The sequence below is a fragment of the Myotis myotis genome, unplaced genomic scaffold, assembly GCF_014108235.1.
Source record: "Myotis myotis isolate mMyoMyo1 unplaced genomic scaffold, mMyoMyo1.p scaffold_m19_p_48, whole genome shotgun sequence".
NCBI classification, from domain to species: domain Eukaryota; kingdom Metazoa; phylum Chordata; class Mammalia; order Chiroptera; family Vespertilionidae; genus Myotis; species Myotis myotis.
The window spans coordinates 822,253-883,200 of NW_023416355.1; the positions used below are offsets into that span (position 1 = coordinate 822,253).

Genomic DNA, 60,948 nt, shown 5'->3' on the forward strand with positions numbered 1-60,948 from the left:
AGCTGTCCCCCTTCTAGGGGGTGTCGCGCACAGGTCTCCAGGCTGGGGGCCCAGCCTGTGGCCGAGGCTGTGGCAGGCCGGGAAACACCCCCATTTAGGACCCCGGGAAGAGGGCTGGGAGCCTGTGGCTGCAGGATGGGGAGGCGAGGGCCCGTCCAGGTTGGGAGGGAGCCTCCTGACTCGCCGTATTGAAACAACAAGCAGCCGGTAATTAGCCGCAGCACAGAACAGTCCCCCGGCGGCCACTTTCCGTAACGAACCCCCTCCCCCGGCCTGTCCCCCGCCTGCTGCTCTCTGGTGTGTTCACTCCGATCAGGGCTTCGTGGGGCCTTGTCTCTCTGTCCAGGGACAGACCTGACCAGAGTGGGGAGTCACCGGCACACAGGCTCCTGAGGGCCACACAGCTCGGGGGGCTGCCCCCCAATTGTACCTACTCCAGGGGATCCAGAGGAAGGCACAGCCCCTCCACAGCGCCCACGGGCCTGGATCGCGGGGCCCCGGGGGACACGAAACCTCCCTCTACCCCCTCAGAGCAGGGCCCCGAGTCCACTGCCCCCCAGACGTCCACAGGCTGGTCCACTCCCGCTGAGCTCAGCCTGGCCTCAGGCCCCAGGGCTGTGCTGGGGTGGGAGTGCCACAGCCCGGCAGCTCCTCCCAGCCAGAGAGGGCGGTGCCCCTGGCCCCAGGGAAGAGCTTCTGGAGGCATCCGTGACCTCTGACCCTCCAGCCCTCTGACCTCCAGACCCTAGCACTTTGTCAAGACACCCACCCACCAGATACCCTCTCTGGGTGTCTATGTTTGCGTGGGGGTGAGGCTGGGACACCCCTGGCTGATGGGCACCGTGCTTTGGGGAAACCGAGGCATTGCTCACTAACCCCAACCTGGAGGCATTTGCAGTTGGGTGGGAGCGGGAGGAGGGCTCCTGGGCACTGACCTCTACCCCCATCCTGTTCACTCGGTCACCAAGCACTGGGTGCGGCTGGTCAGGACTTCCTGGCTCAGACACGTGGGTGGGGTCAGGGCTGATGGGCATGGCCTTGCCAGTTCAGAAGCTCCCAGGGGTGGCCAGAGGGAGCCACATCCAGTGTCCACAGAGCCCCTGAGTGCTGGGACGTGGGGGGGGCTGACGGGGGGACGGTCATGTGGAAAGCGGTGGCCCTTCACCCTGACCCACAAGGAGGAAGAGCCGCAGTCTGTCCCCCAGCGTGTGGGGACCAGGCGGGGGTTCCTGCGACTCTCTCGTTACCACGGCAGCACCTGGCTGGGTCTGACTACTCTGGTCCTCTTGCCAGCCTGGTCAGGACACCCCGCCAGTTCTAGGCTCCACCGCAGACTCAGAGCGCTGGTCCCAGTCCGTCTGTCTGACTCAGAGATGAAGGCCAGGCCATGCTCTGCCGGTTTAATAAACTGGCCGCACTGGGAGCTGCCAGGAGGCAGGATGGGGCTCTGATGGGCCCTGGGGCGCAGAGACCCACCACATGCTCCTCGCCCACTCTGGGCCTTTCTCTCAAACTCGCTGTCCCATACGAGGCGACCACGCTGGCCAAGCTGGGTCTTGGAGGCATGTTCTTAGCCCAGGCACGAGAAGGCCAGGAAGCACCTGAGTTTCGGCTGAGTGGAGGCCAGCCCCTCAACCTGAGCTGCAGGTGGAGGTCGAGGTACTGCAGGTGGAGGTCGAAGTCCTGCAGGTGGAGGTGCTGCAGGTGGAGGTCGAGATGCTGCAGGTGGAGGTCGAGGTGCTGCAGGTGGAGGATGAGGTGCTGCAGGTGGAGGATGAGGTGCTGCAGGTGGAGGTGCTGCAGGTGGAGGTGCTGCAGGTGGAGGTGGAGGTGCTGCAGGTGGAGGTGGAGGTGCTGCAGGTGGGTGGAGGTGCTGCAGGTGGAGGTTGAGGTGCTGCAGGTGGAGGTGGAGGTGCTGCAGGTGGAGGTGGAGGTGGAGGTGCTGCAGGTGGAGGTGGAGGTGCTGCAGGTGGAGGTCAAGGTGCTGCAGGTGGAGGTGGAGGTGGAGGTGCTGCAGGTGGAGGTGGAGGTGCTGCAGGTGGAGGTGGAGGTGCTGCAGGTGGAGGTCAAGGTGCTGCAGGTGGAGGTTGAGGTGCTGCAGGTGGAGGTGAGGTGCTGCAGGTGGAGGTGGAGGTGCTGCAGGTGGAGGTGGAGGTGCTGCAGGTGGAGGTGGAGGTGCTGCAGGTGGAGGTGGAGGGTGGCTGCAGGAGGAGGATGAGGTGCTGCAGGTGGGTGGAGGTGCTGCAGGTGGAGGTGGAGGTGCTGCAGGTGGAGGTGGAGGTGCTGCAGGTGGAGGTGAGGTGCTGCAGGTGAGTCGAGTGCTGCAGGTGGAGGTGAGGTGCTGCAGGTGGAGGTGGAGGTGCATGCAGGAGGAGGATGAGGTGCTGCAGGTGGGTGGAGGTGCTGCAGGTGGAGGTCGAGGTGCTGCAGGTGGAGGTGGAGGTGCTGCAGGTGGAGGTGGAGGTGCTGCAGGTGGAGGTGGAGGTGCTGCAAGTGGAGGTCAAGGTGCTGCAGGTGGAGGTGGAGGTGCTGCAGGTGGAGGTGGAGGTGCTGCAGGTGGAGGTCGAGGTGCTGCAGGTGGAGGTGGAGGTGCTGCAGGTGGAGGTTGAGGTGCTGCAGGTGGAGGTGGAGGTGCTGCAGGAGGAGGATGAGGTGCTGCAGGTGGAGGTGGAGGTGCTGCAGGTGGAGGTTGAGGTGCTGCAGGTGGAGGTGGAGGTGCTGCAGGTGGAGGTGGAGGTGCTGCAGGTGGGTGGAGGTGCTGCAGGTGGAGGTTGAGGTGCTGCAGGTGGAGGTGGAGGTGCTGCAGGAGGAGGATGAGGTGCTGCAGGTGGAGGTGGAGGTGCTGCAGGTGGAGGTCGAGGTGCTGCAGGTGGAGGTGGAGGTGCTGCAGGTGGAGGTGGAGGTGCTTCAGGGGGAGGGGGAGGTGCTGCAGGTGGAGGTGGAGGTGCTGCAGGTGGAGGTGGAGGTGCTGCAGGTGGAGGTCAAGGTGCTGCAGGTGGGGTGGGGGTGCTGCAGGAGGAGGATGAGGTGCTGCAGGTGGAGGTGGAGGTGCTGCAGGTGGAGGCTGAGGTGCTGCAGGTGGAGGTTGATGTGCTGCAGGTGGAGGTCAAGATGCTGTAGGTGGGGTGGAGGTGCTGCAGGAGGAGGTCAAGGTGCTGCAGGTGGGTTGGAGGTGCTGCAGGTGAGGGTTGAGATACTGTGGGAGGGGCTTAGGCTCTGCCCTGCGTGGCTGTGTGGTCTGGGTGCGAATGTCCTGGCTGGTCACTTGAAGAGGAAGATTCTGGTCTGGCTGTTCGCCTGCTCCCTGACCTTGCAGTGACCCCTTCACAGTCCTTGCACTGTTTTGTCTGAGTCCAAGGAAAGTAAAAATGACCCAAAGTCGTCTGTGGAGCCTGATGTTTGCCCCGTTGTGGGTGAGATGGTCGAGCAGGGGCCGGGGCTGCGGGCAGGACTCATCACTGGGCTTCAGCCAGTGGCCGGTTGAGACCATGCCCTTTGCCCCTGGTCCTCACAGGCAGCCCAGCTGGCCCTGCACCCTCGGGGGCCTGCACTCGGCTGAGGGCCAGCTCCCAGGCCCTGCCTCGGTGCGATCACCCCTGACCCTGAGGCCCAGGGCTGTCACCAGCAGCAGGCACGGAGGGTGGCTGGACCCCTGCCGGCACAGGTCTGGGGGGCAGCACTCCCTCCCCTCACGGGTGTGCGGACGGAGGGGGGGTGGGGACAGAGCCATGATGAGCACCACGTCCTGAATGGTCAGCATGGGCCACCCCACAGCACGCCAGGCCCACGTCGTCCTGCCTGGTGGGTGGCAGCTGGACCGGGTGCCGGATTGAGGGAGAAACCAGTGCCAGACAAAGGTTCTGGCTGGTGACCTGGTGGGTGTGAGTGTTCCCATGAGAGCAGGAGGGGGTGCAGCAGGCAAAATAGGCTGTGGGGGTGGGGTGGGGAGAGGAGGAGGCTGACTGGGGGGGTGACAGGAGCCAGCTCCACACTTGGGGACACAGTGGCTGGTGGGAGAGCTGGCAGGGCTGAGCCTCCCTGGGCGGGGCGGACGGGACAAAGGGCCATTGTGCTGCGGCTGAGGCTGCTTCCTGCATGGCGGCCAGCCACCGACCGCCACAGGGTCCACACCCTCCGGGCCCAGCCCTGGCCTGGAGGCCAGGCCGATGGGGCGTTCGCCTTCTGCTAGGACAGTTTGGGAGCCGGGGGACAGCCCTGGAGCCTTTGGGGCTGGGGCTCAGGGCTGGGCCCTCTCCGAGCCTACCAACCAGCCCTCGCTCTGAGGGGACCGGGCTCAGAGATGCCCGCCCGCCCGGTTTCTCTGCTTCTAGTCGGGTCTTCCTGTAGCCCCGGGCTCCTCTGACTCACCGCTGGCCTCAGCAGAGCAAACACCGGGGCAGGTGTGGGTGGATGCTGGGGCCACCACCCAGCCCCATGCGGACTCACGGGGGTCAGCTCTCCACGGGGATGGCAGACGCTGTCGCTCACCCTCCGAGTCGGGCTGTGGACCCGGGTCCGGTCGGGAAGGGGCCTGTGACTCCCAGTCCCACTAAGTTTGCCGCCGGCCAATCAGCACTTCCTAGCACACAGCCTTCGGTCAGCAGAACCGGAGGCAGATCCGGTCACAGGCCCAGCCGAGCCAGACCCTAGCGTTCGGGGTTCAGACTTGGAGGTTCCAGCCTGGACAGGGGCGCCCCCATGGGGCACCAGCTCTGCCTGCTTGGGGCCTCCCTGGGGTGTCTGTCTGGGCCCCTGCCACCACGTCCCCTCCGAGTCGAGTCGCAGAATGCAGCGGAGACCCCTGCCCACCTGCAGGGAGGCTGTGCAGGGCCGGGTGCTGGGGGCGGGGGTGGGGCTGGCACGCCTGCCAGCCTCACTTCCTGCCCTTGATCCTCAGGGCCAGGTGCTGCCCTGCCCAGGTGCTGACAGGTGAGCGGCCTGAGCAGGAGGGGCCCGGCTGTAATGAAAGGCTGGCGGCGCGGAGAGGGGGCTTGGCGGCAACCGCCTTGTGATCTGTCTTCCCGCCCCTTCCGGCCCTGCTCCCCAGACTGGCCCGAGGGCCCAGGGACTGCTGGCTGCTCCAGGCTCAGGGCAGGAGGGCTCTCACCCGCATTCCCACCCCACGCCCTCCGCGTGGCCTGGAGGCCTGGCCATCCCATGAGGCCTTGGACGGGCCCACAGACACGGGTAAGATTCGTGTGTGTGTGTTTTGTTTGTTTTGTTAATCCGCAAACGAGGACATTCTTCCATTCATTTTTAGAGAGAGTGGAAGGGAGAGGGAGAGAGAGAGACACACACGGATTGGTTGCCTCCTGCATGTACCCGGACGAGGGCCGGGGATCAAGCCTGCAACTGAGGATATGAATCGAACCTGGGACCCTCAGTCCACGGGCTGATGCTCTATCCACTGAGCCATACTGCCAGGGGTAGGCAAGCTTAAGATTAGACCAGCACTGGGGGCCCCTCCCAGGCCTCCTGGACAAATGCCAGCCCCCCTTCCCCACTCTCCTGCCTGGACCACACCTCCAGGCCCCAGTGTCCCATCAGCGATACCGAGGTCCTCCCAGCCCCTCACATGCTCCTGCAGCTGGTCTTGACCTTGACCTTGGCATTGGCCTTGGCCTTGACCCCTTCTCCCTGAGACCTGAGGCACCTCTTTCTCCCTGGGCTGTCTCCCTGGGGGCCACACCTGGTACCTGAACCCAGAAAACACTGAGCCGGATGCCTGAAACCTGCACACTGTCATTCTTGGACAAGGTCGTCTGCGAGGCGTCTGGGTTCCTGACCCTCAGACTGTCCATTTCTTTCTTCCTGAGAGCTCACCAGACCCCCCGACCCACCCCGCTACACACACAGCTACCCGGCTGATGTCTCCAGCTGCCTCCAGGGGGCCAGATCCAGGGGGCAGCCCTCAGGCCTCCTGGGCCTGGCCTGTCTGCAGCTGTTCACTGTGTCCACCAGAGCTCAAGGCACCCTGGCTCCATCCTGGGCTGGAGGGGGGCGGGTGTAGACAGACCCCTGGGGACCCCGACATCTAGAGGCTGGGGAAGACCCAGAACATTCCTCCCTGGTGTCCAGCGGTCTCAGCTCAGACCCCCTGTGGCCTTTGTCTGGGAGTTCCCAAGCAGACACCCTGGGCGCGGCACCAGCTGGTGGCTCCTGCTGATGGTGGGAACGGAGTGCAGTCAGGGTCTGCTGTGCTGGGGGGGGGGTTCCCAGGATTCCTGGGTGGCCACCGGCGATGCGTTCCCCGTGGAGACAGGCAAACTGAAGGGAGAGAGTGCTCCGGGGAGGACGTGCCCTCACTGGGCTGGCCCTCGGCAGCCGTGGTGGGCCAACCTGCTCACAAAGACAAGCGGACGCCAGTCGAGACAAGGAATGGCGAGGACCAGTCAGGCTGAAACCAAAGGGAACACATGGCCTCGAGAGCGAATGAGCACAAAAGCTACTGTCCCAGGGGTGAGAGGTGCACCCTTGCTCTGAGGGGCTGGGACATGAGTGGAAGCTGGGGGTCCCCCTAAGTGAGGGTGTGTGTCTAACCAGACATCCTCCTCACAGGAAGCCAGGGGCCCCCAGGGTTCCACCCACAGTGAGAACCACCCCTGCAGGCTTTCCTGCCTGAGCCCCCTCCATCTCACTCTCCCATGGAGCCTCAAGTCAAGGTGGCCCCATTCTTGATGTGTATTTTGATGTCTTTTGACTGTTCTGGGAAATCCTCACACAGTATTATGTCAAACATTAATTTCTCCCCTTCTCTCCTCTTCCAGTCCCTAACATGTTATATAGGACTAGTGGCCCGGTGCACGAATTCGTGCACATGAAAAGGAAATTAATTAGAAGAAATATTTTAATATCGCTATTCGCCCTTTCTCTATAATAGAAGTGTTAACCAAATTCACGATCGACAATGACAGACGGAAACACATGCGTGCGATTGGCGCCAGTGAGAGCTTTACATGTATCGTGTGTGGGCGAGTCAGCTTAGCCTTTTATAGACATAAACAAACTCACTTAGTTACACCTGCTTTCTGATGTAGCTAGACTTTTCCAGCGCAGTGAAGCACCCCAACTTCTCTTCCAGGTAATTGTCAGCAGCACAGCAGTAAGTATCAACACGAAGCAGATTATTATTGTAGATCACGCCGGGAGAACAAAGGGTAAATATTTAACTGCAGCCGTGTTTGACTGTATTCTGCGCAGTGAGAAAACCTGAAGTCATTTTCAAGGTCCACCATTTCTTACTTCTTTTCAGTCGGGTCAAGTTTCTAAACCTTCTAAATCTCCATTTTCTGGCTAATGGAAAGAAAATAGGATTCCACCGAGTCTCCTATCTACCTACTCCAGGACTCCTGTGAGGATCAAACGAGATGAGGCAGGGAAAACGCTTCACAGACATTTGGTTAAAATGTGAAATGTTTGCACCTGGCTATAAAGCAAGTCGTGTTCCTGGGCTGAAGAACCTGCAAGGAGGCTGGTCGCTAGGGAGAGGAAGCCGGGCGTTGCTATGTGACATCATTACCTGGACGGTTGGACGCTTAGCACATTAGCAGGTGGGCAGACCTCAGCTTGGGAGGCCGGGAAGGTGGGCTTCGAGCCCTGGGTGGGGAGCCCGCCAAGCCCTGCCCACGCTCTGCCTCAGCTGAGCTGCTCTGCGCCCTGGTGACCCTGGCCCCTTGACCACCAGCCTCTCCCAGGCTGGCTTGGCGTTTGGCCTTTGTTTTTAACTGCCCACTGGCTCAGCTGGACAGATGGGAATTCAGCCCCAGCCGGGGGTCTCACAGGGGTGAGGCGGGGTGGGGTGCAGTGGGCAGTGGGGGAAAGCTGGGCTCCCCAGGTCCTGGGGACGGGTCAGGCCCTGAGTCCCAGGCCTGAGCCCTGTTGGCCATCGCTGAGCCGCTCCAGGTGGACGCCAGGCCTCCAGCATTTACCTGCTGGGAGTCTGTGATCCCCTCCCGAGCCGCAGGGCTCACACCTGCACAGCCCGGCCGAGGGTCTGGCCCTCTCAGGTGGGGCCAGTCCCGGTGACTCGGGAAGAAGCGAGAAGCTGGGGATGGGGCGGGTGGGAGGCAGCAGGGAGGCCTCCGGCTGATCCTGGGACGGCAGCCTGGGCGTCTCCCTGCCCCACACAGAGGGTGCAGCCAGGGGCCCGCCACACTCTCTGGACGAGAGATGCCCCGGCGCACCCTGCAGGCCCCCCACCCCTTTCTCCACGCCCTGCCTCCTTCAGGGGCGGGTGGATTTAGAAGCCACTGTCTGGGTGCTTGGTGTGATCACGTCCAGGGTGTCGCTGGTGGACGGAGCTCCACGCCTGCACCACCGCGTCTCTCTCTGCGGATAAGGGGCTCCTCACCTGCCCCACGGGCACCCCATCCCTTGTGCAGGGCATTTCCATCTTCACAGGGCGCAGCTGGCTCCCAGGACCTCAACACCCTCACGGGCCCTGGGGGTCCGGTCACTGCCCGTCCCTGGCAGGGGTGGGTCAACCTGTCAGGACGTGCTTTTATTTTATTTTATTTATTTATTTTTAAATATATTTTTATTGATTTCAGAGAGGAAGGAAGTGGGAGAGGGAGAGAGAAACATTAATGATGGGAGAGAATCATGGATCGGCGGCCTCCTGCACGCCCCCCACTGAGGATCGAACCCGCAACCCAGGCCTGTGAACTTGACTGGAAATCAAACCCAGGACCCTTCAGTCTTCAGGCCGACCCTCTGTCCACTGAGCCACACCAGCCAGGGCGCCGGGACATGCTTTTACTCAATGAAGAATACGGGTTGTTTTCTGTCTGGATTGTAGGATGTTGCGGTGTTTGTCAGCTTTCAACAATTAGCCATTTGTTTTTAGTTCTTTTCAGATACTAAACAAAAACCACACTTCACCCCAGTTTTGCATTTCTTATTTTCTTCTATTTTTCTTAAAAGGGTCCTACGCTCTAGGCCAGTGACGGCGAACCTGTGACACGCGGGTCAGAGGTGACGTGCGAACTCATTTTTTTGGTTGATTTTTCTTTGTGAAATGGCATTTAAATATATAAAATAAATATCAAAAATAGAAGTCTTTGCTTTACCATGGTTGCAAATATCAAAACATTTCTCTATGTGACACGGCACCAGAGCTAAGTTAGGGTTTTTCAAAACGCTGACACGCCGAGCTCAGAAGGTTCGCCGTCACTGCTCTAGGCCCTCAGACCGCAGCAGCCGGAGGGCCTGGCTCCCCGGCTCCCGGGGATTCCGGCCGCAGGGGAGGCTCGGCTCCGGACACGTTCCAGGAAGCACAGCTGGAGAAACGCCGGCTGGACCTGCTGCTGTCGCCTGCGCGCCCTCCCGTCCTGTCTCAGGCCCCTCGGTACATCTCGCTCGGCCTGGGTCACGTCCACTGGAGGCTGTGGGAACGGCCTCCTGTCCCCCCCCCCATCCCACCCCGCGCTCCCCCTCCAGTCCCTCTCCCAGCAGCATCGCCCCCCCCCCCAGGGCTGCAGCTCCAGGGTCAGGGGTTTGGGACCCACAGCCTGAGCGCTGGGGCCGCTGAGGCCGCCTTGCAGTCTGCCCACGTGGAAGTGAAACGGGGGTGAAGATGCCGGAGGTGACTTTAACCAGGCTGCTCTGATATAACAGACGCGGCCTCGAGCCAACCCTCTCCTGTGGGGGGCTGCCGGCTCTGGCATCCCTGCCCCCCCAACTGGGTGAATAGTCCACACACACACACACACACACACACACACACACACACACACACACGGCGCCTCCCTCCAGGGGCACCGCCCACTGGGGTGACTCTGGCTCCCAGGAAACCTGAGCCCACAGACCCCACCCTGACGGCCCAGCAGCCCAGCAGCCGCTCCGATTTGCCTCCCAAATCAGCCTGCAGCCCATCAGCATCCGATTTGAGTGGAAATTCTCAGATTGGGGGGTGGGGGGATGGGCTTCCAGGGAAGGAACATGTTCCCCAGCCCAAGACAGCCCCGGGGAGGGGGGGGGTGGCTCCTGGGACGTCCTGCCTCCCTCGCCCCCCTCCCTGCTCTGAGTGGAAGCTGGAGCCCCCAGGTGGGGCAGGTGCTGGCAGGGATCCCAGGGCCGGTGGGGCTCTCAGCTGAGCCCAAGGCCCCACCGCCTCCGCCCTCCCAGCCCTGCACCCTCCTCCACGTCACACGACCTGGTGGACTCTCCCCTCTGACCCCTGACCCACCCTCTCCAGCCACAGCCACAGCCACAGTCGTGAGTGGGGGACCCACCGTCTGTAGCCCAAGACCCCTCCCTGAGCCCCAGCGGCGACTTGGGCAGGGGCAGCCCCAGCACAGGCCCGGGAGCCCCCACCTCCATACGCCCAATAGGACCCACCTGGCCCCACCTGTGCCCTACATCCTGGGTGCTCCCAGGGCTGGCGGCAGAGGGCAGAGGTCACACTGGCCACTGTCTGGCTCCACCTGACCTTACCCCGGCCTTGCCCTGTCCCAGCCATACCTTCTGGGGCTCCCCTGGCAGGTGGACACACGGCCCCCTTTCCGGAAGGCTCCTCCCTGGTTAACCCCTGACCTCGTGGGGCCCCCACCCCATCAGGCTAGAGGCCCAGGAGCCCCCCAGTGTCCTCAATGATGGCAGAAGTGAGGGGTCAGGAAGCCTTGTTGGAGGGGGAGACGGAGGAGGTCCCTCTGGGTCCCACCTGGGGACACCCCCTCGGGACCTGGAGTCCCCGGGGCTGTTTCTGTGTGTAGCTTCTTTTCTGGGGGAGAGACTGGACGGCGTTGGGTTCCAGTGTGACTGTAGGGGGGTCCGGGGCCAGTCGAGGAAGGTGCAGGTTGCGTGGTGACCGCCAGGAGGGAGGGCAGGGAGCTAGGGGAGCTTAGGGGTGCTGGGGGCAAGGCCCTTCCTACTTTCTGGGTGCCCTTTGGGGAGCAGCTGCTGTGAGCCGGGGAGGGTCCTGTGTCCTGGGTGGAGCAGGACACCGTGGCCTTGACTTTCCTGCCTGGACGGGGACAGAGGCAGCTCCTGAGCCTTTGGGGCCCGGGGTCAGGGGAGGGAGGCAGGGGCTCTGGGGTCCCTGCTTCTGGGAGGGTGGCCATGGGGGCAGGGAGGGCCACAGACCCGGCTCCGGCCAGGGAAGGTGGAGAGGCCTCGAGGGGGTCAGTGGTCCATTTAAGAAACTGTTCTACAACTTGCCTGGCTGGCATGCTCAGTGGTTGAGCATCCACCTATGAACCAGGAGGAATCGGTTCAATTCCCGGTCAGGGCACACACCCGGATCCCCAGTGCGGGGCGTGCAGAAGGCAGGCGGCTGATCAATGATTCTCTCTCATCACTGATGTTTCCATCTCCCTTCCTCTCTCTGAAATCGATAAAAACTACATATATTTTTAAACTGTTCTACCAGCAGCCTCTCGTCGGGCCTCCTCCCCCATCCAGCCTGAGCACACTTACAGAGGATGGAGGTGGAACCTTCCAGAAACCCACCTTTATCAGGTAGAGGAGGAGGGGCCGCTGTGGGGACCTGCGGGAGGCAGCTGGGGCCTGGAGCTGGGAGCCGGGTGTGGGGCGGGCACACCTGGGCCTCAGGTGCTGCAGGAACCCCGTGGGGCCACTGGTCTGATGCAACCCAGGCACCTGTCGCCACAGCAGGGAGGGAACCGCGGCCCCATGTGCGGGGCGACCTCGCCAGGGAGGGACCCGAGCCACCTGGGCCCCGGCCCTGGACCGGCCTCCCTCCGCCCTCCCCCTCCCTGAGCCTCCTCCCGGCTCCCGCGGAGGCAGCAGGCAGCGCTTTAATGAGGCTGCTGGGCCCGGCCTGTCCCCACCGCCGGGTAATTGGTCCCAAAGGCGGGAGTCACTGAGGTGCTGGGGCCGCCAGGGACGGGCTGAGAAATCACCACCCCCTTTTCCACTCCTGCAGCGTAATTGTGCTGTGGGGCCCCCGCCTGCCCTGAGCGCTTGTTTTTCAGACCCACACGAGGGAGGAGGGGAGGGACGCAGGGAGGGCACCCAGCACCTGGATCCCGTGGGCCGGATTGGGAGGAGTTTAGGAGCTTATTTTGCAGGGAGATTTTTTAATTGAGGTGAAATTTACATAACACCAAGTTAGCGTTTAAAGGGGACCATTCAGGGGCATCCAGTGCATTCACAGTCTGTGCAGCGGGCACCTGCGTCTGGCTCCAGACACACCTTCCTCTCCGCCCAAGGGACCCCCCAGGCCCCCACCTCTGCCCAGACACCCCCCCACCTGCTGCTGTCTCCCCAGACACTTCCTGTCCAGAGACCCTGGCTCCCCCACTCCCATGCTCCTGACCTGCCCATCTTTTGGGTCAGAAGACAGGCTCACTTCCAGGCCGGACACCTGCAGTGGGCAGCAGAGGGCTGAGCGAGGGGAAGGGAGCCAGAAGCCAGTGAGGGCAGAGGTCAGGAGCTGGGGTGCCCAGGAGGGAATGACACCGCAGGCCAGCGGAGTGGGCTGGGTTGGGGTGTGGAGGAACGCTGAGATGGGTGGGTTTGGGAAGAAAACCTGAGGTCAAAGCTTTGGGCAAAAATGTGTGATCTGCTGGCCAGACATTTCAGCCAGGGCTGGGATAGGAGCAGGGGCCTGGGGGGCAGGGGCCTGGGGGGCAGGGGCCTGGGGGGCAGGAGTCTGGGGGGCAGGGCCAGTGGCTCAGCAAGGCCTCCAACCTGACCGCCTGACCGGAGGACCAGCCCCATGAGAGTGACCCAGTCAGAGCTGATGAGAGAGCCTGAGCCCCTCGACGCATGTGCCCGGTCACCTCGCTGGGCACCAAGGCCGGGTCCCCAAACGAGGGGACAAGAGTTGGAGACAAAGGTCCGGGTGGTGTTTGTGAAAAGAGGCTGAGAGGTGCCGTGCTGAACCTCCTGCCCTGGTGACGAGACTTCGTTACGACTGAGGCTGCGGCAGGAGGGGCGGCGGACGGGGCGCAGGGCCTGTGGCCAGGCAGGGCTGGCTTGGTGCTGACCAGGCACCTGCCTGCTCCTGGCTACAGGCGTCCACCCGGGACCTGGCATCGCTGGCAGTAGGTGTGGCAGGGAGCGCCCTGGGGAAGGCAGGCCCGTCCTGCAACATCTGCGAGGGGCAGAGAGGCCTGGGCGGAGGGGAGTGGGGAACAGGACGGGGGAGGCACACACAGAAACCAGCCAGTAGGAGGCCAGGAGGCAACATGGAGGTCACTGCGACCTTGACCAGGCAAGCAGAGCAGGGAGGAGCCAGCCTGTGGGTCTAGAGGGGGAAGGCGGGGAGGGAGGCAGAGAGGGGCTGTGGCTGGAGGGTCCTGGGGTCGGGGAGGGTTCTGTGCGGAGATGGGGCGGCCCGGGTACTGCAGGGCTAGCAAGGGCGTGAAGACCCCCAGGAGGCCCCTCCGCAGGAACATGGCGTCCGCCCCAGGGATGGCACGGGCCTGACCACAGTTTCGGAGGAGGCGCCGGCTGGGCAATTCCTGCAGTCACGAGTGGGAGCTGAGGAAACGGAGGAGGGCGGGCACCCTGGGGACCAGGGGCAACCCCGACACGGAGGGAGTGTCTCCCTGGGACCCGTCCAAGGGGCAGCCAGGGGCCTGCACAGACTGTGGGTGCAGTGAGGGTGAGGGTGTGGGAGGGGCCGGGGCCGTGGGCTGGGAGAGCTGTTGGGAAGCAGGATTTTGAGGATGGGGTTGGGGGGGGGCAGGGAGGGGGACATTCGTGGGCCCTGGGAGGGGCAGGTCCCTTCGAGGGAACCAGTGCACAGCTCTGGCCCTGGAGTCTGGAACCCCGGGGCCTTCAGGGAGAGGCGTGGGGACGGTCGGAGGGCGAGTCCCAGGGCTGCTTGGGTGACCGTGGGGTGCGTGTCCTCTCCAGCCAGAGGGAGGAGGTGCCTGGGGCTGTGCTCCTCCCCCTCCAGGTGGGCCTCTGCACTGACTGAAGCTCAGAACGTGACCCCAGGCAGCACCTCGGGGACCCTGCCTTCTATTGGGGTGCAGGAGCCTTCACGCCCCAAACTAGAGGCTCCTTATGTCCTCTGTGGCCCCACCCCCCAATTCTGCCAGCACCCCCAGCACCCCCAGCGCCCCCAGAGTCGGGCGGGGCCAGGGCCCCAGGCACGAGGGAGCGGCTGGGAGACCTCCCCCGATTTGATCCTGTACTGGCACCATCAAGGGGCAGCCGGCTGCTGGGCCACCGCTGAGCCTGGGCTCCTGCCTGGGCTGGAGGCTGGATGCTAGACTAGCCTCCTCAGGAGCCTCGAGCCGCAGGGAACAAAGCAGGGCGGGGCCTCCGGAACTCTCCGAGCAAAGCACAGGGCTGTCTTCCTGCTGGCCAGGCAAATGCTGTGCGAGAATGACCGCCCCGCCGGCCAGCGTGGCTCCGTGGATAGAGCGTCAGCTGCAGACTGAAGGGTCCTGGGTTCGATTCCCGGTCAGGGCACAGGCCTGGCTTGTGGGCTTGGTCCCCGGTAGAGTGTGTGCAGGAGGCAGGCGATCCATGATTCTCTCTCATCACTGATGTTTCTATCTCTCTCTCCCTCTCCCCTCCGCTCTGAAAAATAAAATTTAAAAAAACCCCACAAAGAGTGACAGCCCAGAGCTGTGACCCTGGGTGCAGACCTCAGTTAGGAGGGTCCGCCAGGGCGGGCGGGGTCACCTGCAGCTGCTTGTGGGCAGGTAACAGCCTATAAAGTCCAAACAATGACAGAATGACAGAGGCCACCACGGTCCCAGTCGCCCACCGTTGGCCCCGCGAGGTCACACGGGGGGAACCGTCAAGGACCCTCTCGCCGTACGTCCTCCTAAAGCCATCGGAGTTGAAAACACGGTTAAATCGAAAACGCACTTAATGCACCTAAACCAGGAGGCTCCGCTGAACCAGGCCCCTGCCCTGTGCTGGGCACTGTGGTCGGCCAGGGTGGGACCTTCTGTTTCAGCGCCCCGCCTCCTCTCCTCACCAGACGCAGGAGACACAGGCGGGCGCTTTGCAGGCGCGAGGAGATGCGAGAACACAAACCAGGTACCCCAAACGCTGGGTGCACAGCCGCGGCCCCTCAATGTGGACCCTTGGGATCGCGTGACTGACAGGAGCCAGAGAGAGTCCTCGCCATCGCCAGCCTGGGTAAGGGTGAAGTTCACAGTGTGGTTCCTACGGACGCGTCTCCCACCCCATCGTCGAGGAGAACCCCGAAACCACCGCATTTGACGTTCAGCTGACATCGGGCTTTGGGTCTTTCAAGGGAAAAGTCTGCCGGGGATTGTCCACTCCCAGTCCCGCCGCGGCCGCCCGAGGAGGGCAGAGGCGCCTGTGGCAACCAGGCCCAGCCCTGGGAGCACCTGGGAGGGTGGGCAGGACAGCAGGTGCTAGGGGCAGGGGGGCCCTGCACCCAAATGCCCACCAGGGCCTCGCGCTCATTCCGGTCTGAACCCTGAGCCGCTGTGAGAGGCAGGGACGTGTGTCGGGGGCACCCCATGGGCTTGCTGGGCCTGAGCCTCTGGCCGAGGAGCAGACCTGCCCCACGAAGGTGGCTCTGGGCCTGGCTCACAGGGACCCTCCCATGTTCACTCGAACACCCACAAACTCTCCCGGTCGCCTCCCTGGAAGCTCCCCCAAACCCAGTGCCCTGGGGAGCAGGGGGACTCAGATCGCTCTGTGCCCGGGATGGGGTCCTGGGCAGCACCCCTGTCTTTTTTTTTTTTTTTAATTGATTTCAGAGAGGAAGGGAGAGGGAGAGAGAGAGAAACATCAATGATGAGAGAGAATCATTGATCAGCTGCCTCCTGCACGCCCCCTACTGGGGATGGAGCCCACAACCCAGGCGTGTGCCCTGGACCGGAATCAAACCCGCGACCCTTCAGTCCACAGGCCGACGCTCTACCCACTGAGCCAAGCCGGCTAGGGCATCCCTGTCTTTTTAAAATATTTTTTTATTGATTTCAGAGAGGAAGGGAGAGAGAGATAGAAACATCAATGAGGAGAGAATCATTGATCGGCTGCCTCCAGCACCAGGGATCGAGCCCGCAACCCGGGCATGTGCCCTGACGGGGAATCGAACCGTGACCTCCTGGTTCATCGCTTGGTGCTCAACCACTGAGCCACACTGGCTGGACCACACCTGCCTGAAGTGGGGTCCCTGCCCCAGCCGAGCTGCGGGCCTGCCTGAGAGGTGAGCCGGTGGCGTTCACAGGTCGCGCAGGACATGGCGCGGGCGGAGGCCTTGCCCTCAGATACCCCCCTACGGGCTCCAGGGACCCGGCAGATGGGCTACAGTTTACTTGCAGGACCCGGAAGTGCTGAGGCCCCCTGCTCAGCCTGACCCTCCTCGCTGAGCCTCAGTTTCCCCACCTGCCAACCTGGCCCCACTCCTGCCTCTTCCTCTGCCCTTTGTCTTTTCTGTAACAAGGCAGCAGGTGTGTGTGTGGGGAGGGGGGGGCACACACTTCCCAGCCGCCCCTAGCGTGGCTGCTCCGTCTGGTGGACGGCACGAGGGCACCTCTCCAGACACAGAGCTCCGGTCCTAACGCAGCTCCTGCAGCTCATGCCCAGGGCCTGGAGATGGGGCGGCAGAGCCAGCTCCTGGGCGTCCGGCGCCTCTCCGTGGCCCCCCTCCCCGACGGCCACCACATTCCGGGCAGCACTGATGGAAGGCCAGAGACACGTGTGAGGCCAGGGGGCAGCGTGGGCTTCCCACCTGCAGGGCCGTCCCTCGAACACCAGGTGTCCAGAGGTCCAGGAGCCCTGCTTTAGGCCACTGTTCTCCTTGTCCCTTCAAAACGCAGACGCAGCCCAGCCAGCGCGGCCCCGTGGTGAGCGTCGACCTATGAACCAGGTCACGGTTCGATTCCCGGTCAGGGCACAGGCCCGGGTTGCGGGCTCGATCCCCAGTGTGGGGCGTGCAGGAGGCAGCCGATCAATGATTCTCATCACTGATGTTTCTCTCTCTCCCTCTGCCTTCCTCTCTGAAATCAATAAAAATATATTTTAAAAAACCACGCAGATGCAGCCCCACTGACTCAGCCTTGGGGACTCACACGGGTTTGTCTCACAAACGCCACCCGCCAGCCGTCACTCAAAGCAGCGGCTCAGCCCGGTCAGTGGGGGGACCGAGCCCCGGGGGAAGGATGCTGCCTTTAAACCCTACAAGTCCAAACCCAGCTTTCAAGAAGTTCCCCTCATCCCACAGACAGGGCGCTCTGGGCCGGCAGGTGGGGAGGGAGCTGTCTTTCGGAGAGGGGCCTCCACGCCCACACCTGGGGCCAGGGCGGCTGCAAACCTGCGGGGCCCACGGCCCCCTTCCCCGCCCCCCCTTCCCTCCCTCTGTCACTTCTCCCCGCCTGTGAGTCCAGAGTGTGAGGGAAGCTGGGGAAGCAGTCACGGAGGGCTTCCTGCAGGAGTCGCCCGTTCCTGGAGAAGGTGGAGGCAGGAAGGAGCTGGGCTCCCAGCCAAGGGAGCTGAGGTGGACGGCAGGTCACGGCAGCCCCAGCCCCGTGAGCCCCAGGGAAGGAGGCCGGGCTGCTCCCCGTCCCAGGGCCGGACAAGCGGGAGGCAGGGAGGCCAGAGCGCCCACAGCTGGGACGGGCAGCAGCCGGAGTGGGACCCAGGGTGGGGGCAGAGCTCTGCAGGCTGTCACCCGGCTGCCAGCTCAGGGCACCCCCCCCCCCCCGTGTGAGCACGTGGCTGTGCTGGGGGCGTGTGGGACCGTGTGTGAGCGAGGGTGTGTGACCAGCGTGTGCGAGCGTGTGCAAGCGTGTGCGAGCCTGCCTAGTGTGAGGAGGAAGAGCCACAGGGAGGGGCTGGCGGAGGGCTGGGAGGGCGGGGGTCCTGCCCCTGGCCCCCTCAGTGGGGTGTGCCCGAGGCGGTCGGGGGGCCTCCGGAGACCCCCAGCTCCATCCCCCAAGTGCTCATGGCTGCCGGTCCCAAAGGCTGTCGGCTCCCGGGTCACAGGGACCGGAACCCCAATCCCGGGTCACAGGGACCGGAACCCCAATCCCGGGTCACAGGGACCGGAACCCCAATCCCGGGTCACAGGGACCGGAACCCCAATCCCGGGTCACAGGGACCGGAACCCAGGCCCCGGCTGCCCCACGCCCGGAGGTGGGCCAGGTGGGGGGAGGGCTCTCTCTGCAGGGAGCCCCGCCCTCTGCGCACCCCCAGCCGCCCCAGGGGTGCCCACGTGCACCCGGACACGCAGGTAGCAGAGGCCCCAGGAGGCCCCAGACCCTGGACACCGGGGAGCCCAGAGCGGGGCCGGGATGTGCAGGGGGAGGGGGGCGGCCGAGCCCTCATTGGAAGCCGCCGCCTTTTCCGGGGAAACCGCGCCGCCGGGCGGATGTGGCCCCCGGACTGAAGGGCGCCCCAGGAGCAGCCCCATCAGCCCCGGTGCCAGGGACGGTGGGCTGGGGGGTGGGGGGGCGGGGCAGGCGGAACCTGACCCCCTGCCGGCCCCCCTCCCCTCCCCTCCCCTCCCCCCTTCCCCTCCCCCCTTTCTCCTCCCCCCCCCGCCCCCCACGCCGGACGGAGGCCCCGCCCTCCAGCCGCGCCAGCGCCTTTGTCTCCCGCGCACCTGGCGGGGCTCGGGTTTCGTAGGCAAAGCTGGGCTCCCGCGCCGCACCCCTCCTTGCCCGCTGAGCCCCCCCCCCCCCCCAGGCCGCCACCAAGCCCCGCCGCATTGTTAGCCGGAGCCCGGGAAGGGGTGGGGCCGGGGTCGCGGGCAGGTGCGCGGGCGCTGGGCCCAGGTGTGAGCCGGGAGGAGCGCGCAGGGGCGGCCTCCGTCCCTCCGGTCCGGTCCGGTCCGGGCCCACCCAGCGGTCCCGCCTGCAGGGCTGCTGTCCGCCTGCCCCACCGAGGCCTGCGGCCAAGCGCCCCGGGCAAACGGACCGCTAGCCCCGTCTCCAGCCCCCTGCCCCCACGGTCCGCCCCTTCCTGGGCGCCGGCACAGAAAGGGTTACGCCGCGGGCGCCCCACCTTTGTTTGCATATCTGCACCTGCGCCCCAATTAACCCGGCCATGCGGGCGGGCTGCTGGGTCCCACCGGGCAGGCCGCCCTCCTTCTGCCCTGGGGGTGCAGTAGGCAGGGGCCCCTCAGGGGCCAGATCCCCACCCCCAACCCCATCCCCACCCCCACCCCCACCCCCCTGCAGCAAAAGGCAGGTCTGCTCCCAGCAGAGGAGCTGAAAGTCCTGTATTTGGATTCTGCCTGAGGGCAGGTTTTAGGGTGTTTGCCCAGGGAGGGCCCGGCCTCTGGCCTCTGCTCTGTGCCCGTCCCCCATGCCCCCGTGGCCCCCCCCCAGGCTGCGAATGCCAACCCGGCCCCAGCTGGCAGCCCCCCTCCCAGGCTGCTTCCTGCAGGGACACCTCTGACCTCACTGCTTCCCCTGCAAGTGGCCACAGCTGCCCCCCACCTCCCGGCCCAGCCCACTCACCTGGGGTAGACTCCAGACCCTCCTCCCCAGGGCCAGGGCCAGGGCCAGGGCCAGGGCCCCCAGTCTCCACTCTCAGCCCCCAAATCCTCGTGTTTTCCAGGCCTCTGCTCAGACGAGAGCCCTCAGGGCCACCTCCTCCATTCCCAGCCCTCACCCCGGTTTCTCAGAGCTCTGCCTGCCCCTCAGCTGCCCCCCACCCCAGCTTCGCCTCTCCAGGGCACCCCGGTGGCAGGGGAGGGTGGTGTGGACATGAGGCTGCAGGTGTGCACACCCTCCCCCCCCCCCCCCCCTGTGGCTCCCACCCAATTCTTCCCATGCTCAGGGGGCACGGCAGCACCTCACCCAGGCTTGGGGTGCATCCTCACCCCTGGGCCACTGGCCACAGCAACATGCATGTGCGAAGACCCCCACTTTCTGAGCAGAGACACACCTGCTTCCGAGGATGGTTCAGGGTCCACACAGGACCTGGGAGGGCGTGGGAAGCTCTGGGCTCCTCGCCTGAGGACCACCCTGTGAGCAGGCGTGTGTGGGGACAACGGGGACCTCCTGGGCGGCACTGGTGTTGACAGAATGTGAGGAATGGTTTCCTGGGGAGAAGGCGCCCTCTGTTCTGGTGTTTGCAGTGGGATGGGGTCCTGTGGGGGGAAGGGCATGTCTGGGGGGTCCTGTGTGGGGGTGGGAGGCCTGGGATTCCTGGGGGACCAAAGGCCTGGGGTCCTGTGGGAGTACAGACGGACTGGGGCCCTGGAAGAGGGGTGGTGGCCCTGGATTTCGCAGGGAGGTGACGTCCACTGTGCTAGTCCCGTCGGCCTGTGTGTTAGCAGGAAGAGACCTCCCGCCTCCCTGACCACTGGCCTCGCACGCACAGCAGGGACGTGCCCATGAATCAAACCTTTTGTTTTGTTTTCAGGAAAGCAAAACTGAGGGCTCACATTCCAGGACATGTCCCCTCCCAGACCAGCCACCGGGTGAAGCTCCAGGAAGCAGGACCTGGGAACCCAGGTCTGACCCGAGCCAGCGGACAGACAGACAGACAGACAGACACCGTGGGTGTCCCCCAAGTCCCTGACCCGACACAGACCGAGTGGGCGAGAGGGAAAGGTCACCCGCGTCCCAGGCACCGGAGGGAGGGCTGCCAGCGTTAATCATACGGGAGGAAGTGAAACATTAAACCGGGACGTTGTCCCGCTGGCCGCCCACCACTGCCTGGGACCAGACGCCCAGCCTTCTGGAGCCCCGGGAGGGGGCCCGCCCGGCCCTGGGGTCTGGGGCGGCCCTGGCCTGGCAGGTGGGAGGCCTCGTGGGCCCGACGCCCAGCCTCCCCCGCAGGCTCCGTGCGGGAGCAGACAACACCGTCCAGACAGCATCGCCCGCACGGGGCCCTCGGGGGAAGGACACACTGGAGGCTGAGGACAGCAGGCCAGGCTGCCCAGCAGGGCCCCCCCCTCGGTCACCCTGGGTGCTTTCCTCCAAGAGGTCATTCTGAGTGACAGCAGCTGGCCACCCCGCGAAGCCGTGCTCTCTCCCTCGGGGCAGCGTCCCTGCGTCTGAGTCCCCAGGCACCAGGGCAGCTCCCTCCGAGATTCAACCAGTTGAGGATAAAGACCAGAGTGTGAGCATCCTGAGCCGGAGCCCACGACAGGCCCGGAATTCTACGCTGAGGCGCGGCTGCATGCGCGGCGGCCGCCCCCCAGAGGTGACACCTGGGGAAATCCGGGGCGGCTGTGTTTATTGAAGAAAATGGTGTCAAGTGGACCTGCAGCTCAGCTGTGGTTTTGCAAGAATTGTCAGGTGAACTCGTCACTTCTCACCTACGCCTGGTCCCCTCGAGTCACCTGGACCCCTTCCCTCCATGGGAGCTGCACCCAACACCCTGTTATGGCCAAACTGTGTCCCCAGGGATCATAAGGGCAGCCCTGACCCGGTGCCTCAGAAGGTGATGGTATTCGACCATGCCAGAGGTCAGGGGTCAGGACACCCCATTTACCCGCAGCATCGGGCTCTGGGAGGTGCGGGACGAGGGTCACAATTTAGGGAGCCTGGTGGCTGTGCTGGCATCTGCACCCCCACACTGTCCCCTGAGGGAGGAGGAGGGAGGCATTTGAACACCATGTGTCGGCCACGGCCCTTTCTCAGGAAGCCGGGGAGCTCGCCCCCCACACAAACGAGGAAGCCCCCACAAAAACAAGACGGGTCCGGGGAGGTCCACCCAGGGGAGAGGCAGAGGGAGTCCTCAGGACGAAGGCCAGGGCGGCCTGGGTCCAGCCTGCGCGCACGGGGGTCCGCCAGGGCCAGGGAGAGCTCGGGCGCCCGCAGGGCCCGCGGACACCCCTGTGTTCCACTCTGAGCCTCGGGGAGAGTCTGAGGGTGTCTTGGTCGCGAGCCAGGAGAAACCTCAGCGAGCACAGGGACCGAGAGGCCATCGTCCACCAGGGAGGCCCCTGTGTGCCGGCTGGCGGTGCCACGCGAGCCGCCCGTGTGAACGCGTGCAGAGCAGCGACAGTTAACCTCGACGGTGGAAACGCGGGACCCAGGGGTGGTCGGCGGGGAGCGTGAGGAAGGGAATGCCAGCAGCTGCCTCCGGTGACCTCGATAGGTGACGCCTCACACAGGAGCTCTGGGAAGCCGCCCCCACCATGTGGTCCCACAAACTTGGTGAACAGCACAGAGCTGTCTGCAGGGCGGACGTGGGCCGCGTGGGTGGGAGGCTGTCTGTCCAGCCGCCTACAAATGTCTGCCTGAAACTACATGCAGGTATAACTGACTCAGCAGGAAATTACAATTTCAGCTGGCGCAGCCCTGGCCGGTGTGGCTCAGTGGGTTGGGCCTTGTGCATGGAGAGGTCCCCGTTCTATTCCCCGTCAGGGCACATGCCTGGGTTTCGGCTGCATCCCCAGTAGGGGGCGTGCAGGAGGCAGCTAATCGATGTTTTACTCTCACATTGATGTCTCTCTCTCTCCCTCTCCCTTCCTCTCTGAAATCAATAATAAAATATTAAAAATCAATTTAAAAATCTCAGATAAATAAAAATTCAGCGGATGCAGTCCCCGCCGTCCCAGGCCTGGCCTCACAGGTATCGGGACTCGGCCGTGAGTTGGCTATTGTCTCACGGAGAGGTCTCCCATCGCCTCCCTCAGCCGTCGGGGGTGCCTGACCCGGCGCGGTCTCCACCGCCCTTCCTGCTCTGACCACATTCCTCTGGGATTTCCATCATGAGACCACACCCCCACCCATGTCCACCTCCCTGGTCAGGCAGGTCTCCATGACAACGCTCCCATTTTGCCACGTGACCAGCTGCCCGTGGAGCCGTCCGCGTCTTAGGCCCCATCTTGCTTCGTTGGCGCCCCCCATGGACCCTGCCCCTGGGCTCAGAGCCTGGGCGGGACTGACTCCAGCTCGGGAAGGACGCTGGTCCTGCCGACCAGGAATCCCTCCCCCAGGTGTGCACGGGGCACACGAGTCGTTTCACGGAACGAATTCGGTTTCCTGGCCAGAGCTTCCGACCTTGCCCCGTCGGGAAATGTGAACCAGGGACCGGCCGCTCCTTCCTGCGGGGCCCAGGGTGCTTTGTCCGCGAGCGGCCGGGTCATGGTTGGGTCCCACGGGCAGCTGGGTTCCTGGCAATCATCTGCTGCTACCGGAAGCTCGATCACACCCACAAACGGCACAGAGGGCCGAACCCCAACTTCCCTGGGAGCTGGGAGCCCCTCGGGCCTTTCGTGCAGACACATGAACTGAATGTCCAGGGGCCGTGGGGCCGTGGGGCCTCGGGTGGCGGCTGCCCGCACGGCCCCTTGGCCAGCCTCAGCTTCCCAGCCGTTCCAGAAGCCCCCAGTGTGCGCCGAGGCACCCCAGCGAGGAGCAGGCACGCTCCTTCTGTGAGACCCTCCGAGGCCCGGAGCCTGCCCAGGCCCCAGCCCCCGGCTCCCCGCTGGGACGTCCGAGTCCCTGATGCCACCGGCAGCTCCAGGGTGTCCCAGAGACGACCACAGCTGGACGGCAGCTCAGACAGAAATGCTTCAGAATCGGGGGGTGGGGGTGACCGCCGACCCCACAAGACACACTGCACCCCGAGGCCCCCTGCCAGCCTCAGTCCTACCTGGTCCGGGAGGACGGGCGGCCGCGGCGACGAGGCTCCCGGGCGGCGTCAGCGGCCTGGCCGGCGGGGCAGGCGGTGGAAACCTTTGCCTGGTACAGCGGCTCCGCAGCTCAGCCCAGGAATTCCGCGTTGAATAATTTTTAACTTCTGCTCCGAGGGAAAACCAGGTTTGTGTATCGCGTCTGTCTGCACAGGAATGCCAAGGGCTTTCTGTTCAAAGTAAATACGTCAGGACAACAGGGAGGCTGCCGTGGGGAAAAGAGAGAAAAGAGGAGAAAAAACAGAAAAGGAAAGTGGTCAGAGGGCGAGGCCGGGCTGCCCCCCTGGCTAGAGGGAGCCGGCAGCATCGGGGGGGGGGGGGGCACCGGCTCCCCCAGCCCGGCCCCCGCGCCCTGCATGCCCGGCCCCACATCCCAGCCCAGTCCTGTCCTCATCCTGGGCTCCGGCCGTGACCCTGCGGCTGGACGTGCAGAGGCCACACGGAGCTCCTGTGGGCCCTGTGGCCACGACGGGGGACGGACAGCCTGGCGCCCCTGCCCGAGTGACCGGCACACGGTGCTGGAGAGCCAAAGCCCGAGACCAGTTCCCCTTTGACCTTGAGTTTCTCCAGCTCTAGGATGGCCTGAGCCCCTCATGGTGCCCCTGGAGAGACCCCCATATCCTCGTGGGAGGGCACTGGGCCCCAGGGGACGTGGCGTCAACCCACGGGTCCAGGCAGCCACGCAGCTGGCCCGGCCGCTCCAGCCCGGCTCTCTCCGCACGTGGCCTCAGCGCCGTGGAGGGAGCCCCCGTGGCTGCAGAAGCTGAGCCCAGAGGCTCTCACCCAGGCCCCCCGGGACAAACCTGGGGACATCCGTGGGCGCAGGGGTCCTCTCGGGCCGGCGTCCTGCATGGTGTCACAGAAAAGAGGAAACGGCCGAACTCCGGCGCGGCCACAGGGAGCCCTGAGGGCCGAGGGGTGTGTGTGGAGGTGCCGGGCACCTGCAGCTCCGTAGGGTCCCAGCCCCGGCCACACCGGCCGGCCACTCCGGTCCCACAGCCCCCACGCGCCAGGGCTCTGGCGTGAGAGGCCCTCCCTGTGACACTAACGGGCTCGGATGCGCCCCCGCAAGGCCCAGGCCTCCCCTCCGGGACATTCCGCTCACAGCCTTTCCTCCCGTCCTCACCCACGGAGGTGGGCCCCACGCACTGGACACAGCCCTTCCCGACACCCGGGGCATCGGGTCCCCGTGGGACCATGGGGAGGGGTCCCATCGGCTGCGAGATGCGGGTTCTAACGTCCTAAACGCTCACTGTTCTCAGGACGGAGGCTCAGGGGGAGGGAACACAGACCGCGATTCAGAAAAGGGAGCGGGACGCGGTGGGAGAGAGCTGACGCCCGCCCAGCCCGCGGGGCTCAGGGGCTGAGCGTCGACCTATGAACCCGGAGGTCAGGGTTCGATTCCCGGTCGGGGCACTAGCCTGGTTTGCGGGCTCCGTCCCTGCGGTGTGTGTGTGTGTGTGTGTGTGTGTGTGTGTGCAGGAGGCAGCCGATCAATGTTTCTCTCTCATCATTGATGTTTCTCTCTCCCTCTCCCTTCCTCTCTGAAAGCAATAAAAATGTGTTTAAAAATAAACCTGTGCAAAGAGGAAGAACAGGGGGCGGGGACACATGGCGGGAAAGCTGCTGCCCCGCGTGGCCGACCCCAGGTTCCCCCGGAAACTTGTCACACGGGAGGGAGGCCCTCGGCCGGGAAAGTGTCTGTCACCAAAGCAGAGACTCACGAGCCAGGGCAGGCGAGGTCCCGTCCATGCAGATGCTCGCCCGGCTCTGGGAGCCGCGCCCACCGATAGCAACAGGGGAGCCGCACAGACCAGACGGTGCACCCCAGGGTGCAGGCTTCCTGCCGGCACTAACCACAGCCTTTTCAGGGGACGCTGCCGCCACCGCCCGAGGGAGGGAAGCAGAGACACCCCTCCCCCAGGGTCGTGTTCGTGAGCTGGGACCAGGAGCCGCTGGGACCCGCACTGAGGCTGCCACAGCCAAGGGCAGTGGGAGACGGGGGGTGTAGTCTGGGGCAACACGCGGACCAGGAAAAAAAGGTGGGGGTCTCAGGGAATTGTCCCCAGCAAGGTCAACAGCCATGGGGGAGTAGTCAGAGTGGACAGGGATGAGAGCAGGGTGAGTGCAGAGGGGCAGGTATGGTGGAGGGCACACGTGTGTGCATGCATGCATATGTGTGAGCATATAAATCTCTGTGTGCAAATGTGTACCTGCATGTACAAGTGTGTGAGAGCATGTGCGCATGTGTGTGCATATGTGTGGACGTGCATCTGTGAGCATGCTTGTGTGTGCACCTGTGGGCATGCCTGTGTGTGAGCGTGTGCACCTGTGTGCATGCCTGTGTGTGAGCGTGTGCACCTGTGTGCATGTCTGTGTGTGAGCGTGTGCACCTGTGGGCATGCCTGTGTGTGAGCGTGTGCACCTGTGGGCATGTCTGTGTGTGAGCGTGTGCACCTGTGGGCATGCCTGTGTGTGAGCGTGTGCACCTGTGAACATGTCTGTGTGTGAGCGTGTGCACCTGTGGGCATGCCTGTGTGTGAGCGTGTGCACCTGTGGGCATGCCTGTGTGTGAGCGTGTGCACCTGTGGGCATGCCTGTGTGTGAGCGTGTGCACCTGTGAACATGTCTGTGTGTGAGCGTGTGCACCTGTGGGCATGCCTGTGTGTGAGCGTGTGCACCTGTGTGCATGTCTGTGTGTGAGCGTGTGCACCTGTGGGCATGCCTGTGTGTGAGCGTGTGCACCTGTGAACATGTCTGTGTGTGAGCGTGTGCACCTGTGGGCATGCCTGTGTGTGAGCGTGTGCACCTGTGTGCATGTCTGTGTGTGAGCGTGTGCACCTGTGGGCATGTCTGTGTGTGAGCGTGTGCACCTGTGGGCATGCCTGTGTGTGAGCGTGTGCACCTGTGTGCATGTCTGTGTGTGAGCGTGTGCACCTGTGGGCATGTCTGTGTGTGAGCGTGTGCACCTGTGTGCATGCCTGTGTGTGAGCGTGTGCACCTGTGTGCATGCCTGTGTGTGAGCGTGTGCACCTGTGGGCATGTCTGTGTGTGAGCGTGTGCACCTGTGTGCATGTCTGTGTGTGAGCGTGTGCACCTGTGTGCATGTCTGTGTGTGAGCGTGTGCACCTGTGTGCATGCCTGTGTGTGAGCGTGTGCACCTGTGGGCATGTCTGTGTGTGAGCGTGTGCACCTGTGGGCATGTCTGTGTGTGAGCGTGTGCACCTGTGGGCATGCCTGTGTGTGAGCGTGTGCACCTGTGGGCATGTCTGTGTGTGAGCGTGTGCACCTGTGTGCATGTCTGTGTGTGAGCGTGTGCACCTGTGGGCATGTCTGTGTGTGAGCGTGTGCACCTGTGGGCATGCCTGTGTGTGAGCGTGTGCACCTGTGAACATGTCTGTGTGTGAGCGTGTGCACCTGTGTGCATGTCTGTGTGTGAGCGTGTGCACCTGTGTGCATGTCTGTGTGTGAGCGTGTGCACCTGTGGGCATGCCTGTGTGTGAGCGTGTGCACCTGTGGGCATGCCTGTGTGTGAGCGTGTGCACCTGTGTGCATGCCTGTGTGTGAGCGTGTGCACCTGTGGGCATGCCTGTGTGTGAGCGTGTGCACCTGTGAACATGTCTGTGTGTGAGCGTGTGCACCTGTGTGCATGCCTGTGTGTGAGCGTGTGCACCTGTGTGCATGTCTGTGTGTGAGCGGTGCCTGTGGGCATGTCTGTGTGTGAGCGTGTGCACCTGTGGGCATGCCTGTGTGTGAGCGTGTGCACCTGTGTGCATGTCTGTGTGTGAGCGTGTGCACCTGTGGGCATGTCTGTGTGTGAGCGTGTGCACCTGTGTGCATGCCTGTGTGTGAGCGTGTGCACCTGTGTGCATGCCTGTGTGTGAGCGTGTGCACCTGTGGGCATGCCTGTGTGTGAGCGTGTGCACCTGTGTGCATGTCTGTGTGTGAGCGTGTGCACCTGTGTGCATGTCTGTGTGTGAGCGTGTGCACCTGTGTGCATGCCTGTGTGTGAGCGTGTGCACCTGTGGGCATGTCTGTGTGTGAGCGTGTGCACCTGTGGGCATGTCTGTGTGTGAGCGTGTGCACCTGTGGGCATGCCTGTGTGTGAGCGTGTGCACCTGTGGGCATGTCTGTGTGTGAGCGTGTGCACCTGTGTGCATGTCTGTGTGTGAGCGTGTGCACCTGTGGGCATGTCTGTGTGTGAGCGTGTGCACCTGTGTGCATGCCTGTGTGGTGAGCGTGTGCACCTGTGAACATGTCTTGTGTGAGCGTGTGCACCTGTGTGCATGTCTGTGTGTGAGCGTGTGCAACCTGTGTGCAGGTCTGTGTGTGAGCGTGTGCACCTGTGGGCATGCCTGTGTGTGAGCGTGTGCACCTGTGGGCATGCCTGTGTGTGAGCGTGTGCACCTGTGTGCATGACTGTGTGTGAGCGTGTGGCACCTGTGTGCATGTCTGTGTGTGAGCGGGTGCACCGGTGGGCATGCCTGTGTGTGAGCGTGTGCACCTGTGGGCATGCCTGTGTGTGAGCGTGTGCACCTGTTTGCATGTCTGTGTGTGAGCGTGTGCACCTGTGGGCAATGCCGTGGGGTGAGCGTGTGCACCTGTGGGCATGCCTGTGTGTGAGCGTGTGCACCTGTGTGCATGTCTTTGGTGTGAGCGTGTGCACCTGTGGGCATGCCGGTGTGTGAGCGTGTGCACCTGTGGGCATGCCTGTGTGTGAGCGTGTGCACCTGTTGTGCATGTCTGTGTGTGAGCGTGTGCACCTGTGGGCATGTCTGTGTGTGAGCGTGTGCACCTGTGTGCATGTCTGTGTGTGAGCGTGTGCACCTGTGGGCATGCCTGTGTGTGAGCGTGTGCACCTGTGTGCATGTCTGTGTGTGAGCGTGTGCACCTGTGGGCATGCCTGTGTGTGAGCGTGTGCACCTGTGGGCATGCCTGTGTGTGAGCGTGTGCACCTGTGGGCATGACTGTGTGTGAGCGTGTGCACCTGTGGGCATGCCTGTGTGTGAGCGTGTGCACCTGTGGGCATGCCTGTGTGTGAGCGTGTGCACCTGTGTGCATGTCTGTGTGTGAGCGTGTGCACCTGTGGGCATGCCTGTGTGTGAGCGTGTGCACCTGTGGGCATGTCTGTGTGTGAGCGTGTGCACCTGTGGGCATGCCTGTGTGTGAGCGTGTGCACCTGTGGGCATGCCTGTGTGTGAGCGTGTGCACCTGTGGGCATGCCTGTGTGTGAGCGTGTGCACCTGTGGGCATGCCTGTGTGTGAGCGTGTGCACCTGTGTGCATGTCTGTGTGTGAGCGTGTGCACCTGTGGGCATGCCTGTGTGTGAGCGTGTGTACCTGTGGGGCATGTCTGTGTGTGAGCGTGTGCACCTGTGGGCATGCCTGTTGTGTGAGCGTGTGCACCTGTGAACATGCCTGTGTGTGAGCGTGTGCACCTGTGGGCATGCCTGTGTGTGAGCGTGTGCACCTGTGGGCATGCCTGTGTGTGAGCGTGTGCACCTGTGTGCATGTCTGTGTGTGAGCGTGTGCACCTGTGGGCATGCCTGTGTGTGAGCATCTTCCACATACACACAACCAGGCAGGTGACTGAGGACCAGGTCCAGCCCTGGGCCCTTGGCTGCTGCGGACACAGTGGCCCTTGGCCGTGAGGGCAGTGCCTGGAGAAGCCCACGCAGGGCCCAGGCCATCACAGTTCAGGGAGCCCGGGAGCCACAGGGCCCACACCAGCCAGGCGGTGCCCTTCACCAGGCGCCAGCCCCGCTGAAGTCCCGGGGCCCAGGCCTGGGGGCCAGGAGGTCCCCCCAGAGCGGGTCTGGAGATGAGAGGGCCTTGCCACCACACACTCAGGGCCCTGAGCTCCTTTAGCCCGGAAGCTGCACACACAGCTGACCGCGTCCTTTCTCCCCGGGGGGGGCGCCTGGTGCAGCGTTGGGTCAGCCAGGAGCCGACAGGGGCTTTTCCTTCTGAAATGAAGTGTGGCTGCAGGGAGCCCGCGGGCGGGAACCTGTGACGTCCCAGCCCGTCTGACGACAGGAAGGGCCTGGGCTGGCGGTCTGGCTGCAGGGCAGCTGGTGGGAGCAGGAAGGGAACACGCTGCCCCCTCCTTGTCGCCTCCAGACACAACAAGCAGCACGAATGTCCAGTGTCGGCTCTCAGAACCGCCCCCTGGGCAGCCAGGGAGGCACAGCTCTCGGAAGGGCCACCGGGCCATGAGCTGGTGGTGGGAGGCAGACCACTGGTCACCATGGGTCACCACAGTCACCCAGAGGTCACCACAGTCACCCACAGGTCACCAGAGGTCACCACAGGCACCCACGGGTCGCCCACTGTCGGGTGGGTGAGAAGGACGACCCCAGCCCTGACCCTCCTCTCACGTCGCCACAGCTGACAGCTGGTGCGTTATTTCCGTCTCCGCGACCCGTCACTACAGCAAATGCAACATAAACAAATGTTGGTTAAAAACCAAGGAGGCCTTTCCACTGGAGACGAGGCTGTAAGTTCCCGTCGTCGTCATTACTTCTCAGACCGGCCGGCGCTGCGCGCTCGATGCCGACTGGCCCTGTGGCCGCGTTCCGGACGGTGTCTGTCCGCAGGCGTAAGGTGACCGCCTCGTCTCCTGTCCTGTTTCCGGTTAGAATTCCAGGGACGAGGTGGGAGAGCCAGTACCGGGCAGGTGAGCACCACACCCGTGTTCCCTGCCTACACTGACGCCACGGAGGGCCCAGGGAGGCTGGCAGCTCACTGCCCACCGGCCCTGGCCCCGTGGGGCTGCCCCAGGTGGTGAGGGGACCCTGCTCAGAGCTGCGGCTCCCGTGGTCCCTCCTGGGCGCTGTCCGTCCCCCTGCCCCACACACACACCTGCCTCCTTCTCGCACCGACCACACCTGGTGGGAGCCTCCTGGGCCTGGGAGCAGCTCCAGGGGCTGCGAGGGCTCCTGCTGACTCGCAGGCGGCGTGCGCTTTACATTTGCACCAGGACGGGAGGGCTGTCTTTCGCAGGCGGGTGCCTGGTGCTGGGACCAGGCTTGCGGCTCCCTGGAGGGCCAGCCCTTCGGAGGAGTGTGGGCCTGACTCCATGTCGCCCACCCAGCACCTTGGCCCAGGCCCAGCCCCCAAAGGGCAGAGGAATTCAGTCTTGACCGGGTGGGCGGCCCCGGCTCTCAGGATCGGCACTGCCCAGGAGATGCCCAAAGGGCAGGGCAGGAGGTGTCCTCACCTGGGGCCCGAGTCCTGGATACACACTGACCACCTGGGCCACCTCCGGGCCCCTCCCAGCAAGCCCGCAGCCTGGGGTCCTCACGGGACATTTCTCAGCGCCCACGGCCCCTCCAAGGTGAGCAAGGCCTGGGCTGGTGCCACCAGGAGAGGCCTGCGGGGCCCCCAGGGGGACATAGGTGCCCACCCCGTCCCTGCACTGCTCTGGGGCAGGGCACCCACATGGCGCCCAAGGCCGTTGGCGGGCTGGGAGGTCTGCCCCCCTGGCCGAGGCCGCCCACCTGTCTGGGCCTCACTGAGCTGCCCCCGGCGTCTTTCCAGACCACAGCCCTGTGGTTGGAGGCGCCCAGGCTCTCTCCCCTGCAGTCGCCGCCCCTCCTATCGCACCATCGGCACACAGAGACCCGCGCAGGACACATCCCGGCCTCTGGCCCAGCGCCCGGCTCGGGCTCGCCACGCCCTCTGCACGGGGGCAGTGCCCACAGGACCTCTCCACCGTCTCCTGCCAGGTGGGCCGTCTTTGCTGAGTCCCCAGGAAACCTGAAGTCCTCCAGCGCCCCCTCCTCGCCCCACGCCTCCCCCCTGCCTGGCCAGTCGGCCCCGTGGGGCATTCCTCGACGCCTGGGCTGGGACGAGCCTTTCGTGGCCTTCGTCCCGGTGAGCCCTTCGTGACTAAATACATATTTGCCCAGGGCAGGGCTTGGTGCCCAGGATTCAGTATTAAATGGGCCTAAAGTCGGAGGATCCCTTGGCAGCTCTGCAGGGGCCCGGGCAGCCGTGGGGCGTGGGGGGCGCTGGACCTGGGGTCCCGCTGCGTGCCGGGCTGACCCTCGGGCACGCTGGCATGGGCGGAGGCCAGCACAGGGACGCCCAGCCCTCCCCACGCGGTATCCGCCGCTGCTGCTGCGTGAGAAATGACCCCGGGGTCGAGCCTCAGGGCAGCGGGCGGGTCCCAGCTCCTGTGGCCGAGCTGCGTCCCCCAGGGCGAGACACGCTGTCACCCTTTTGTTTATTTTTTTAATATGAAATTTACCGTTTACTATTTTAATGTCTAAGTAGAAAAAACTCGCCACCTAAGACACCTGTAAATGTCAAGAAACCAAGAAAAAAAATCTAGCTTTGCCCCATATGCACACGCGTATTGAACAGGTTAACTCGTCCGCCCCGGCTCAGCGATGGAGACACAGCCAGGCCTCGCCTCTCCGGGGCCCTCGGACGGGAGGCCCGGCAGCTGCCACAGCTGTTCCCGCGGAGTCAGAAGGTGGTGACGTCCCGGAGCACACGCTGCCCCTGAAGGTCTGTCTTTACTGTCAGCGAAGCTGAACTCCAGAGCAGGGAGGTGGATGAAACATCCAGTGTCACAACCTACACGTTCAACCTCAAATCAGCCGTGACCCTCGTAGAGCCAACCCCGGCAGCGCCTTCCCACCCCGGCCCCCGTGCCCAGGTCGGGGGGCACGCCCGGGCACTGAAGGCTCGGGCTCAATCCCTGGTCAGGGCCCAGGCCCAGGCTGCGGGCTCGATCCCCAGCGGGTGTGTGTGGGCCTCTCTCGCCTCCGTGTTTCTCTCTCAAATCAATAAAAACAACATTTTTAAAAAGAAAGCGCCATCCCATCCCTTTTGTCACGTGCGTGCCTTCAGAGGGGAGGGGCGCACGGGGTCCGGAGGAGGGCCCTCCTGGTGCCTGGGTTACGGCGGCCGCGGGGCCAAGGCCCTCCGTTTGTTTGGTTTGGGTTTTGGGAGCCGCTTGGCTGGTTTATGGGTTTGTCCGTTTGTGCTGACGGAGACGGAGGCGCGGGGTTGGTTAAGAGAATAAAGAGGAAAAGGCCCACATTTCGTCCTCACCGGAGGGTATTTCCTATCGATTTTCCAGGGAGTGGGAGGGGGAGAGACACAGCGATCGCTTGCCTCCCCACACACCTCGGCCAGGTGGGAGCGGGCCTGCCACCCGGGCGCGTGCCCTTGACCGGAATTGAACGCGGGACCCTTCAGTCCACAGGCCGACGCCCCATCCACAGCCAAACTGGCCAGGGCTGCACATTCTGTTTTTACTTAACGGTTGGCAGGGCCCTGGAGCCGAGGCCGACGGCCCACAGCGCCTCCCACAGGGCGGCCTCTCCCCATTCGGCACGTGGCAGCGGTTCTCAGCCTGTGGGTCGCGGCCCCTTTGGCGGTCGAACGACCCGTCACAGGGGTCGCCTAAGACCATCCTGCACATCAGATATTGACATGACGACTCATCACAGCAGCAACGTGACAGTGATGAAGTAGCCACGAAAACAATGTTATGGTTGGGGGTCACAGCATGAGGAGCTGTATTCAAGGGTCGCGGCGTGAGGAAGGCTGAGAACCGCTGTGCTACAGGAATTGGGGTTTTCATGGGAAGAGCTCCCTGTTTGTGCTCACTCTGTCCGCTCACGTCTGTGTCATGAACTCACTCCCCCAGCCCCCCCGGACCCCCCTGGCCCCCCTCGGCCCGCGTCCCCGCAGCAGGAGTCTGGGCTGATTTTGTGCCCGTTGGCTGGGCCCAGGCGCCCGATACGTGGGCAGACGTTATTCCAGCGTTTGTGGGAGGGTGTTTTTGGATGAGATTAACACTGAAGCTGGCGGGTCCCTCCTGTGGGGTGGCCCTCAAACTGGGGCGCTCATCATGGTCCTTGGACTCAGACAGGAGGGACCCCACTGGCCCTGCTGGTCGCCCGCTTGCTGGCCGACCCCACCAGGCCCCTACCAGGGAGCAGCCCTGACAATAAATCTCCGCGCCCCATCTGTCCTGCGTCTTTGGGGAACCCTGACTGCGGTTTTGAGTGAATGACTTGGTGCGTCTGGCGCCTCCTAGTGGAGCAGAGGGGATGTGGTGAGTCCGTGGCCATGGGGGCGGGGGTCCCCAGGGTCAGAGGAGCTGGTCACCCTCGTGGACCCAGAAGTCCACCAGAGACGGGACTGTCCTGGGGCTGGGGGCGCCGTGGAGTCAGAGGGTCCCCGAGACAGGAGGATGCTGACACAGAACAGCAGGCCCAGCTGCTCCCTGGCCGGGAGGTGCGATGACCTGGTTGACGTCCCCTCTGAGGTGCTGGTGAGGGTGTGGGGGACCCCAGGGCGCTGTGATTTGGGCTTTTAGGTGCCCGGAAGGCGGAGGCACAGGTCAAAGGCGGGGTCCCTTTTCCTCCCAGGGAAGGGGCTGCCTCTGCGCCAACCCCAGGAGCACCCCACACTCCTCTACGGGGAGGGGCCCCCATTTCAGCGCCTCCCCGAGGAAGGGTCCAGGCCCACCTTCCTCCCCAGGTCGGAATGGCGGAGGGGGGTGGGGGCAGCACCCAAGGTCCAGGTCAGCTGCCCGCTGGGCGGGGGCGCCACCTGCAGGCCGGCTGGAGAATTACAAGGGGCTGATCCATCCCCCCCCAGAACTGTGGGGGAGGGGGTCCCAATACCCCCAGCTCTGTGGGAAGGGTGGGGAGCGTGGGGACCCAGCCCCCTGGGGAACTTGGGGAGCATGGGGCCCCAATCCTCCCAGGACTGTGGGGATGGTGGGGTCCCATGTCCGCGCTCTGTCCCTGACACCAGCCCTGCAGACTGAGGGTCGAGGTCACCGGGCCCCAGCCAGACACTGGCCGAGCCCCAGACACAGCCGTGACCTGGCCACTCCGCCCAGCACGAGGCAGTGCTGTCCGGGGACCACAGGCAGGAGACTGGCTTCCCGGAGAGGTGGGTTCTGGGAGGTTCTGGCCGGGCCCATGTGCACTTGGGGCCCAGGAGCCTGGCCTGGCAGGCACCCCCAGGCCCTGTCCCACCAGCCCTGCGGCTGCCTAGAGGCCTCTCCTCCCAGTTCTCCAGGTGACCCCCGGCTTCTCGGGGCTCGGGTGCCCCCAGCCCCACCCCGCAGACCCGGGCATACTGCTGTGCACCGGGGTCCTGCTGGCGCCCCGGGTGAGTACCCCAATCCCATCCCCCCCACTCTAGAGGCAAGGACGGGGTACCAGCCGGGGGCAGCCAGCGGCGTCTCCAGCCTACCTGCGTGCCCTCCTGAGGCCTGAGCTGGCCGTGCTGCCCTGGAAACCGGCCTGGTGGGGAGAACGGGAGGGGAGTGGGGTAAACACAGCAATTAGGGCCGTGAATCCGGCAATGAACTCGCTGATAATTGAGCCTCCCCCAGCATCTGCCAGTGGGAAGCACTAGCGACCTTCACCTGCTCCTCCCTGGGCCGAGTCCCTGCAGGTGGCGGGTGGGGGTGGGGGGCTCCGGGTTGGGTTACAGAGCCCAGCTCTCTGCGCCCACAGGGGAGCCAGGGTCCTGAGCCTGCTCACGCCACGTCCCACGGGCGGGAGCCGCGTGGACAGCGAGCACCTTCCTAGTAACTAGGGGCAGACGAGCGGCCGGGAAGAGCACAGGCCATGGAGGCGCAGGGAGCCTGGAGCCCTGGCCCAGGCACGCCCCCCGCCCGCCCCCCCCCCCCACCGCCTTCCTCGGGTGATGCAACGGAGCCCCAGGGGGCGGTTGGGGGGGCTGTTTTCCGAGGCTCAGGCTCCTGGGGCCCATCCTGGCCCCGTGGGTGCAGCTGGTCCCGGCTCTGCCCTGAGCCGCTGTGGCTTCCCCGCTTTCTGAAGCTGCGGGTCGCCCAGGGGCTGCAACCCCTTTGCTCCAACAGCCATGATACAGGAACGGGCCGAGCACAGAAACCAAAGACCCTCGCTGAGACCAATAAAATGTATTTAAAGATAAATAAATAAAACAATAAAACAGGGGTTTTTTTCCTAAAAGAGAAGAAACTGAGCATGCAGTTAAGACTCTTCCCGCGGAAAAGCCCGGCTCCGTGGGGACCGCAGCCCGCCCTGCGGCGAGCCCCTCACAGACAGGAAGTTCTGAGCTAGTTCATCCTCAGCTTGGACCGTGTTGGCAAACTGCAGCACCACGGGAGCAGGATTCCGTATCACGGCCAGGTGGGGTCCCCGGGAACGGGAGGTTGGCTAACAGCAGAAAATCAGTGTAATTCAACACAAGCACGAACTAAGAAAGAGAAACCAGAGGATCACCGCACTAGACTTAAAAATCTTTTTATTGATTTCAGAGAGGAAGGGAGAGGGAATGAGAGATAGAAACATCATTGATGAGAGAGAATCACGGATCGGCTGCCTCCTGCACGCCCCCTCCTGGGGATCGAGCCCGCAGCCCAGGCCTGTGCCCTGGACCCGAACCCGACCCGGGGCTTTAGTCCTCAGGCTGAGGCTCTTTCCACTGAGCCACACCAGCCAGGGCCCTCGATGGATGTTTGTAAAAAGTATTTGAGAGTCAACATCTGTTCCTGATTAAAAGCAAAAACAAACAAAAGCCCTCTCAGCCCTGTAGGAGGGGAGGGACCCTGCTCAGCGCAGGAAGGTGAGGATCCCGTGGCCTCGGACAGAGGTATGGGCGGGGCTTCAAGAACCCCCTGCGCAGCGCTGGCTGGTGGATCAGTGGTTAGAGCACCTGTCCTTGCCCTGAGGAGTCCCAGGTCCCGGGTTGGATTCCCAAAGGCACCTACTGGGTTGCAAGTTTGATCCCCAGCCCTGTTGGGAGGGGGAGGAGGCAACCAATCTATGTGCCTCTCTCACATCAATGTTTCTCCCTCTCTCTCTCCCCTCCCTCCCTTCCACTCTCTCTAAAATCAATGGGAAAGATATCCTTGGGTGACGATTAACAAAAAAAACAAAAAAGAAAGAAACTCCTGCACAGAAAGATAAAAGAACTTTATTGTTCATTTCAGGAGCTTTATGGAAAAAAATAAAACACAAAAAACCAAACTTAAACACCAGGCTTTCAACAGATCCCACAAAGACGCCTCGGAACCTTTGCCTTCCTGTGTCCACCAACCCTGAACTACCGCCGGGACCGCGTCCAGGCCTAACCAAGCCTGCTCCTCCCTGACCACCACAACCGGGCCGGCCCGGCCTCCGCAGACTCAGTCCACCTGCACTCAGCAGCCTCCCGCCCCCAGGCTTCTCTGGTGGCGTTTCAGGGAGCCTGGGCTCGACCTTGCTGAGAAGCCCTGAGTGACCGCTTTGTGGTGAATGGACAGATGACGCTGGGGAGGTTCCGGGGGGAAGCACAGCCTCAGAAACAAATCACAGGAGGCCGGGACCACTGCGTCCCCGGGTCTTCAGAAGCAGCCCAGCAGGTGGACACGGCTCGGCTCCTGGACCCGGAAAGTCGTTCTGCGACGCCTGGCAGGCACAGGAGGCGCCTTAGCAGACAGCAGAGCGAGAGCCGGGACGCAGACGGGATCCGAGTGCTCAGGTGTCCCAGGTCGGGGCCCAGGTTCCTCCTGCTCACGTGAGCTTCACCTTCCCAGCCGTGACTTAGTTCTCAGGCGTGTGTATCACTGCCGTCGGTCACATCATTCTGAAAACCTGCTGCCGTCAGAGACCAGCTCATCCTGGTCGCGCACGCCCGTTTCTGGTGGACGGAAGCGTGGTGTCATTCTGAGGCCAGAGGCCTGAGGGGCATCCTGGAACCGAACCTCCCGCTGCCAAGGAGAGAAACCCAGCAGACGCTGAACGCCCCCTGAGCAGCCACACCCACTCTCCCTCCGGACTCCATCCCTGTGCTTGGGGAACACCTCGTGCTGAAAGACGGGTGCTCTGTGGCTGCTGAAAACTGGACATTCCAGCTGGGGACGATGTCCTGAGACGGCATCGAGAGGGGAGGAGAACCCCCAGGACTCGGCCGATGGGCATCCCAGAGCCAAGGAGCCTGGGGCAGGGGGTGTGGGCAGGTGCCAGCTGTCCTGTGGCCCCCATGGTCTAGCACACCTGCAGGACCTCAGGGATGCTGGTGGAAACGTGGTGTCATTCTAAGCCGGATCTGGAGACAACACGAGGCCTGCCACAGGCCTGAGGGGCAGCCCTTTCATGAGCACACATGTGACTCACCGAGAGGCTGTCGCTTTTGTCCACGGTGGCTCAGAGGCCGAGCCTGAGACCACACATGTGGAAATTCACCCACTTTGGTGCCCTGTTGGGACAAAGCCAGCCCAGGGGGCCAGTCCTGTCACCCTGACCCATGGTCTTGGGACTGATTGGGGCGCACTCCCAGCCCCCTCCCTCCCGGGAGTCCATGGGGTGGAGCTTGGGCGGGAAGAGGAGCCAGTCCAACCAGCTTCACTAGCTCAGAGGAACCCAGTCACCTGTCTGCTCATAGTCCCGTGGACGTGGATGTGCGGCGAGACCTGCAGAGCCTGTGTAACAGTCATGCACGGTGGTGGCCCCTCCCTGGTGCAGGCCAAGCCACAGGTCTCTGTTCAGTCGCCGGCCCAGACACTGCTCTCCAAGTGGCCCTTGAGGAAAACTGGCTCCGCCCGGGACCCAGAGAGCAGCGCATCTCTTAGGATGACACCCCCCGGGCACACCCAGTGCCCCTGCCTGCCTGCTTGCTCTGGGGGCCACCCCCCCCCCCAGGGAAGGTATAACCAGGCTGGACACGAGAAGGGCAGTGGTCAATCTCACTGTCTTTTCTCCCAGAAGCTCCTTGGCACCCCCCTTCCCCCGGGGCGCTCTGCATGCCCAAGGGAGGTTTGACCAGGCACCGCGATATCCTGTTTCATTTGACCCCACAGAGGCTCCACATCACCCCCAATTCCGTCTTGGGCTTCACATCAGGAGCCCCACGCGGAGTGAACGTCCCTGCCCAGCTTGGCCGGGACCCGCGCGGGGCTCGCAGCCAAGCGTCCGAAGGGTCTGGGCTCGGAAGCCTCGGTTTTTGCAGGCGCCACTCGGAGACAGTGAGCGTCACCAAGGCGCTCAGCAGCGAAATGGGTTAGTCCGCGCGCTCTCCCATCCACTCAGACAACGGCCTCCGCACATCGGCCACATGGCCCTGTGCTGTTACTTTCTCTAGTGGAGACGAGGGGCGGCCGGCGCCAGCGTCGCTTTGGCCGCAGGCGGGAGCCTTCTATCCGCGCCCGAAACCGGGTCAGATCTGCTGTCAGCACTTCGCGGCCCGCTGCTGTCCTGCCGCCGCCGGGCTTTCCGGTCTCCTAGCAACGTCAAAGACCGTCCGCGCGCGAGGAATCCTGGGCAGTGTAGTTCTCCCCTCCACCTCCTCCCTCCCTAGCCCAGTACAGGGCCCGGAGGCTAGGACCAAGGCGCCCTAGACTACACTTCCCAGGTCGCTCCGCGCGCGCCTCACACGGCCTCGCGAGAATCCTGTAGCGGAACCCACCTGGCGAGAGTGGGCTCTTGCGAAGACCGCTGGGAAGTGTAGTTCGGGGCTGGTAGTCTCGCGCCCTGGCACCCGGGCTGTGGCAGCGGTGAGACTACAAGTCCCAAGGTGCTCGGCGCGACCACCTGGAGGGCGGGGGGTACGAAAGAGGAACCCAAGGGGCGCCGGGGTGAGTGAAAGGCTGGGGGTGGGCGGGCGGCGGGCCCGTTGGGCAGGTGCGGGGCGGAAGCCTGGGCGGCCTGGAGGCGCAGCCCCGGGGTCGGGGCAGTCTCGGGGCGGGCGGGGGCCGGGGACCGGACAAAGGGCCCGAGGGAGCCCCCGTAACCAGACTTGGGGCCCCGTCCCGAGCCCCCCGGGCCTCCCACGGCGCCTGCTGCGCCGGATCGTCGGGACCTGCGGCCTCTTCCCCGGGGTTTCCGCGTTCATCGCCCGACCGCCCGGGCTTGGCCGAAACGTAGGTTTCGCCGTCGCAGCCGAGCGTCGTCGCCTGAGGACGGAGTAGATGCTTTAGCTCCGACGTGATGGAGACCAGGTGGTTCGGGTACGGTTTTTGCAGCATTTCAGGCAACAGCGTCTGGCAAATGCAGTTTCTGCCCGAAGCCGTTTGTGACCGAACCTGTAGCCGCCTCGTCCCATCGAATTCGCTTTTGTTCCGCGTGGTTCTCAGGGTCGCCGCCGCCGGGACGGCAGCCTTGGCCTGTCCTTGGGGTGTCGCCGCGGGTCCAGCGGGTCCCGCGGGCCTCGCTGTGCTCAGAAGCCGTGGGAGGAGCCAGAGCCGGGATTGCACCGAAGCCCTTTGCTGGCGGGCGCACCCCACCTCCGCCCCCTCCCCCACGAGTCCCTCCCGAAAGCAGAGCGAAGGGCTGCCCCGGCAGGTGGTCCCCAGTGGCCGGCCCACAGCCCCTCGCTCAGGGTCATCTGAGGACACGTGGTCTCCGCGCACAGGTGCCTTTGATGGTGGTCAGCACGCAGGTCCCTGGGGGTGGACACCAGAGCGCTGCGCAGCGCGAGCTCCGCAGTCACAGGCCAAAACTTGAAAAAACCGTGTGCTGCCCTGGCCGGTTTGGCCCAGCGGATAGAGCATCGGCCGGACTGAGGGTCCGGGTTCGATTTTCAATCGGGGCACCTGGTGCCTCCTGCACCACCCCTACTGGGGATCGATCTCTCTCTTCCTCTCTGAAATCAATAACAAATACATTCAAAACACTATTGATTGGCTTTAGAGAGAGAGAGGAACGGAAAGAGAAACATCCATTTGCTGCACTTAGGCGTTCATGGGTGGCCTCTTGTATGTTCCCTGACCTGGAATCGAACCCGCAACCGTGGTGTATGGGATGACGCTAACCAGCTGAGCTCCCGGGCCGGGCCGCACCTTCCCCCTCACGTCCAGCCAGCACTGTGTTCTCTCTGCAAGTCGGGGTTTTAGGAGGAGAAGCAGGTGTTAGGGCTGCTTTGCGAGTGGCTTTTCACACTGGCTCCCTTTGCAGCTTAGCCGACCAGCCGAGCCCACACGGACGGTGACGTCCCGCGGGCCTTCGTGGGTGCCCAGCATGGGAGAAACAGGTGCTGGGCCGCGCGTCCCCACGCCCCCTCCAGCCGCAGCGTCCGGAAGGCGCGGCGTGTAGGTGGGGCCCCCCTGCCCCCGGCGGACGCCCAGGAAAGCCTTCCTGTCGGGGAGCCTGTGCACAGGGTCGTCGGGCCGGGACCCAGCCCCTGACCAACTGACCAAAACCGTCCCAGTCGGTTCCCCTTCCTCGTGGCGGTGACCTGACGGCGGTTCTGAATTGAGACCGGTTTCCCTAAGGAAATAAGAATTGGGAAGAACAAGTAGTTCCATTTAAATTCTCACCGAGTTTCTCTTGACCTTGTAGATGTCCTTTTACCAGCTATGTGGCTTCTTGGGTCCAAAATAGAAAATGACTTGCATTTATTCAGTGGTTTTGAGGTGTGGTTCCCCCACAGTGGCCGGCACAGGCAGGTCCGACCAGTTCTGACCCATGCGTCCGGCTGTGGCACTGTGCGCCATGGTGCCAGGAAACACCCTGCGGTCCCGGGGGCTCCTGGGCGGGCTGAATGTTTGCGCCCCAAGTCCCTAAGGCGAGCCCTGGGGGGGGGGGGGTAGGCGGGGCCTGCGGGAGGTGGTGAGGGAGCCTGGGGGGGGGGGGTGCAGGCGGGATCAGTGCCTGGGAGGGGAGACCCTGCCCTGGCTCACCCACCGGAGAGGCCTGAGCGCGGCGGGGACCGCCTGGGAGTCAGAGGGGCACGGCCTCCTGCCGGACGGAGCAGCCGGCGGTGTGGCTGCTGTGGCGGAGCGGGAGCCGCAGCGGCGAGTCCCTGTCCCGGGCGCCCACCTGCCGGGGACGGGGACGGTTTCTGCAGCCGCGCCTTGGTTCCCGTGAGAAACCTCTTTTTAACGGAGCCGATGGCGCTGCCTCCGTCCGCTCAGGTTCCTGCGTCGCCGCTCACTCCTCCTGGGGCCGAGCTGATGGTGCCGCCCGGCCTCTGGTGGGATGGGGTGCGGGGCGCTTCTCCGCGTGGCCCGTGTGACTGAGGGTGTGCACGTTCTCTATCCGCTTTCTGCACACGCCCCCGTTTCCCCGCCACACGCCCCCGTTTCCCCGCGACCCCCCCCCCGTTTCCCGCGACACGCCCCCGTTTTCCCGCGACACGCCCCCATTTCCCCGCGACACGCCCCCGTCTCCCCGTGACACGCCCCCGTTCCCCGCGATACGCCCCCGTTTCCCCGTGACACGCCCCCGTCTCCCCGCGACACGCCCCCGTCTCCCCGTGACACGCCCCCGTTCCCCGCGACACGCCCCCGTTTCCTCGCGACACGCCCCCGTTTCCCGCGACACGCCCCCGTTTCCCCGCGACACGCCCCCGTCTCCCCGCGACACGCCCCCGTTTCCCGAGACACGCCCCCGTCTCCCCGTGACACGCCCCCGTCTCCCCGTGACACGCCCCCGTTTCCCGAGACACGCCCCCGTCTCCCTGTGACACGCCCCCGTTTCCCGAGACACGCCCCCGTCTCCCTGTGCGGACACGAGGGTGAGAGCAGGCTACTTGCACGTGTTTGCACTCGGCGCCCGGAGCACCGTCTGCTTCTCTGCCAAGTGCACGGTGTCCCTAGCGGGACTTTCCCACGAGAAGACGCCTGCTGTGCCGGCCGATGGCTGGTGGCCCTCCCGGAAGTCGGCGGGAAGTGGCCAAAGCTTGTCTGGCTCAGGCCGGCTGTGGGCCTGGCTGCAGGAGGGATGCGACCGCTCGGCCCTGAGTCCGCGGACACTGAGGTCGGTGTCGAGCTGGGAGCTTTGCTTGGTGTGTGTGGCTCGGTCCTGTCCGTCTTGCTCTGTGTTCCACCCCCTAGAAGGCTTTCTGGGGGGGCCCGGGCCTGGGTCCGACCTGTGTCACCCTGTGATGTCCTTCCCTCTGCTGTGAAGAAAGTGGCTGAGACCAAGGTCCCTGTGACACGCTCCCCAGAGGCACCCTCCCACCCAGCAGGTCCGGTCGGGTGGAGAGGCTCAAGACGGATTCGGGTTTTACCAGGACCCAGCGAGGTGATGGGCGGCCAAGCCCGGCCCGAACTCATGTGCAAGGACGGCTCCGCACCCCTTTCTGCCCAGCCCTCCTCCCTGCGGGAGGCTGTGGCAGGGGCAGGGGGGCCGTCCGAGCCCAGCCTCCTGGGACCCGGAGCTCCGGAGGCCGAGGCCCCGGCCTGGTTTGGCTGCGCCGTGACCGCCGTGGGCCTCACCCGGCACCTTGATTTGCAGGCCCCAGACCTGGCCGTGAGACTCCGGGCAGCTCAGCACCCTGACCGCAGAGCGCGAGGCTGCGAGGAGCTGGATGCCTGCAGCTCGCGTTCTGTGGGGCCAGGCCAGGTCCCCCGCGCCCGCCCGGCAGCCCGCGCCCTCTCTGCTGCAGACCCTGCGCGCTGGGACATGGCGCTCCCGCGCGCCGTCCTCCTGGCCGGCCTCCTGGCGGAAGTTGCCAGCAAGTCCTCGGACAGCGCGGTAGGTGCCCTGCCCTGTGGCCTGGGTGCCAGGAAGTAAGGTTGGCGCCTGCGGCCCCCGGGGCTCTGGCCCTTCCCCCTCGAGGCCCCGAACGCGCCCTTGGCTACGGGGTCTGGGAACTGACAACTGACTGGCCGTTCCCTTCCAGGGCCAGCAGTCCAGGTGCTGTGTGGACGTGGTGGACGCCAACACCACCTGCCCCGGCGCGAGCCTGTGTGGCCCAGGTGAGCATCCGGCCTGAGCCCGTGCGGCTCTCACCATGGCCGGGAGGGCAGGGGGCGCTCAGACCTCGGGGAGATCGGAGGGGTGGCCCCACGCCAGCCTCCCTCCTGGCCTGGCCGCCTCCTCCTGGCTGGTGGGCAGGGCCCATGGGAGACAGGTGCTGAGCAGCGGGAGGTGTGGGAGGCGAGAGGCCGGCTCTGCGCCCAGGGAGGCCTGGCTGCCCAGAGAGCGGCTGAGGGAGGGAGGCCATGGGCTCGGCACGGAGCCCCGAGAGGAAGTGGAGGGCACCTGCTGTGTCTTTAAGTGTCTTGAGCTGAAAATAATTTTTATGTCAAAGAGGCATGTTTGAGGCGACACAGTCTGGCTTCCTCCGTCCCTCATTTGACATTGTACCTTCAGGGGCTCACATACTAACGCCGAGTCGGTCGCTGTAGGCTCGAGCAGACAGGAGCCGCCTCGGTCAGCGCCCGGGGTCTCCGTGTGGGGGGCAGTGTGGCGGTGGCTCCCCCAGTGAGGCCTCTGCAGGGGGGCGGGGGGAGTAGGAAGCACTGCTGTGGAGACAGAACAAGGAGGCCGATGGAGCAATGCAAGCCCAGGTTCGTGTCCAGAGAGCAGGCAGCCGAGAACGTCCAGAGACTGAGGTCCAAGCCCCTTGGACGGAGGGAGGACAGAGCCGCGTCGATGGGTTTCCTGGCCGCTGCCTGAATGTCTGACGGCGCTGGGGGCTGTGGCCTTTCTGAGCGGCTCGCCCGGCAGCAGGCGGGAAGGCTGTCCACGCGTGACCGTCCAGGACTTAAGGGCGTCCGGCTCCGTTCCCAGGGCTCCGGCCAGGGCAGTTCTCGTTCTTAGTGACCCCTCGTCAGGGTGGGAGAGAACTGGAAACGCCGCGTGGAAGCTGTAGGCAGGTACGGGTGGACGAGCAGATCGCGATGGCGTCTAGTTCCAGGCACTTGCACCTCCGCCGTGAGCAGGCGGAACCCGCAGCCACACTGGTTAGTTCTCCCGAAGATGGCGTCTGCGTCACCCCTGCTGCCAGAGGTCGCGGCTCGCTCGCCGCTGGCTGGCTGCTCACGTGCGTTCAGCGAGGCTGCGATGCCACGGCAGCGTCTTCTAGGCTGTGTGGTGGGACCTTTTCACAGAGTCTCAGGTTGGACTTTGAAAGCTGAGGACTCGCCATCGACTGCGCCGCGGTGTCTGTAGATCTGGGTGAACCCTCTGTCCTCAGGCCCTGCTGGGACCGGCCACCCTCTCCCCCCGCGAGGCAGGGCCAGGTGTGTTCAGAGGGCCTGTTGGCGCCTGAGTCGGCCTCACTCCTTCAGCGTGTGGTCGCAGTCCTGGCTCCCTTGGGGCTGCCCTGCACCCACCGCACAGCGGGCTGCTTGGGGGCGTCGTGGTGGCACCAGGTCACTCCCGGACCTCCTGCAGCCGACCCTGGAGCGAATACCGCGGCCTCTCCACGGCCCTCCCCCCAAAACGCCAGGGGAAGGCACGGAGCTCACCATGGTCACAGAAGCCGGCCCAGCATGGCGCGTGGGGGCTGGCGCTGGTCACGGCTGCGCCCATGTGCCCGTTGGGGCCCTGCCCTCCCTGGGAGCCACAGCAGCAAGGCCTCCCTCGCTGACCCCTCCGTGGGTGAAACGTCTGGAAGGTCATTGAGAGGGGCCTAGCCTGTGGCTGTCTCCAGCTCGGCCGTGGCCAACACTGCACTCGGGGCCGGTCGGCATGTGTTTGCTCAGCCTCCATGCTAAGTGCTGAGGATGTTAAGAAATAATCACAGTGAAGGACCCAGTCCCTGCCCTGAAGGGTGCAGCTGGCAGGACGGGCTGTCCATCGGCCACTGGCCGGGCAGAGCTGGCTGCTGGTGGCGGCTGGCGGGTGTGGGGGGGTTGGAGTATGTGGGACCCAGTGGAGGGGCAGGGGCAGCGGAGGCCACACTGGCCGAGAGGAGGGCAGCCGTCCAGGCCTGGAGGGGTGGCCTGGGCCTGGCGGTCAGGGCTGTGCTGGCGGAGGCCCGTCCAGCATGAGGCCACAGCACCACCTGCTTTGGTGACACGGCTCTGGGACATGGCGCTCCAGCCTCGGGTGCCGCCTTGACGTCCAGACGGGTAATGAGCTGGCAGACACCAGCAGGCGCGAGCTGCCACGGTTTCGCCTGGCCAGGCCGTCCTCACTGCCTCTGTCGCACAGGCTGCTTCAGGCGCTGGAACGCGGACGGGAGTGCCAGCTGCGTGCGGTGCAGGAACGGGACCCACAGCAGCTCCGAGTGCAGAGGCCGTAGGTCGCCGGTCCCCGTCCCCTCCCCCGACGCCCCCTGCCCACTCTCCCCGAGGCCTCAGCTCCAGGCCTTGCCTGTCCCAGGGCAGTGGGGCCCCCTCGCCCGGCCCCTCTCCTCGTCCCTCCCGTCCGACAGCTGTGGCTGAGAGCTGTCTGCCTCCCTGGTCACACCCGCGACCCCTGTGGACTGTGTCTGGCTCCAGGGGGTCCTTCTCGGTCCCCCCGCGGGGCCCGCACTGACAGGTGTGCCCCCACAGTGGCTGGCCAGGGCACACAGTCCCCCGAAAACAGGAGCACAGGGACGCCTGGGCGGCCGAGTCCCGGTGAGTGCGCTGGTGCCCAGGCCCGAGCAGGGCCCCCCCGCAGGGTGGGGGGAGGGGCATCGTCAGACCCAGTCCCAGTGCCGATCCGACCATGGTGCTGGCCATGTCCACGTCCACGTCAGGGCCAGACCACCCCAGCCCTGGGCTGTGTGCATGGAGAGTGGTCCCGGCAGGGGGAGCCCTTCGAGCCACGCGTCCACCCTCTGCCTCCCTCCCAGCCCGCCAGGCCCCTTGTCCATGTGACCGGGATGTGTGTTCTCAGCGGCCGGAGGCCACCCAGGTCCCGCGCTGTCCCCTGGCTCTGCTAGGACGGGGGGCTCGGAGGGTGCAGACACGGCACCCAGACAAGGGCGCCTCAGCTCCGGGGCCCCGGGGCGGGCACAGGACCCCCTTCCCTGATGCCTGCTGGGCCACTGCAGTCAGGCAGGGCCGGGACAGGAGGGCGTAGCCCCTGGACGGAGGGCGAGGCTGCCCTGAGCATCTCAGGACCAGAAGTGGCGTGTGCTGCCCTGGCCTCGAGGCTGGCAGCCCCGGGCAGCCCACTTAGGTGCCCGCCTGTCCCCAGGCTGGGCCGGCAGCAGGCGCGAAGGTTGTCCAAGGGGCGGCAGGTGCCGCCTTAGCTGGGATCCCACCCTCCTCCCAGCTCCTCTGTGGCCCTGCCTCCTCGTTCCTGCCTCAGGGTCAGAGTCACTGCCACTGGGGGGGTCATGGCCCTGCCCGTGCCCCTCCCCCTGCCTGTGCCCCTCCCCCAGCCCGTGCCCCTCCCCCTGCCTGTGGTGCCCCCTCTGGCCCAGGCGTGGAAGGAAGGGCTGAGGGGTCCTTGCCTGCAGGGGGCCCTCGAGTGGCAGCCTCCCTCTTCCTGGGGACCTTCCTCGTGAGCTCGGGCCTCATCCTCGCCGTGGCCGGGTTCTTCTACCTCAAGCGCAGCAGTAAACTGCCCCGGCTCTGCTACGGGAGGAACAGAGGTGGGTCCTCGCCCCCGGGATGGCGCGTTGGCTGCTGAAGGTGGGAAGGTGGGGCTCGCCTGGGGCCACCCCCCTGAGTGCAGGTGGGAAATGTGGCCTGAGCCCAGGTGAGGGCACTGCTGGCAGGTGTGGGGGAACCTCTCCAGGGTCCGCAGCCCCCCAGGCTGAGGGACCCCCAGGTGACACCTGTGCTCTTCCCACAGCCCCCGCCCTGCAGCCCAGCGAAGCCGTAAGTCACGTCTGTGCCCGTGTCTGTCCCCGTGTCTGTCCCGTGCGGCACCCCCAGTCTCACTGTCCTCTCCTTTCAAGGCCGCGATGATCCCCCCGCCGCAGTCCTCAGGTACGTCGGCTCTCACTGCCTCCAGGGCCACAGCAGGGAGGCCAGGGACTGGCTCAGTGGCCTCCACCCCTGGCCGCTCGGGACGCCCAGGTCCCCCTAATCAGCCAGGGCTCCCGTGCCCTTTCCCCTTCATTTCTGAGACACGGACTCTGGGGGGGGGGGGGGAGGAGGAACCCCGCATGGGGTCTGGGGTCACCCCGCCTCCCTGGGCTGGCCCTTCACCAGGTCCCTGCTCTGCCCCTGAGGCCTGGGGCTGTCACTGCTGGGTCGGGCGTGTCCTGCCTCTGCCGGCTCCAGGGGTGCCAGTGGGTCTGCTCATACCCTGCCCGCCCCAGGCCCCACCTGACCCCACCTGTCTCCACGTTTCAGTGCGGAAGCCGCGCTACGTCAGGCGGGAGCGGCCCTCGGACAGGGACGCGGGCCCCACTGCCGCCTCCTTGGTGGAAGCCCGGGTCAGCAACGTCTGACAGGCTCGCCTTCACTGCACCCGCCCGACCGACCGCCCGACCGCCCGACCGACTGCCCGCCTGGAGGGGCCGCCCCGGGCAGGCTGTGCCCCTGAGGCCTCGACAGGCCTGGACTCGCCTGGACTCGGCTCTCAGCCCCAGCGGCAGGCGCGATTGGCCTCCAGCCAGCTTCCTGCGCTGCTGCGTCCTGCCCGTGGCCGCTCAGCCTCACGGACCACAGCAGGCGCCCGAGACTGGTCGGGAGCCGGCTGGGAGGGCCTGGGCCTCAGGAGAGACGGAGAGATCGCCAGGCTGCTCCCTGCTGCTGTGCCGGCCGGACGCTCTGCCCTCGGAGCCCAGTGGTCAGCACCTTCGAAGGCACCTTCGGGGACAGGGCCTTGGACCGGCCCTGAGGCCGCGGCACCTGCAGGCTGTCCTGGGCCGACCCCCAGCCCACGACCCCTGGGTGCCAGGAGCCGCAGGTGTTTCCTGGTTTCCTGCCGACTTTGGTCTCTTTTTAAGCAGAAACTCATTTTGTGGGAACGTCTGCTCCCCACACCAGGGCCCACGCCTTCGGGCTCCACCCCCCAGGACACACGGGCCCCAGCGCTGGGCTCAGGGCCGGCCCCAGGGATGTGTCCTCCAAGGCCCCTGCACCTGGACGCTGCCTGGGCGTCTGGCCTTGTGACCTGCGGAGAAGGGAGTGTGGCGCCGGCCGCAGCCACAGTTCCCCCTTCAGTGTCCGTCCCACGTCAGGGGCCGGAGGAGGCCTCATGGTCAGCCCCCCAAGCCCTCTGCGTGGCGATGCCCGTCCGGCAGCCGAGAGCAGGGAACCACTTAGCACCTGGACCAATAAACGCCCCGTCCTCATCACAGGCCTCTGTCCTGAGCAGGCGGAGGCCCGTCTAGCTGCTGCCCCTTGCAGGGACGGAGGGGCCGAGAGGGGGGGTGGGGGAGAGCCCTCCACAAGGACCAGGGCCCCTGCTCCAAAGCCTGCACCCCGGCCGGCGGGCGAGTTCCTGCACAGCCCCCCATCGGGCGTTCTGGGCGAGGGGCCTGCTCCCAGCTGCCTCAGGCCGGCAGGACGCCCAGTGCCCACCCGTCGGGGCTGCTGCTCAGAGGGCCTTTCTGTGCCAGGAGCTGCTGGTGGGCAACGTGGAACCAGGGGCGACCAGGGGCCCGGAGGTGTGACCAGTGGGCAGTGCCAGCTGGAGGGGCCAGAGCAGGGGACACTGTCAGTTTGCAGCAGGTGGCTACCCACAGAGGGCCAGGGCTTCACCCCAGAGCTGGCCCGACAGTCCTGCCCGGCCCATGTCCACTGTCACCCGGATGGCAGACACCTGCTCACCTGTGCCTGGGACACCCCGCCTGAGGTTTATGGCTCTGGGGGGGGGGGGTGCGGGGGATGTCGGCCGGTTCGGGAGGGCGAGGGGTGTGCACAACCAGGGGCCGCAGGGGGGCTCTCCAGGCTCTGTCCTTCATTCTGGGGATGGTGCCCAGGAACTGCCTGCCCTGCCCGTGGCCAACAGCCTCTCAGGGCCAGGCCCTGGCAGGGAGGGTCCCCCCCACCCCCCTCCCATCCCTGGTCCCTGAGCTGCGCTCTGCCCGCTGCCGGGAGGGAGGGAGCCTGGCCAGACTGAACCAGTGGCGGGTGGGGCCCAGCAGAAGTCCTTGTGGGGAAGGGAAGGTGGGCATAGCCAGGTCCTGGAGTGCCGCGTGGAGGTGGGGTCACCCCCCTTTGCCCCACAGCAGCCCCGAGGCTTCTCCACTTCACAGGGGCTGGGCTGAGAGACGGTTGGGGAGACCAGGACAGGGTTCCCAGCAGCTCGGGGAGCATAGGGAGGAGGAGGAGCCTGCCTGCCCGCCTGGGGTGGGGTGGGGGCACAGATCAGGACAGAGCTCGCCCTCTGCTCCCATGTTGGCACCAGGCCAGGCTGGTAACGGGGCAAAACGAAACCACCTTGTTCAACAAGGACAGCAGGTCTGGCCAGTCAGGCCCTGGAGGCCAGGCCAGGCAGAGGGAGGCCCTCCCAGCCGGCTCATCCCTGAGTGCCCCCACCTCCATCTCTTCCCGCCCACAACCCAGGGCCACCTCAGCCCCTCCGCACCCTCCCCAGCCCACGTCGCGGGTCTGCCAACTCGGAATTTGTCTCCAGCCCCAGCCCCAGCACTAGGACGCCTTTCCCCTGACCTGTGAGGCGGGGGTGGGGGTGGGGGTGCCCTGGCCCCTTGGACATTAGCCACACCGGCCTCTGCTGCTGGGCACCCCTGGCCCCCAGATAGCAGGGGTGGGATTGCTGGACGTGCCGTGCCAGCCCATGACCCTGGGCCCCCAGGCCAGACAGCGGGGGTTGGGCACCAGAGGGGAGGTGGGGCCTGCACAGCCCCTCCCCAGCCTCCCTCCATCCCGAGCCCCTCTCTGGCCCTCGCGTAGGCCACAGTGAGGGCGATTTCTGGGTCACAGCTCAGGCCAAAGCAGGCCGGGGGCACCATGTCCACATAATGGGAGTCTGAGGGGCTGTGTCCCCCCCGACGCCCCAGGAGGTGAGATGGTTGGGGGTGCGCCCCGGAGTCACAGCTGCAGCTCATTCGTTCCTTCATCCACTCAGAACTAGGAGACTCCCTGAGAGCCAACAGAGGTCAGAGGTCAGCAGGAGCACCAACCTACAGCAGGGCTGGGAGGCGGGGCTCAGGGCATGACCCTGTGGGGCCTGAGGAGGAGGTGTGAAGGCAGAGGGCCCAGCCAGGGGCCTGGGCGTGGGCCCCAGAAAGAGCCGCCACAGCAAGACAGGGGAGGGGCGCCGGGCTGGCCCCCAGGGACCTGCCGGGCGCAGGGGGGCGTGCCGGGCGCAGGGGGCACCTGCCGGGCTCAGGAGGGACCGGCCGGGCGCAGGGGGGACCGGCCGGGTGCAGGGGGGACCGGCCGCGCAGTCTGCCTGGCCTGCCTGCAGAGCCACCTTAGGGGCCCAGCGCCAGGGCTGGGGTGGAGGCTGGACCTGGTGCACAGCCCAGCCACCCCTCCGGGCACTGGCCTGGGGGCAGTTTCTGCCCAAATCAGGAGGCCAGGCCTCCCACCTGGTCCCGGAAGAAGGCAGCCCCGGTGTCCCCAGCCTCCCTGTCCGTGTCCCTGGGGGCAGAGCTTCAGCAAGTCGCTGGCCCTGGGCCCGGCCCCAGGTGAGCTGCTGGCCGGTCCCCATGCGGGTCCCCATGCTGGGCAGCACCAGGGAGCTGGGGCGGGTCAGGGGGTCCGGGGGAGGGGCAGGAAGCACCGTCCTGCATCTGCTCGCCCGGCGAGGACGCGTGGGCCAGCGTTTCCAGGCGTCCTGAGGGGTCAGGCCCCGCAGCCCAGGCCCCGACAGGACGACAGGACGACAGGACGGGGTCATGAGGCCTCACACACCGGCAGCCGCGCTCCCCTCACCGATGCCCACGCAGCTGCACACGCAGGAACGCGCTGTCACTCAGCCACCCCATCCCCACTCAGGACACACGCGGGCCTCGGGCTGACACACCTGCAGCCACAGCGCCCAGGTCTGGCCCCGCCCACAGCACATTCCTCGCCGTCCTCGCCCCTCGCCTCTGGCCACTGACTGTCCTCAGGAGCCCGATGACCTCAGAGCTGGGATGTTCCCAGGAGCCTCAGGTTCTCGGAGCAGAAGGGCCAGGCACTTCCTGGAATCAGTCCCCATGGGAACCTGGGCGGCTCCCTACAGGGAGCCCCCACCTCTTGCAGAATTCCCACCCCCTCTCTGGCCCCCACCCCCTCTCTGGCCCCCACCCCCTCTCAGAGCCCCCCCCCTCGCCAGGCATCTCACTGGGACTCCCCCCTCAGGCGCCCTGGTCGCTCTCAGAGGCCAGGTCTCCCTTCTCCAGGGACAGGTGCTGCCCGTCCCCCCCCCACCCCCCCGACTCCAGTCACCCACCCTCAGCCTCCTTACGGGAGCCTCGGCACCCAACTCCCCTGCCCCGTGGCTGCCCCTCCTGGGGTCCCTGCCCAGGCAGCCTGCTCTGTGCACCCACCTCCTCGGGCTGGTGGTCCTCATGCTGACCTCTGACCCCTGTGGTCTCAGCTCTCTAGTGCTTGGAGCTGAGCAGTCGGGGGTCCCAGGCCACCTGCTGAGCGGGTGTGAGGCAGGCCATCCGCCAGGATGGACGCCACTCCGAGCCTCCCATGCTCAGCACCCCCACCAGGTGCAAGGTCGGGTCACGTGTCAGCAGCGGGGCCCACGCCCTGAGTCCACCAAGGTGTGCACCGTTCAGAGGGGAGGGGCCACCTGCCATGACTGCAGGGCTGGGGGGCGGCGTCAGGTGTGGGGATGTCCGGGCACTGGGTGGGTGAGGGGTGCAGTCTGTGCCACTGGGTAAACCCCGGCCCCTCAGCCCGGCCCCAGGCCCCCCCGGCCCCGAGGTCTGCAGGACCCACGCTGACCGGCTGAAACCGCTCCCACCCCCGGGAAGATTTCCAGCCCCCCCGGGGGTCGAGGGCTTCCTTGGGCTCCAGGGTCCCTTGCGTGTGACCCAGGGTGCCCCCAGCGGTCACCCCAAACGAGTCCTGTGACCCTCCTGGTTCCTGAGGCATCCTTTCCTTTGACCCTGCTCCTTGGGGGTGCTCCCAGCCCTGACCTTTCACCCAGTCCCTGGACCCAGAGGCTGTGGGGCGGGACCAGGGGCAGCAGAATCCCAGGTCTGGAGAGCCATGCGTGTGAACATGGGGTGACACGTATGGACACACATGTCAGCGGGTCGTGTACATGAGGTGGGGGGGCAGGAGCGAGGGCTGTGGAGGGGACATCAGTGAGATCACAGGGTGTGAGGACCTGGGCTGAGGTGCAGAGTGGGGGGCTGGGAGGCCCCAGGAGCTCAGCGGCTGCTCCAGGCGCCACCCCAGACCTGCCCAGGCTGTGGAGGCCTCACTGACCTCCGCTCCACCCCACCCTCTGCTCCCAGCTTGCCAGGGAGAGGACGGGAGGCCAGCCAATCCTGAGGCCGAGGCCACGCCCCCGGCCAGCATGACCTGAGTCCATAAATACACCTGCCGGGACCCAGCCAGAGGACTCACACCTGTCTCAGCACGCACACCTGGGAGACACGCAACCCCTGCCCTCCACCTGCCAGGAACACGCAGAGGCGCACCTGCCAGCCAGGGCCACCGAGACAGCTGGCGACCAGCCCAGGAGGCACACCTGCCCGTGGAGCACAGGCTGGCCTGGCCCGGAGGAGAGCAGTGGTGGAGAGCGAGGAGTCTCGGAGCCTGGCCCCGGCCGGCCAGGAGCACCATGCCCCGGCCCCGCTGACCCCCGGCCGCCAGGTAAGGCCCGCTCAGCCGGCTCTCACCTCTCACCTGGACCGGCTCAGGGTGGGGCAGCTCCTCAGGGTGGGGCCTCAGTGCCAAGGAACCGGTTATGTGGGCACACCGGCCGGGGGAGGACAGCCAGTCCCCCAGACCTGGCCACGGTCGCGGCCTGACCCGCAGCCATCCTGCCCCAGGCAACGGTGACATCCCATGTTGGGATGTGGGGGCACTCGTGACATCACCATGATGTCACCGCGACTCAGGCCTTCAGTCATGGGGCAGCGATGGGGAGCTTCCATGGCCTGTCATCCTGGAGTCATCCCCCGGGCTGACCAGCAAGTCAGGGTCGGGGCCGCCTCGGGGGGCCTCCTGAGCTCCACGGGGCCAGGGCCAGGGTCTTCCCAAAGGCCCTGGCCTCCTCTGCCCACCAGGTGGCTGCCGGTGGTGGAGGCCTAGGCCCAGTGGAGGGGCAGGGGCAGCGCTGGGCAGAGCCCTGGTCAGCAGGCTGGTCACCTGAGCCCGGCCAAGGAGACGGAGACAGGGTCCCCATGGGAGCCGGATGGGCCAGGAGGGGGCAGCTGTGTGCCGGGCGCAGGACAGAGGCTCGTGTATCCCCCTCCCCTCTGGGCCGAGGGCTGACTCAGGCCCTTGCCACCAGCAGACAGGCTGCCCCTTCAGGTTCGGGGCACGGCTGGGACACAAACCTTCTTCAGACCACCAGCCTCCGCCCTACTCAGGCCTCTCCGTCTCCCCTAGACCCTCCTGGCTCAGCCCCAGACCCAGTCCTGACCTCCCCAGCCAGGCCGGGCACCCAGCCAGGTGCCTACACTGGGATCCATGTTCAAACCCACTTCCCCTGACCCAGAGCCCAGGCCGGCTGGCGGGTGACCTGGCTGAGTCTCCCACCCTCCAAGCTGCCTTTTCGACTCATGGCCGTGATGTCTCATGGCCTGGCCCCGCCATGGGAATAGTAACTGTTGTGGCCCATTGATGGTCACCTGCACCTCTGCCGGGGGCACCGCCAGGGCAGGGCCAGCCGGAGGCGTCCCCCTGGCAGTCAGCACGACACCTGTGCACATGGCGTCCGTCCACAGACCCATCCGGCTGCCCGGGCCCAGCACACAGACGCTGCCCAGCCTCAGCACGAGGTGCTGGAGGGGGTAGGACAGGGTGCAGGTGGCACCCGCAGGTGGGCAGTGTCCTTCCTGGGACCTTTGGGTCAGGTGCAAAGGAGAGAGGGACAGGCAGGAAGGGGCAGCCTGAGGTCACTCACAGTCATCTCTGTTTGTCCCACAGCCCAGAGCCATGTCATCACGCCAGCAGGTGTGGCACACGGCCATGCCGCCCCCCAGCCTGAGCAGCCCCACGGCCCCCGTTCCCAGATCCCCCAGCTCGGTCAGCGGCCTCAGGTCCCCCGGCTCGGTCAGCGACCCCAGATCCCCCAGCTCGGTCAGCGGCCTCAGGTCCCCCGGCTCGGTCAGCAACCCCAGATCCCCCAGCTCGGTCAGCGACCCCAGGTCCCCCGGCTCGGTCAGCGACCCCAGGTCCCTCGGCTCAGTCAGCGACCCCAGGTCCCCCGGCTCGGTCAGCAACCCCAGGTCCCCCGGCTCAGTCAGCAACCCCAGGTCCCCCGGCTCGGTCAGCGGCCTCAGGTCCCCTGGGACCCCCGGCTCGGAGAAGGTGGCCTCCCCGCTGGAGTGCTCCATCTGCTTCTCGGGCTACGACAACATCTTCAAGACGCCCAAGGAGCTGTCCTGCACCCATGTCTTCTGCTTGGAGTGCCTGGCACGGCTGGCGGCTGCCCAGCCAGCTGGCCGGCCCGGCAGTGAGGCTGTGCCCTGCCCGTTCTGCCGGCAGCCCACCACCGTGCCCGCCGACGGGGCCCCCGCACTGCGCACCAGCCGCCAGCTGCAGGCCAAGATGCCGGCGCACCTGCGGCGGGAGGAGCCCGTGTGGCTGGAGGGCACCAAGCTGTGCTGCTGCCTCCCACCCTCTGCGCCTGGCCTGGCGACGCCCGGCTTTGTGTGCGTGGACGTGGGCCTGAGCAAGCCCGCTGAGCCCGCGGTGCCCATCCCCAGCCCCAGCCCCACCGGCCGCCGCCGGGGCCGCCTCGCCCGCTGCTGGGCCCGCTGCGGGGACTGGAAGCGCCTGGCGCTCATCACGGCCCTGCTGCTGGCGCTCTTCTGCGTGGTGCTCTGGCCTGTGCAGTGCGCGCTCAGGACCGGGAGTCTGCACTGCCTGACCCGGCCGCCCACCAGTGCCGCACCAGCCACCGTCACCTACCCAGCCACCTTCCCTCTCGGGCCCCTGGCCGATGACTAGGTTGTCCACGCTCCATGCTGGGTCCCCGCCCACAGCGGGAGTTGGGGTGCAGTGGCTGTTGGGAATCTGTCCCAGGACCCCACAAGAGCCCCAGCATCTCTGAGGACCCCACTTGGCTCACCTGACCTCACTCTGGGGCTGGGTCCTGATGGCTCCCCGAAGCCTCCACGAATAATAGGCTCCTATGAGCCCCAGAGAACACCCCTAACTCCCAGGATGCAGTTGTGGAGACCGAGGCCCAGGCAGACCGCCTGGCAGGGCCCCCCTGTATGCACTGTGAATCGCCCACAGGGGCAGCCCCTTGCTGAGCAGGGAGGGGTGCCCCGCCCTTACGTTCACATTTCACACCCACCCGGCTCCTTCCCCGGGCAGGGCCGGCCCCTCCCGTGGGGTCCATCCGACCTTCCTGAACTGAACGTTTTTAAATAAATTATTTTGTATCCACGTTTGGAAAGGGGTCCTTGCCTGTGCACCCTCCTCCCTGTACCACTGACCCCCCCTCCAGAGAAGCCCACGGTCCACCGCTCCCCAGAGAGCCTCAATCCAGAGGACACCCCACTGGATCCAACTCCCAGCAGCCCCTGGGCAGGTGGGCCCAGCCTCGGAGTCCACCTCCCGTCTCCTCAGGCTGCGGAGGGGCTGGGCAGTTTGGGACTTGGCCGCCCCCAAGGACCCTGAGGCTCCCCTAGGGAGGTGGGAGCACCCAGAGCACCTGGGACGGGGGAGGCCTGGCCTGGTCCAGAGCCCCCCATCTTCAGCCATCGTCATACTGGATTGCACCCTTAAGAAGTCAGGGCCCCACGATCCTGCGGGAAGCCTGGCTGGGGTGTGCAGAACCCCTGTACCCCAGGAACCGAGGGTCATGGGGGCACAGAAGCAGAGTTGCTGACGTGTGTTCAACAGTTCACACACCACAGCCCCCAGCAGCCCCTCCCGGGCCTGGCCGGTAACGGCGTCAAGCCCTGCCAGCCCCTCCCCCCGGGTTCGCTCTCAGCCCCAGGAACCCTGCGCCACCAGGTTGGCGTGGCCAAGGGGGGCCCGGCAGGTTCTGGCTCAGCCTGCTCACCCCTCACCCCGAAGCCCTGGACTTCTGCTGCACCCAGCTGAGCCTCTGGGGGGTGGGGACCCCGGAGAAGATGGGCCTTGTGGCGGCCAGAACACAACATTTCCCAGGCCCAGCGATGACAGACGGGAACAGGCGTTTTACTGGGAACACCCGGAGCCACAGACCCCTGGGAGGGGTGGTGCCTGCGACCACGGACCACATGACAGTGACACTGCACCCAGTCAGCACGCACACACACTAGTCAGCCATGCACACACGTCAGCCACATACACGGAGCCTCGCCCTCTCACGGGCAGGGCCAGGCATGTGAGGTTGCACATGTGGTCACATGAGCATCTCACACATTCAACAAGCATTTATCTACATGTGACTGCAAGGTAATGGCCTGGGCCAGGCCTGGACACAGCAGGGACTGAGCTGCTGCCCAGACCACATCCCAAACCAGCCCACTGCAGGCAGGGCTGAGGGGAGGCTCTGGAGGCAGGGGGTCGTGTGCAGGAGGCGGGGGTCGTGTGCAAGAGGCAGGGGGTCGTGTGCAGGAGGCAGGGGTCATGTGCAGGGGGCAGGGGTCGTGTGCAGGGGGCAGGGGTCGTGTGCAGGAGGCAGGGGGTCGTGTGCAGGAGGCAGGGGTCATGTGCAGGGGGCAGGGGTCGTGTGCAGGGGGCAGGGGTCGTGTGCAGGGGGCAGGGGTCGTGTGCAGGAGGCAGGGGGTCGTGTGCAGGACGCAGGGGGTCGTGTGCAGGAGGCAGGGGTCATGTGCAGGGGGCAGGGGTCGTGTGCAGGGGGCAGGGGTCGTGTGCAAGAGGCAGGGGGTCGTGTGCAGGAGGCAGGGGGTCGTGTGCAGGAGGCAGGGGTCATGTGCAGGGGGCAGGGGTCGTGTGCAGGGGGCAGGGGTCCTGTGCAGGGGGCAGGGGTCGTGTGCAGGAGGCAGGGGGTCGTGTGCAGGACGCAGGGGGTCGTGTGCAGGGGGCAGGGGTCGTGAGCAGGGGGCAGGGGGTCGTGTGCAGGGGGCAGGGGTCGTGTGCAGGAGGGCAGGGGTCGTGTGCAGGGGGCAGGGGTCGTGTGCAGGAGGCAGGGGTCGTGTGCAGGGGGCAGGGGGTCGTGTGCAGGGGTCAGGGGTCGTGTGCAGGAGGCAGGGGTCATGTGCAGGGGGCAGGGGTCGTGTGCAGGACGCAGGGGGTCGTGTGCAGGAGGCAGGGGTCGTGTGCAGGGGGCAGGGGTCGTGAGCAGGGGGCCGGGGGTCGTGTGCAGGGGGCAGGGGTCGTGTGCAGGAGGGCAGGGGTCGTGTGCAGGGGGCAGGGGTCGTGTGCAGGAGGCAGGGGTCGTGTGCAGGGGGCAGGGGGTCGTGTGCAGGGGTCAGGGGTGGTGAGCAGGGGGCAGGGGCTCGTGTGCAAGAGGCAGGGGTCATGTGCAGGGGGCAGGGGTCGTGTGCAGGGGGCAGGGGGTCGTGTGCAGGGGGCAGGGGTCGTGTGCAGGACGCAGGGGGTCGTGTGCAGGGGGCAGGGGGTCGTGTGCAGGGGGCAGGGGTCGTGTGCAGGGGGCAGGGGGTCGTGTGCAGGGGGCAGGGGTCGTGTGCAGGGGGCAGGGGGTCGTGTGCAGGGGGCAGGGGTCGTGTGCAGGACGCAGGGGTCGTGAGCAGGGAGGGTGCAGGGGAGCCGGGCACAAGCACAACTGGCCACCAGCTCACTGGTCACGTGTGTCACACATGCAGGCTGACACTCAAGCCTGTGGAGCACAGGGTCACACTTGGTCTCTCCCTGTTGTGCAGGTGGTCCCTGGTGGCCTCTCACCCTGAGAGACAAGCCACAGCCCTGAAACCCTGCCCTCCACCCCCACCCGGGAGTCCCAGGAGGGACCAGGACACCGGCTCTCCCAACCACCCTCCCCGTGTCCAGGTCTGACGGGCAGGCTCCTGGACAAGCTCCAGGCTAAACACAGTCCTTCTTTTTATCTTTTTAAAGAGAGAGAGAGAGAGAGGAGAGAGAGAAAAACATCGATGTGAGAGTGAAACATCCAACAGCCCTCGGCTGCCTCCTGCTCGCCCCGCCCCGTGATGGAGCCACAGCGCAGGCCGTGCCCTGAGTGGGATCCACCGGCAGCCTCACCCACGGGGCAGACACGGTCCTGCTCACGGGGCTTCAGCTCCACGGGACACGGGCACGCCGGCCCTCGTACGCGCTGCCCGAGGTCTCCGGGGTCCTGTGGGCAGAGACCGGTTCTGTGGGTTTTCGCGCCCTCGCTGGGCCCATGGCCTCCTGGCGGGGACACCGCCCTCCCCCGGGGGGGCCCAGGTTTGGTCCTGCTCCCCGGCGCTCCACTCATGCCGTGGCCCTCGGGACGCAGCCGGGCTCCCCGAGGCTCGCGCTGGGAGGTGGGGCGCGGCTCACCATGGCGATGCCCGCGCAGGCCCCATCCCTGCCCAGCCCGCCCACCCGCTCCCGCAGGTGCCGCTGCCCGCACTTCAAAATGTACAAAGACGTGGGAAACTGGGCCTCTGAATGGTCTGCCTCAAAACAAGAAAGTTCCATTGGGACGGTCTCCACAAATCACCTGAAAGGTGGGGAAATGTGGTGCTAGCGATGGACATCACTTTGAATAAAGCACTTTTGATGTTTCTCTTGAAATTATCGCGTTTTCTTTGATTACAAAATCTGAATCATTAACCGGTTAAAAATGCGGATTGACTATTAACCGGTTAATAATGTGGATTAATATCAATCGGTTAATAATGCAGATTAATTATCAGTTAATAATTCGAACTAATGATCAACCGGTTGATAATGTGGATTAACCATCAACTGGTTAATAATGCAGATAATTATCAACCGGTTAATGATACAGATTAACTATTAACCAGTTTAATAATGCGGATTAACTATTAACCGGTTAAAAATTCGGATTTTGTAATCAAAGAAAACATGATCATTTCAAGAGAAACATCAAAAATGCTTTATTCAAAGTGATGTCCATCGCTAGCTACAATTTCCCCATCTTTCAGGTGATTTGTGGAGACCGTCCCAATAGAACTTTTCTTGCTTTGAGGCAGACCATTCAGAGGCCCAATTGTCCACGTCTTCGCACGTTTGGAAGTGCTGCTCAGAAAGTGCATGTGCCCTTGATCGGAATGAGTGGTCATCTGAAGGCACAAGGTCTGGTGAACACAGGGGTGGGTTCATACTTCCCAGGCCAGACCTTTTCACGTGTCTGTAACTGGTTTTGGAGTGTGTGAATTACTTTGCCGTGTCCTCTGGCCCATTCTGGTGGTTTCACAATCACAGCGTGGTTCACATTGATTATTTGTTGTCGGTAGCGATCAGGATTAACCGTTTCACCTGGTTTGAGAAGCTCATAATCCACCACACCTTCCTGATCCCACCAAACGCAGAGCACTGTCTTCTTTCCGAAGCGATTTGGCCTCGCAGTCGATGTTGATGGTCGACCTGGATCAACCCGTGATTTTGTGCGTTTGGGATTCTCAACATAAATCCACTTTTCATCGCCAGTCACAATTCGATGCAAAAAAGACTTTCATGCCATCGAAGCAACAGTTTACTGATGACTTTTCGGTTTTCCATTTGTCTTTCGTTCAGTTGAGTGGCACCCATCTTCCTTCCTTTACAATCCTTCCCGTTGCTTGTAGGCGATCGGGAATGGTTTGCTGAGCAACGTTTCATCTTCCTGCAGGCTGTTTCTGAGTCTGACACGCATCTTCACCCAATAATGCTTGTCATTGTTGGTCTTCAAACGTTTTCGGTTGACCTGGACGTTCTTTGTCTTTCACATCAAAATCATCACTTTTAAAGCGTTTAAACCAGCGTCCACACGTATCTTGAGATGGAGCACGTTCACCATAAGCTTTCCGAAGCATTCAGCAGCACGTTTCTTCAAAATGAAGTAATGAATTAAAATTTCCCGCAAATGCTCTTTTTTTGGACACGAAATTCGACATTTTTAAGCGTAAAAATATCTATGATGTTAACACCTTCAGAAAATTCGACATTTGAAGCTGTTGTCAATACAAATAGCAGACACATCAAATTGCATATAAATCAACGTATGTGTAGCCCCATCTGTTGGGAAAAATCTGCATTATTAACCAGTGCACCTGGCAGAGCTTCACTGTCCTCCGGGGCAGGACGGGGCAGGACGGGGCAGGATGGGGCAGGCTCAGGGTCAGAGCAGGTGCGGCCGCGACCCCGGGGGTGGGAGGGGCTCAGGGGATAAACGGCCTAGCGGCGGGCACCGGGGGCTGCAGACGGCCAGAGGCAGTGCACACCTGCCCGGTCTGTGGCCTGGCTTCTCTGGGTCCCTCTGGAAGGGGGTGTGGGCCCATGGGCTGGTGTTTCCAGTGACAGGACACATGCAGGTCTGTGCAAAGGTACGCACAGCAGCCCAGGTGGCTCACGCGTCCCTTCCACCTTTGGCGGGGGCGGGGCTCAGGACAATGTCTAGTCCAGCTCTCTCTGAGGACCCGTCTAAGGACCCCTTGGGGACTGCCACACCCCTCCCCCAAATGTCTGTCGTCCTGCCGAGGTCTACAGCCTGGGCCCTGGCTCTCCTAGGACAGGCAGCTGGCCAGACACACTGCCCCCTGCACACCCAGGCGCACGGTCAGCCACGCTCAGGAGACACAGGGGGTCCCGACCGGGAGGGAAGACGCCACTCAGGTCGCAGGTGAGGAAGGGCCCTGAGCGCAGAGGGAGCCCACACCTGTGGTGGGAACGGCCCAGTGCGGCCCCTCCCGGGGAGGGTGTTTCTGTGTCAAACC

General features: G+C 64.9%; 2 protein-coding genes and 1 long non-coding RNA gene across 7 annotated transcripts; 2 read left to right on the forward strand and 1 right to left on the reverse strand.

The window, feature by feature from the left end:
* Window positions 1–36,430: 36,430 nt before the first annotated feature.
* Window positions 36,431–38,976, reverse strand: LOC118655606. The gene is made up of 2 exons (XR_004967308.1): window positions 37,886–38,976; window positions 36,431–37,225 (listed from the first exon to the last, which is right to left on the reverse strand). It is a non-coding gene; the product is annotated as an uncharacterized LOC118655606 (long non-coding RNA).
* CUNH1orf159 (chromosome unknown C1orf159 homolog) lies at window positions 38,957–48,372 on the forward strand. Of its 3 annotated transcripts, none has more exons than XM_036307606.1 (9): window positions 38,957–39,088; window positions 42,690–42,929; window positions 43,078–43,153; window positions 45,339–45,425; window positions 45,683–45,748; window positions 46,579–46,713; window positions 46,917–46,942; window positions 47,023–47,053; window positions 47,423–48,372. In XM_036307606.1, the coding sequence occupies exons 2-9, from the start codon at window positions 42,858–42,860 to the stop codon at window positions 47,518–47,520; spliced, it is 591 nt and encodes a 196-aa protein (XP_036163499.1). In that variant the 5' UTR covers window positions 38,957–39,088; window positions 42,690–42,857; the 3' UTR covers window positions 47,521–48,372. The 3 variants fall into 3 exon arrangements, with proteins under 3 accessions (XP_036163499.1, XP_036163500.1, XP_036163498.1); XM_036307607.1 differs by lacking the exon at window positions 38,957–39,088 and adding an exon at window positions 39,170–39,460; XM_036307605.1 differs by lacking the exon at window positions 38,957–39,088 and adding an exon at window positions 41,904–42,209.
* A 3,903-nt stretch (window positions 48,373–52,275) lies between these two features.
* Window positions 52,276–60,102, forward strand: RNF223 (ring finger protein 223). 3 transcript variants are annotated; one of them, XR_004967307.1, is made up of 2 exons: window positions 52,276–52,807; window positions 59,498–60,102. XR_004967307.1 is itself a non-coding variant. In XM_036307601.1 (2 exons), exon 2 carries the CDS (start codon window positions 54,098–54,100, stop codon window positions 55,112–55,114), a length of 1,017 nt encoding a protein of 338 aa, XP_036163494.1. In that variant the 5' UTR covers window positions 52,281–52,807; window positions 54,089–54,097; the 3' UTR covers window positions 55,115–55,559. The 3 variants fall into 3 exon arrangements, 1 of the variants encoding a protein (XP_036163494.1); XR_004967306.1 differs by having other exon boundaries at window positions 52,280–52,807; window positions 59,491–60,102; XM_036307601.1 differs by lacking the exon at window positions 59,498–60,102 and adding an exon at window positions 54,089–55,559 and having other exon boundaries at window positions 52,281–52,807.
* Window positions 60,103–60,948: the final 846 nt, after the last annotated feature.

What these genes read in the sequence shown, in the direction of transcription:
- CUNH1orf159 (XM_036307605.1), top strand. Translation starts at nt 42,174, where the DNA reads ATGCGACCGCTCGGCCCTGAGTCCGCGGACACTGAG. An exon ending in CGCGAGCCTGTGTGGCCCAG is followed by an intron (nt 43,154 to 45,338) that starts GTGAGCATCCGG and finishes TCTGTCGCACAG; the next exon opens with GCTGCTTCAGGCGCTGGAAC. An exon ending in CCCCCCGCCGCAGTCCTCAG is followed by an intron (nt 47,054 to 47,422) that starts GTACGTCGGCTC and finishes TCCACGTTTCAG; the next exon opens with TGCGGAAGCCGCGCTACGTC.
- RNF223 (XM_036307601.1), top strand. Translation starts at nt 54,098, where the DNA reads ATGTCATCACGCCAGCAGGTGTGGCACACGGCCATGCCGCCCCCCAGC.